Source organism: Macrotis lagotis, chromosome 1 (genome assembly GCF_037893015.1).
Source record: "Macrotis lagotis isolate mMagLag1 chromosome 1, bilby.v1.9.chrom.fasta, whole genome shotgun sequence".
In the NCBI taxonomy this organism is placed as follows: Eukaryota; Metazoa; Chordata; class Mammalia; order Peramelemorphia; family Peramelidae; genus Macrotis; species Macrotis lagotis.
In genome coordinates this window covers 20,064,904-20,136,326 of record NC_133658.1, presented here as the reverse complement: position 1 = coordinate 20,136,326, position 71,423 = coordinate 20,064,904, and the positions used below count along the sequence as shown (strand labels likewise).

Sequence of the window (71,423 nt, the reverse complement as noted above, 5' to 3'; positions counted from 1 at the left end):
ACCTATACTCCAGTCTCCAAAGTTGAGACCATTTCCCCCATGGATGTTATATGTATTTGTGGGAAAATTCTCTCCAGATTTACAGTGAGTATGTAGCTACTATGTGATATTAATAAATTACATTATTTTGAGTTGATTGCATCTCTGACTAATAAAGGGAACTACAACAGAGGGGGATTATAAATCTAGGACCATAGAGTCCTCTAGAACTTGGGAGTAGCAATTGCTCTCTGGGAATCCAAATCATAATTGAGACTGCAAGATGGAGGAGTAATCCAGAGGTGCTATATATATAGCCAGATCTCTCTCTGTCTTTCTGTCTCTCTGTCTCTCTGTCTCTCTGTCTCTCTGTCTCTCTGTCTCTCTGTCTCTCTGTCTCTCTGTCTCTCTGTCTCTCTGTCTCTCTGTCTCTCTCTCTCTCTCTCTCTCTCTGTCTCAGTGTGTGTCTGTCTCTCTCTGTTTCGCACAAATACACACATTCTATCTTCCTTCATCCCTCCCCCTCCCTCTTTCCTCCCTTCCTTCTTTCTTAACCTTCCTTTTCAACGATCTATCTTTAGCTTTATGTATTTAGGTGTCTATTGAACTCTCTCTATCTACCCTTTTGAGACAAGACCTGAGATTTTCCTGGTATAGGCTAGTGCTGATGAGGAAGATCCTTTGCCAGTAACTCTTCTGCGACATATGGGCTTGGAGAGTTGCCCAGGTAATTGAGAAGTTAAGTAATTCGCCCCGAGTCACACGGTCAGTATGTGTCAGAGATGAAACCTGACCTCTGAAGTCACATTTATTTCCAAATATTCTCTTACATGAAGGAAGATAGGATTCAAAGATGAAATTTCCTGGGGGCACTAAGGGGACCAGTGGGGTAGAAGTCAAGGATGCCTCTGACTTCTTTGTCCTATTCTGGAGAGTATGAGATCCCTAAGCCTAGGAGAGAAGAAAGCAAGTTTGGAAAGATCTTATCAAGCTTAAAGAGTCCCAGGTTTAATCCTGGGAATTGATTATTTTGCTTGTTGTTTAAGAAGCAGCTTTGTTATGACAAACATACTGAAATGGTTCATTATTTCTTCTTCCAGTTCAATTTAAGATGAGGAAACTGAGGCAAGCAGGGTGAAACGACTTAACCAGGGTCACACAACCAGTGAGTGTCTGAGGGTCAGATTTGAACTCAGTCTTCCTGACTCCAGGCCCAACCATATCACTTTCACCTAAAAATCTCTCCTTAGCTAAAGGATAGAAAGCTTCTTTATCAGAGGAATGACCACTAGTGGTCAGCATCTGTTGGTAGTGTTGTTGCAATCTGTATCTGTGGAGGGAGTACCCATCCCAATGAATGAAAAACCCTTAGAAGTATTGAAGACATTTCTTATCCAAGCTGAATGCAGATCTCATCTGCTAAGATAGACCCAGCATACAATCAAAATCAAAACCAAAACTAAAAGCTCCCAATCCTCATACTTTTTGAGGTCAGATGATTACTAATTCTCTTTTTCTAGGACTTGGTTGACCATTGCTCAGCATCCTAGTCCTTCCCACCCCTTCTTCTAAGCTTGAGGTCGTGGAGTCAGAAGTTCTCTCCGTCAGTCAGCGTTCCCCTAGGGAATTTGCTTTGCCATCCTTACTGCCAATCAGAGGGAAGGGGAAAAAACAAAAATAAAAACCCAGTCAGCCTAGGTTACTGCCCAGACTGAAGTCACATCCTCTCCAATCCTCTTGTTTTCATATTGGCTCCAGCCATCCCTCCCTGCAATTTTACACTTAGTTCCTATTTCCCCCCTATTGCTTCCCCAAGACAGTTTCCTTGAATCAATTCTGGCAACTGCTTACATTTCTGCTGCCCTCCCACCAATTTGGAACTAGCCTAGTGGTCTGTTTGCCAGGCCCATGCCCACCCCCTCCTCTCAGCTCTGCCCAGCCCCTGGAGTCCCTTTCCCTCTTCCCATACTTGAAGCTTCAAAGTCTTATTAAAGCATTTCTGCTTTGCAGAACCTACTCCAGGAGGAATTTTTAAGGCTCTAGCCTCACCTTTTCCTACAGGAAAATAGGTCTGTTCTTTGGTAGGGTCAAAGATTTCCATCTTAGAGTTCAATTATCTCATTTTATAGACAACTTTCCCAGTGGTACAACTAGTAAGCTGCAAAGCTAGGTCCCCTGTATCTAAATGGAGGGTTCAATTGCCCATGCTCCTTCCCCTTAAATGACTGCAGAAACACAGGATGCCAGAGCTTGAAGGGCCATCCTGGACCACCCAATAGGGCTCCCAGCTACACAGTAATGCCCATTATAACATCCCTGACAGGTCAGTGCTGAAGACCACCAATTAGAGGATGCTCACTGGCTCCAGGGGCAGCTCACTTCACCGCAGTGCCATCAAGTTTTCCCAGATACTGTACCAAAACTGGACCCTTCTCCTAGTCCTGACTCAGGAACCCTCTGCAGCCTGGCAGACCTAGCGTTTAAGCCCTCTTCCCCATGATGAGCTGATGGTGCTGTGGATAGACAGCAAAAATATCTGGAGGCAGGAGAACCTGAGTTCAAATTCAACCTTGGATAGCTGCTAGTTGTGTGACCTTGGGCAAGTCACTTAACCTATTTGCTTCTGGTATTCATCTGTAAAATGCAAATCAATAATAGTGCACACCTCCCAAGATTGCTGTGAAGATCAGATGAAGTAATATTTGTAACTTTGCTAGTAGGTTTTATATAAATTTTGCTATTATCAAGTCTTCCTTGAGGCTTCTGTTCTCCAGGATCAACATCTCCATTTCCTTCATCCATGTCTCTTATATGTCATGATCTAGAGGGCTTCCAGCATCCTTGTATCCTTTTCTAAATTCTTGATATTCTTTCAAAGTTTAATGAATAGGAGAGATGGTACAAAAATATTTGTAGTAGCTTTTGGGGTGACAAAGAATTGGAAATTGCAGAAATGTCCTTTAATTGGGAAATGACTGAACAAATTATGATAGAAATCTATTATTGTGCTAGAAGAAATGATATGTAGGATGCATTCAGAAACACCTAGAAAGGCATACACGAACTGATGAAAAGTGAAATGAGAAGAACCAGGAAAACATTGTACACAGGAACAGCAAATATAGTATTTAACTATATATTTTGTATTGGCTCCAGCTGTCCCTCCCTGAAATTTTACATTTAGGCCTTATTTTTCCCCCCTATTGCTTCTCCCAGTTTCCTTGAATCAATTCTGGCATTGAATGACTTAGTGATTCTCAACAAAACAATGATTTAAGACAATTTCAAAGGATTCATGAGAAAAATTCTATCTCCCTCTAGAGAAGGATCTGATGAAGTTCCAGTGCAGATTGAAGCAAACGATCTTTCACTTTATTTCTTTTTATATGTTTTTGTCTGCATTTTCTTTCACAATATGATTAATTTGGAAATATGTTTTGCATGATGGCACATGCATAACCTATATCAAATTGCTTACTCATGAGGTGGAAGGGGAGAGATAGAGGGAGAAAATTTGGAATTCAAAAATTTTTTTAAAATGAATGTTAAAAACTATTTTGGCATATAATTGGAAAAAATAAAATAATATTTTTTAAAATTATTAGTTAAAAATAGAAAGTTTTCAGATAAGAGTCATTGCTAAAAAGATCATCTTTGAGGCCCTATTGAAACTAATTCCACCTCTCATTCCACAGAATTTTTCTGGATTATTATATCATTTTCACAACGTTTCCATATATTTCTCCTCGTCCATACTTTTTTCTTACCTTTGCATTGAAGTCCCCAAGCATCAGGGTCCTTTCAACATCTTCATCGAATTTCTTGACTATTTTATTCACATTAATCAATGTCAATGTATATAAGCTGAAATTATTTTCATGCATTTTTTTTCCTTTTTGGTTAACAAATACTTATCATTAGAACCACTATATATATATATATATATATATATATATATATATATATATATATATATATATATATCACATATCCCATGAAACAATGATCTTAATTACAGATGGCAACTCCTGACTATGTTTCTCTAAGGTAGATTCATAAGGCATCCTTCCATCTCTAGCAGCAATGTTCTTCTTCTGGTTTTATTATATCAAGAATGTCACAACTATATACATTGACATTGATTAATGGGGATGAAGTAGTCAAGAAATTCGATGAAGATGTTGAAAGAACCCTGATGCTTGGGGACTTCAATGAAAAGTAAAAAAAAAAAGGGTATGGATGAGGAGAAATATATGGGGGCATTGTGAAATGGTACAATAATCTAGAAATATTCTGTGGAGTGAGAGGTGGAATTAGTTTCTGTAGTGCCTCCATTATTAAGGTCCTCTAATTATACATTCCCTGGTTGGTCTTTGGACAAAGATCTCTCATTAGAATACCAACTGTCAAATTGAAGTTTGTTGATGGATTATTCTTTTTGTTTTTGACACTAGACTTTTAAAATTTATTTTTCTAACTATATGCAGAAATAGTTTTCTTTTTTAATTTTAGAAAGGTTTTATTTATTTTGAATTTTACAATTTTTCCCCCAATCTCGCTTCCCTCCCCCCACCCCCACACAAGGCAGCTTGTTAGTCCTTACATCATTCCCATAGTATGGATTGATCTAAGTTGAATGTGATGAGAGAGAAATCATATCCTTAAGGAAGAAACAAATAGTATGAGATATAGCAGAATTACATAATAAGATAACATTTTTAAAATTAAAAGTAATAGGCCTTGGTCTTTGTTCAAGCTCCACAATTATTTCTCACAATACAGATGGCATTCTCTGTCACAGACACCCCCAAATTGTGTCTGCTTGCTACCCTGTTGGTATGAGCAAGTCCATTAAGGTTGATCATCACTCCCATGGGTTATTCTTGCCAAGCTTTGCCCCTTCTTCTGCAGTTTAGCTCACGTGGGAGAGAGTTCCAGAGGTTTGAGGGCCATATGCTTCAGGTGTTGCTTTATTCCAAAATAATTCTACCACCAAGTGGCCAGCAAGCTGGTGAGATGCCTTTTAATAATTAGGTAGAGTAAGCTTCAGAAAACAGACGCAGCTTGCTACTGGGACCTTCCTTGAAGTCTTTCCAGCGTGGAAATCTCTGTCTAAGCTTGTGGATCATTTGAATACCACAATAGGAATTTTGAATCAATCTTGTAGAGAAAGAAATTAGAGAGTCCAAATACATGTAGATTATCCAGGAGTTTTATACCCCAATATCATGAATACTTTCTTTTAAAAAAATTGGTAGGTATAGGAAATAATGAGCACCAAAAAAAAAATCACAAAGAATGACACTGACTATATTTTAATAGACAGGAAAAGACTTGTTACTGTGGGAGTTATATCTGAGTCAGCTTTTTCTGTATAGTCAGAATTAAAATCAGAATTAATAGAAAAGAAAGACCAATGCAAACAGATAATGGTATACAATTAAAATGATTTAAGCTCAATTTTTAAACAAGTTATTTAAAAATTTAAATATTGGAAGTGGACAACAGAAATCGACATTGACACAAAGTATAATAAATTCACTTAGCAGTTCAACCTATTTAAATTAACCGCTGCCACACAGAGTTCAAAAAAGTCTAAAAAGTACCAGATGATCACATATCTAACTACTTGCCCAAATGTGGAGAGATGGTTGCCCAAAGGCTGTAATTGGTGGTATAGTACACTGGGCTAGAATCAGGAAGACTTGAGTTCAAATTCAGCCTTAGACCCTTAGTAGCTATGTGACCTTGGGCATATTATTTAACTTCTGCCTCAATTTCCTCACCTGTAAAATGGAATTAACATTGATATCCCAGGGCTGTTGTGAGGAGATATTTGTAAAGCATTTAGCATAGTTGGGAGGAAGACAGCTTGGTGGGTCAGTGGAGCTAGCATTAGAATCAGGAAGAGTCATCTTCATGAGTTCAGATCCAGCCTTAGTCACTTATTAGCTGTATGAATCCGGGTAAGTCACTTGACTCTGTTTACCTCAATTTCATCATCTATAGAAATGAACTAGAAAAGGAAATGAAAAGCCATTCTAGTTATTTTGCTCAAATGGTGACACAAAGAGTTGGACCTGACTGAAATGACTCAACAATGACAAAATATTTTGAAAGAGTGACAGGATTATGGAGGAAAAGTCTATTAGTAGCTAAGAAGCTTCTAGGTGGTCTGTTAATAGCTCTGTGGATAGAGAACCAACCCTGGAATAGGAATATCTGAATTCAAATTTGGCCTTAGATACTTATGAGACATATGTCTCTGGGTAAGTCACTTAACCTCTGCCTGCCTCAGTTTCCTAAACTGTAAAATGGGAGTATTCACAGAACCTACCCCGCTGAGTTGTTATGAAGAAAAAATGAGATAATATTTGCAAAAAATATTTAACACAGCACCTGGTAAATATACAAGGTCCTTTATAAATGCTTATTCCATTTCTCTTCTCAAAACATTGCTAAGTTAGAATATTAACTTGTCTGGAAAATATTATGGAGAAGCTGGTGACAGGGATTGTGGGCAGTGTCCCCTTTGGAGGCAGAAGAAAGCACTCAACCAGTCCAAAGAAATCTTCATGTTTCTCTGATGAAGGAAACTATAATCAAGGATTAAAATGGAAGGAGTACTCCAAAGAGAAGAAAAATGGGAAAGATGGACAAAATCTATTCCAATGACATGTTACACAAACCCACATTGGTCAAGTATGATTAATAACTGATAGCTAAAAAGGATGTCTCAAAAGCCTTAATCATTAAGACAATTATGAAAAGAGGCAATTTTAAGTTTGACAGAGACTGATACTTTGGGGACATCCTATATTATGCTTTGCCTCATTGACTCCTTGTTTCTTGTAATAATTCCTTGAGATAAGCAATACAAGTACTATTTTCCCCATTCTACACAGAGGGAAACTGAGGTAGGCAGAGGTTAAGTGACTTCACCTAGCTAGGAAGTGTCTGAGGCCAGATTTGAATATAGGCCTTTCTGATTCTGACTCTAGCATGCAACTCATTGTACTATCCTACCTCTGAGAGCCCTATTCCTGCTCTGGTGCAAAGAGAAAGTGGGCAGTACATGTCAGAGCATAGGTGGCATTTGGGGGACTCATGATCCCCCCTTGAAATATAGATCTGTAGTTAAAGGTTACTTTGGCCAGTGTTAGTACCACCTAGTTTAGTCTGTATGAAACTTTCTATGTACTCTCTCCATTATATGAAACTTTCCTCTTGACATTTTCCCATGTTCTAACTCCTTGAGAATAAAACCTGAAAAATGTCATGAAAAAAATTAATGTTAAGTATGTGATGGAAGGAAGAGAAGAAGGGAAAGGTGGCCTGTGATTAAGGATAGGGCTAGTGTGGAGAGAGGGAGAGGGAGAGGGAGAGGGAGAGGGAGAGGGAGAGGGAGAGGGAGAGGGAGAAAATAAAAGTCTCTGCCCTCAAAGGGTCATTCAGTCAGTCAACAAGTGTTTTCCAAGCTTGTGCTGAGGGGCTGCCACACTGGTAGACACACATGGAAATATTAGCAAAAATAAGGTCTCTTCCCTCCAGAACTCTATGCTCCATTAGAAAGACACAGAATATGCAGAGATGAAGAAATACAAAGCAATTTGGGGATTAGGTGGCATCAGAAAAGGTTTCAGAGAGGAGGTGGCCTTTGGGTTAAGGTTTGAAAGGATCAAGGAATTCTAGGTGGAGAAGGTCAAGAGGCAGAGGGGGAGGGGAGGCAATCCAAGCCTGGGAGCTGGGTTGTGTGGAGGTGGGAGGTGAAGGAACAGTATCCACAGGGAAAATCAAATGGATCAATATGGCAGGAGAACAGGACAAAGACCAATGTGTAACGATCACGGAAAGGTAGCTTGGAGCCAGGTTGTAAAGGGCTTCATCCTGCCTAGAAATTTTCCACAAAATGATCCACGGTGGCTAAGTGCTTTAGAACAGGACTTCAAGCCTCCCAGAGTCCAGTCTGGTTGACTCTAAAGACGAACATTCTGTCTCCTTCTCCTTCTGACTAGGCCAGGAAAGGTGCCAGTGTCTGAGCCTCCCTTCCCGTAGGGCATCACTGAACTGGGAGGCTATTTCCTTCCAAACAGTGTTAGAAGTAACAGAGCCTTGCCCTGACAAGTTGGCCCAAACCAATGGGAGAGCAAGACCCAAGTACTCCACCTTTCTCCAGGGGCCTCGGGGAAGGTTAGAACATACATTCCTTAAGTCTCCACAGCCATGCTGTGGGGGAAGGGAACAACCCTTACAACAATTTTCAGCTCCTCAGCTTCCCCTCCTCTCCCCAGATATAGGAATGCTACTCTGGGAAGGATTATGGTTATTGGCCCTTCCAAAAGCAAAAACTCTGCATTCTCAACTACAATGATTTGGAAATTAGAGACTTCTCTGCCCAAGCCTACACATTGACTATTAATTTTGTTCCAATGTCTTTGCATATAAAATGTTTTTTGAGCATTGTTTTATTTTTTTTCTTATTGAGCCATTTAAAAAACAACATAGGATGTGTCCTGTGAATTTCACAAGGCTCCCACTAGTTAAATTTATCTTCTGATGTGACAAGAATATCACTACAACTGATTAAACTTGTTTCATAACAGTTCTTGCTTCAGATTATATCAGTGGATAAACTCTCCTAAATCATCAATTATTCGCAGTCTCCATCAAGATTTTGATTGCCATTCATTTTTCCTCTTATGTGGTCATGGTGTTATTGCTGTCCTAGGGGTTGATGGGAAGATAAATGAGATATTGGTATCCATGATTTGTAAACCTTAAAGGTTTATCTAAATGTTAGCTTTCATCACCACCATCACCATCATCATCTTCTTCATCATTACATCAAGACACTCCAATCTACCAAAGGATTTGTGATCTCATCCAAGTTGGGAATGCCTCCTATGATGCAGACTGGAATGCTTCCATGTTAGTTCATCATGTGTGATTGCCCTCCATGTCCTTCCTTGAGCTCATTCATTACAAGGAGGTTCAGCTAATGGGGCAGGGAAATCTGTTGACTTCTTTTGACTGATGGAGCACCAGAGCTGCCCTTTGACAGTCTCTCAATCTATGTGACTATGAATATGGAAACCCATTCATTAAACATACCTCTAAGCCATTCCCCTCTTGCTGAATATTTAGAATGCTTCCAGATTTTTGCAATTATCTGTCTTCAATTATAAAAATTTTTAGATAGATATAACCTTGGGAGTGTTGTTTTTGATGAGACTTTTGTTTCCTTTTTTTATATCTATTTAAGGCAATGGATTAAGTGAGTCGCCCAAGGTCACACAGCTAGGTAATTATTAAGTGTCTGAGGCTGGATTTGAACTCAGGTCCTCTTGATTCCAGGGCTGGTTCTCTGTCCCCTGTGCCACCTAGTTGCCCCTTTGTGTCCATTTAAAAGAAAAAGATCTCTGTATCCCATGATCACTTCTTTTCAGTGGCTGAGCTGAAGCTCTTTCCCATTCTCCCTCATCCTACTTCCAAACCTCACCCACTGAATGGTTTCTCACCCCAAAGCAGAGGCTCCCTAGGTTGCCCCTGGAAGGACAAATTGAAAGGGACATTGTAGAGAGAAAGCACATGGAACCCTAGGTACCATTTACAGAATGAGACAGACATTTTGGGATGTGTCCAGTGTCTGAACACTTGGAATTTGTTTTTCTTAGTTAAATATATGTTACAAGGGTTTTGCTTTTCTTTTGTTCATCTGAGTGGTGTTGGGATGGATGAAAATAAATTCCTGTTAAACAAAAATTTTAATTTAAAAACAAAAGAGACTCAGACTCAGAAGACCTTGTTCAAATATTAGCTATATCATTTACTGTGTGATCTTGGCTGATGGGGCTTAATTAAAATTTAGTAATTAACTATTATTATTTTAATGGAGTAGCTAGATGGCATAGTGGATAGAGTCCAAGATCTGGTATAAGAAAGTTCAAATCTGGTCCCAGGCACTTACTAGATGTGTGACCCTGAGCTGTTTGTCTCAGTTTCTTCATCTATAAAATGAGTTGGAGAAGGAAATGGTAAACCATTCCAGTATCTCTGCCAGGAAAACTCCAAATGGGGTCATGAAGAGTCAGAATGACTGCAATGACTCAACAGCAAGAAATTATTATAAATATTAACATGAATGGCCTACCTCATGGTGTTGTTGCAAAGGAAGCATTTCACAAACATTAAAGCGTCAAGGTGTAATGGGCAATGATCATGGAAAAGTAGCTTAGAGCCAAGATGTGAAGGACTTCATTCGCCTAAATTATCCATAAAAGGGCAATTTCCCAGGCTGCCAGCAAGTCTCTTAGGAGAGGACTGCTAGCCTCCTGGAGACCAGCCGGATTGACCATAAAGACAAGCAGTCTCTCTTTTTTTCTGATCAGACCAGGAATAGTGCCAGTATCTGAAGGGGCAAGGTCCTCTCAAGAGCCTCCCTTCCTGCGGATGCATCAGTGGACTGGGAGGCTATTTCCAAAGCCAGTTTCCTTGAATCATCCCTGGCAATTGCTTCCATTTCTGCTTCCCACCCTTAGGGTCCTTTATGATGTGAGATGGTGATGATCCAAAGGCTCAGAGGGAAATTTGTGTATGAAGGTGGGCTTTTAGAGCAGGGAACAACTTGAGATCTTTGAAATATCTCTTTTTTTCCCTGCTTTTTAAAATTTTTTTTGCAAGGCAGGGGAGTGAAGTGACTTGCCCAAGCTCCCACAGCTCAGTTATTATTAATTTGATTTGAACTCAGGTCCTCCTGACTCCAGGGCCAGTGCTCTATTCACTGTACCACCTAGCTGCCCCAATCTTTGAATGTTCTCAAAGCATTCTGAAAACATTCTGCTCTTCCTTTGTAATTCTGAATCTAATTCTTTTTCCATCAGTTGTTATATATCCCATTTCTAAGATTATTCTTTGCGCCCATGAGCAAACCAGTCAAAAAGTAAAGTTGGCCACATAAGATACTCCAAGGGTTAAGTCCCTTCACAGATATGATCCAGGATCCAGGTGGAAGAAGAACAGGTGGGGATGAATAATGTCGGGGGAGAGGGAATTAGGGAGGCTGGGGTGGGGAAATTGCTTTGCATCATATAGAATTTAAATAGCTCTTTTAGGTTTGAAAATCACTTTACTGATGAGAGTCAGGGGTGGTTATTATCCTCATTTTAGAGATGGGGAAACTGAGGTTAGGTGATTTGCCTAGCTAGTAAGGGTCTGAGGCCATATTTAAACTAAGTTCTTTCTGAATTCAGATCCAGTGCTTTGTCACTGGGTCATTCTCCTGATGCTCTTGATTTTGGAAGAAAATGAGATCCCAGGTTCCCCTACCCTCTTCCATTCACCCCTTTTCCCTTTACATGCTCCCTTTCAGACTAGTACAGTGTCCATCTGGGGCTCACTATTTTCACACTTCCTCTAATATTCTCCCCACTTTTTCCTGAACACCTTCATTGATTTTTCCCCTTTCTCATTCATTCTCCAGTTACATCTTCCAAGTTCCTTTTTCCTTCTCACTTCTCTTGTTCAACCACTGAAAATGTGGTAATGTGGAAAGAGCTCTGCTTCTAGAATGAGATAACCAGCATTCTAATCTCCCTCCCTGGCTCTGTCCCTCTCCCTCTCTCTCTCCCCCCTCTCTTTGTTTCTCTCTCCTTTTAACTTGTGTGATATGGGGCCAACTTACTTAGTGGTGTCAATATCTTTTTAAATTTTTTTTATAATTTTATTTATTTAAGGCAATGGGATTAAGTGACTTGCCCAAGGTCACATAGACAATTATTAAGTGTTTAAAGTCCAATTTGAACTCAGGGTCTCCTGACTCACAGTGCTCTATCTACTGTGCCACCTAGCTGCCCCATGGGTGTCAATTTCTTGAGGTATAAAATGAAGGATTTGGGCAAGAGGGTGCTGTCCTTTTCAGTCCTGGTGTGTGCTGATAAATGCTGTTAAACATTTCATTAAATAGTCTGTAAAAACATTTTATTAAACATTCATTCATATCATTAAACATTAACAACCAGTTTTCTTGGGGGGAGGGGGAGAGAAGAAGATCCATCACACATTTTTCTTTCTTTCTTTCTTTCTTTCTTTCTTTCTTTCTTTCTTTCTTTCTTTCTTTCTTTCTTTCTTTCTTTCTTTCTTTCTTTCTTTCTTCCTTCCTTCCTTCCTTTCTTTCTTTCTTAGGTTTTTGCAAGGCAATGGTTAAGTGGCTTGCTCAAGGCCACACAGCTAGGGAATTATTAAGTGTCTGAGGCCAGATTTGAACTCAGGTACTCCTGACTCCAGGGCTAGTGCTTTGTGCCACCTGGCTGCCCCATCCATCACACATTTCTCAATCTAATCTGCCTTATTTACCATTTTCTCCAACCTGTCAATGCTCACACTGAATAATGAGAAATCATCTCTCCAGAAAGAACTGGCTCTGGTTCCTTCATCACACAATTCTGTGGTTTTAAAAATCCCCAGTCCATTCTCATAAGGATTTTATAAAAGAGATATTGATCCAGTGGTTAGAAGTAGCTGATATTTTTCGAGTCAGTTTTTTGGGAAGAAATAATATTGTCTCTGATTTTTGTTTCTTTCTCTTATTCTCTTTTCTTCAAGATACTTTGAAAATCAGTCTGAGGGTCCCTTATAATTGAATCAGGTCTAGAGCTTAGATTTCCCCTTATATGTGTTTAGTTGTGTCTTCTTGCCTTTTTTCCTTAGGGGGTCATTTCTACGTCCTCATGGACTGAGGGTCCATGGCTGACCTGGGCCCTCCCTCGATGTGGAAGCTCCATTCACCAATGGGATAAGGAGACCAGAGGAGCACAGGGAGAAGACCACTGAAGGGTAGTGGCAGTTGTGAGGGAGAATTGGGGAGGTGGGGGGTGAGGAAGGAGCCCATTCCAGGTCCCGGGTCTATACTTTTTGGTGTATAGGAACTCACTATAGTGCTTTCATGTTACTTCCCTCATTCCCTCCCCTCCACCCTTCTCCTGTGCCCTCCTTGTGCATAACTCCCCCAACTAACACATGGCGTGTTTTGTGACAATGAGGAGCCCTGGAAGGACCCTGCAGGAGGAGACCAGGGCTCTCACCTTCACTGAGCCTCAGTTTCTTCATCTGCAAAACAGGGATAATAATACCTGAAAGCATCCAAGGTGGCTGTGAAGTTGCCCTGAGATAATGTATTTTAAAGCATTTTGCGATCTTTAAATAATTATAAAAATAGGAACTAATTTAATATTCCTGTTCCAATGAGTCCTCGTGTTGTTTCCCTGATCTGAAATGCACTCCCCTCCACTCCTCTTCTTTGCCTTCCCAAACACTATGCATCAAACTCTCTCCTTTTCCACGAAACAACCACAAAGTGATTTCAAATTCCTCTGAAGTCCTATAGTAATTAAAATCTTAATAATATGATCTCATATTAGACATTGTAGTATTATTATTTGAGATATATAGCATATGTGAACATTAATGTTATTTTGGCATTCTCCAATAACAAAGGACAACAACCAACTAACCAAATATTATATTTATGTATTAGATATGAATAAATAAATGAAACAGGCATATGAATATATTCCTATATGAATGGACATACAATAGATCCATATATATAATATTATATATTGTTTGTGGATATATTGTTATATTATTTCAGTCAAACTTAACTCTCTACAGCCCCATTTAAGGTTTTCTTGGCAAAGATACTGAAGTGGTTTGCTGTTTCCTCCTCCAGCAGAATCTGAGGTTAAATGACTTGCCTAAGGTCTCATAGATAGCAAGTATCCAGGTTTTGAGGCCAGGGCAGCAAACTCTACTCACACTGTTCTACCTGGTTGTCTGTCTCTCTTTAAACACACAATCTTAGTTAGATCTAAATTAAAATACCTCATGTTATAAAAGAGGAATCTGAGGCCCAGAGAAGAGATAGGGTTTGCTGAAAATAAAACTCTTGGTCGTTGATCGAATCTTCAGAATCATTGGCTTCTTCAGTAAACATTCAATGACGTGTCAGATCTCATGACTTTCTCTTTGGACTCATTTCCCACTGTCCTATTCCTTTATCAAAAGGAAGCCCCTTTCCTGTCTTTCTCTCCCCCCCCTCCCCATTTCGCTCTGTTTTTAGCTTGGTTCTATTTGTCCCCCTGATTTCCCCCCAGTCTGCAGAGGAGTCAGATCTGGAAGGCTGGGCCCCCAGGGTGTGTGGGCAGGCCTTTATCTCTCTTGGACATATCTGGGGGCCCATGGCACTCCTCCCTGGCCCTAGACAGCTGGAGGCTGGAGATGGCCAAAGCCCGATCCAGAGGTGCCCAGCTGAGCAGAGGCCCTGGCTGATGAGCTGCAGCAGCTGTGCCTGCCATGCAGAGATAGAACAAATTCCTCACACCAACTGGGACCCTGAAGGTCTCTAACCTGAGAAGAAAGTCCCAGGCTGGAGCCCCAGTGCCCACCCCTGCAGGTTCTTCCTAGCATCTCCTTTCCCTGACTTTTCACTTTCAAAATCATCTTCCTGCTTATTGAAGAGACATCCTGGACCCCTAAGCTGTCAACCACTGATGTAAACATATAGGTTTTTAGTGTTTTAAGTTTTTTGGGTCTGTTGTCCCACCTGTGATGCTACTGGAAGAGGGAGCTGGCTTTCCCGCTGAAGCTTTCTTCTTAACTTTACAGTCAGAGAGTTCCAGGGCCTACTGATCAGCCAATCAAAGATGTTTGCCCTTTGTTCTCAAAGAAGACCATGGCAGCAGAGAGGTGATGATGCCATGACAAGCTTGTCAATTAGATTGGAGTGAGTTACCTGCCTCACTTTCTCCAGTCATCTGCTCCAGGGGCCAGAGATGGATCAGGACGACTGGAGAATTGGGGTTTAGTGACTTGAGCGAGATCACCCAACTAGTAAGAGGCTGAGGTCAGATTGGAACTCAGGTCCTCCTGACTTCAGGGCTAGTGACCATCAGGCTGCTCAGTCATTAAGCACTGCTTAAACTCCTGCTGTGTACTGAACTTGGCACCACTCTGCTTCCCTTAAATCTAACTGAGCCATGAGGGGCATCACCTGTGATGTCACTGATCCTCTTTGAAGAGGAAAGACAACCAATAACCACGTGTTAGATATTTATTGGCCACCAGGAACAGAAAGAAATGCAAAAAACAATGACTGCCCTCAGGAAGGCCCCGTTCTAACGAGGAGACAGCGCTCTAAAAACTATGCAATGGAAGGAGGGGAGAAGCTGGCGCTGGGGCGACTGGGGCCTGGGGAAGGCCACCTGGAGAAGGGAGAGGCTCCCCTGGTCACACCATAGGGATGTGAGTCTGTCTTCTGGACTAGAAAACTGTCTCTATCCATTCCATCACCCGAACCCACCTCTTTTTTTTTTTAAGGTTTTTGCAAGGCAATGGGGTTAAGTGGCTTGCCCAAGGCCACACAGCTAGGTCATTATTAAGTGTCTGAAGCCAGATTTGAACTCAGGTACTCCTGACTCCAAGGCTTGTGCTTTATCCACTGCGCCACCTAACTGCCCCCAAACCCACATCTTGACAGTCCTAATGAAGACACCTGAATTACATTACTTGCTCTGCCTCTACCTTGGTTGGAGACCTGGGTCAAAGAACATTCCCCGCCTCTCTGGGCCTCTACAATAATGTTTGTCCTTTATTCTCGAAGAAGACTGTAACTTCAGGGGGGTGATGATATGACTAGTATGTAAATTGGATTGGGGGGGCTGGGCTAAGTCCCCAGCCTCATTTTATCCTCCAGAGCCATCTGGATCCAGTGGCCAGATATGGATCAGGACAACTGGAGATGACCCTGGATGTGAGGCATGTAAGGTATCTGTATATGGATATGTGGGGGTGTGTATATATGTCCATATATGGTTATGGGGGTATATGTATATATATATATATATATTTGGATATGTGGGGGTCTGTGTGCATATATGTATCCATATATGGTTATGGGGGTATATGTGTATATATATATATATATATATTTATATTTGAATATATGGGGGTCTGTGTGCATATAGACATCCACATATGTGTATATGGGATATGGATATGTGAGGCTATGTGTAAATGTCTGCATCCATATTTGGATATGCAGGGGGGTGGTCTGTGTGCATGCATGAACCCATATAAGGATATGTGTATATGCATATACACATATCCATATATGGGTGTGTGGGGGCATATATATATATATAATCCATATAGAGGTATATGGGATAATTTCCCTTCTCTCTGTCTTAATTTCCTCTTTGTATAGTATAGGGGTCTTGTTACATTAACTCACCGTTCTCAGTCCTATTCAAGCTGGACAATGGGATGGTTTCCTAGTTTTTGCCATTATAAATAGCATGTTTGAAGTCAGATAAGTTTCCATTAATCATCAATAAACAGTTATTAAGCACCTACTATGTGAGGGCATTGTGTTAGGTGTTGGAGATACAAAAAGAGGTAAAAGATAGTTCCTGCCCTCAAGAAGCTTACATTCTAATTAGGGAGAATGCCTGTGCATGGTCAAGTCTCTGAACACTCTATTAAGAGATCTAGGACAAGGGGTTGGGTATATTTAAGGCACGGGGAAGTCCTGAGATTTAGAAGGATAGGGGTGGCCAGGATGTGGGTGTACATCCTCCAGGGCATCCCCCTTCAGCTGGTGTCTGACCCTGCTTAGGATGGAGGCTCCTTGAACAGAGACACAGCCACAATTTTACCTCGGGCCAATGCTGCCTCATTCACCTCATTCATCATCTCCCAGGCCCCCCAAACTGGAAAGGTGAGTTCCATTTACAAACAGGTCCTGGTATCTAATTACAGAGTTACATCAGAGCTCACCTTTCCTTGTTATCCTAAGCCTTGGTGGGAGATAATGGTGACTTAAGTCATATGATTTATGCTGAAATTCAGGAACTTGAGTCTGAGTTATAAAGCAGAGAGAGGAAAAAGGTTGGATGGGGAGGAAGGTTTTGGGGACCCACCTGACTGCAGGGATTTTTTCATCTCACTAATTATTATGGGACTTGTTTCCCCCCTTCTTTGTCTTTTCTTTATTTGATGGGGGGGGGGAAGGGAGGGGAAGACTCTTTTCAACTAATCCTGTACCTGGATTGTTGGGCCTCAGCTGACGTTAATCACACCTATCTCCTTACCTGGCTATTTTGGGCAAATTACATCTATGGAACACCAGGTGTCTTTGTTTGGCTTTGATTTGGCCACCTTATAAGGCAAAGAAACTGTGGAAGGTGATATTAGACATTCTTTGAAGAAGAAACCTAATGAAGGAAAACAAAAGAAGAAACCTGGGGTAGTCTGAGGCTACTCCATTCTTCCCAGACTCATCTTCGACTAACTCTTGAATCTCTCCCATGTCTCACATAGAATAAACTGCCAATATAAACCCTTCTGCCCCCCCCTCAGCATTCATCTTTCTCCATTCACAAAGATTCTACCCCATTCAGGCCCTCCTCATCTGGGATATTGCAGCAGCTTCCATTCCCATTTCTGACTGCTGACTGGATATCTCAAGCTAGCAGTCTTGTGGGTATCTTAAACTCAACATATCCAAGACAGAATTTACTATCTTTTCCTCCAAACCTTCCCATTTTCTGGACTTCTCCATTACTATCCAGATCACCTCCATCTCGCCCATCAGCCAGATCACAACCCAGGTGTCATCCCCAATTCCTTTCTCTCTTACCATTCCCCTCCTCCCCATATCTAACCAGTTGTCAAGGCCCATTGATTTTATTTTTGTTATGTGTCTTAAATATAACCCCTTCTCTTCTTGGACATTGCCACCCTCCTAGTATACCCTCATGCTGGGATTTTTGCAATAGCTGTTGCCTCTAGTCTCTCTCCCCTCTTCAGATCATCATTGGCTCTGGTCAAATTTATCCTCCTCAAATTCAGCTTACTGGTTCCCCCCTTTTTAATAATCTTTAGCAGCCCCTTATTACTTCTAGGATCAAATAGAAAATCCTGTTTGGCTTTGAAAGTCTTTCACCACCTGGCCACCTCCCACCTTTCCAGTATTCTTTACACCTTAATCCCCCACATGTCCTGGGATCCAGTGACACTGGCTTCCTTCTCTCTCTCCAACAAGACTCCCCTTTCTGACTCTGGGAGTTTTCATGGGTTACCCCCCCCCCCCAACCATGCCTGGCATTTTTTCTCTTCTCATCTTGACATCCCAGCTTCCTTCAAGTTAAAATTTTACTTTCTGCAAGAAGAATTTCCCTAGCTCCCTTAATGCTAGTGCCTTCCTTCAAGTGATTTCCTCCCATTTTTCCTGCAAATATCTTGTATGTACATCATTATTTGCAGATTGTCTCCCTCCAGGGGAGGATGGGCTTTTTGGTGTGGGTTTTTTAGGGGGGCATTCTTTGTATCCTTGGTGCTTAGCAGAGTACTTGAAACATCAGAGGTGCATCATAAATGTTGACTTGCTATCTCTTGGATGATCATTCTAATTAAGGGGACAATACAATATAGAAAAGACAGCTACAGGACTAATGGCTAGGCTCAGGGCTCTTTAGGTTGCACAGTTGGGAAAGGGTGATCCTGGTGATTTCCAGTTAAAAGTGAGGGGTGGATGTAGCTACTGGAGGACAAAGAGGTTCATCCTTTGGACTCTATCATCAGTATCTGAATAAATGACTAGGAAAAAAATTAATTAAACAATTACTGTGTGCAGAGCCCTGTGGGGATGTCCAAAGAAAGGTAACACTCTTGGATAGCCAATGAGATCCCTTCCAAGTGTAAGGTCCTGTGGTTGTAAAACTGGAATGGTAATAGTGCTCACTCTATGTGCCCCCACATGTTGTTGGGAAAGGAATATAAGAGCTAATCATCTTATACAAATGGAAGCAATTATCATTGGCATTTAGGACATACTCTGTCAAGGCATATTTTGAAGCATGGCCTTATGGAGAAAGACAAAATATTTTGTATAGTGATCTATTTTTAAATTTTGTAGTAATTTTATATAATTTAATTTTGTAATTATTGCATAATAATTTAATTTTGTTTAATGTTATGATTTTTTTGTATACAAGCTATCTTGTATAGCAAAACAAGACTACTTAGCAATTCAAACTCGTGTTCTGAGCTTTGTAGAGTATAAGCATCTTGAGGGCAGGCACCAACATCATACTTTTTTAGGTTCACAAGATGCTATAAATGTAGAAGACACTCTAATTTTACTTCTCTAGGAAGCCCTTCCTCCATCAAATGTCAAATTTGCCATAATGCTTGAGAATTAAGGGAAAACATTAATCATGTTGACTATGTCCCACAAAGCTGTGTGGGGATGGACTGGGGAGTTCATTCATCATGTCCTTCCCAGTCATGGGAAGTGGGTCCATGGTGAAGGGTATTGAAAACTCTTGGCTTTTGTTCCATTGAATGATGCAAGCATGCACCAGAGTGTGTTTATGTTTGCTTTGAATTCATGTGTCAACTGGCTGGGTCTGTTTAATAGAGGATCATTGGAGAGGAGCTTTGGCTACCTTTGACTTTGAATAGAAGCTGACCAAAAGTTTAATGAGAAGCTGAGTATAACTTTGAGGGGGTGCTAAAAGTCCCCAGGCTACACTAGCATGTATAAATGAGTGAATGAATGAATAAATGAATGGGCTGAGCATGATTCCATTTGAATTAATTCATGTATGGGGAGTTGGCCTTTTAATACAAGCTTATGGAGACTAGTTGAGACTGGAAAAGCTTTGTAGAAAACTGCAATAAAAAGCCTAGTTTGGCTTCAGTTATTAGGAGGGTCATAGTCCAGCTTTGAAAAAAGTCATACCTTACCTTCTACTAAGAGTAACATCCAGACTCCCAATTTCAGAGTGAGACTGTACCCAAGGACACCTGGCCTTGCCTTTCAAACCCAATCTAGTCCTTCTTTTAGAAAGGCTGGAGATCAGACAACAGAAAGACAGGCTGCTAAATTTACAAGTCTATACCCAGAAAGCCTTCATGTGGTCAACCATCAAAGAAACTGGGGTCCACTCATGATTCTCTGTAACCATAGTACCTTGGGTAAATCACTTCCCTCAGCCTTAGTTTCCTCTTTTGTGAAATGAGAGGATTGGCCTAAATCATCCCTAAGGTCCCTCCCGAACACAGATAGGCTATGATCTAAGAATTTTCTCTGAAAATTAGTATCACTTGTTTTGTTTACTTCTAATTTCTCTAGATCCTACTGTTCAGTTCACCTTAACTTAATCCAAGTCATTATTTCTTAGGTGGGCCAGGCAATGTGATAGGGATAGTAAGACAAAAAAGGGGGGGGAATAAGTCCCTGCCCTCAAGAGGCTTACCTTTGATTCGAGGGATAGCATAGGGACTGAGATATGTAAGGAAGATTCATAGTAATTTGAAGAGGGAGGGGAGAGGGGAGGGAAAGAGGAAGGGGTAGGGAGGAATCGATCAGGAAAAGCCCCCCCCCCCCCAGGAGGCAGAGGCAGCACCATGCAGATCCCTGATGGAAGGCCATATGCTAAGAGGTGATGATTGAAGACTGATGGCAGGGATTGAGGACAGTTAATACTAAGGCAGAGATGGAAAGAGTTTGGGTTTTTCTCTTGAATTTAAATACTTAGGCAAAGCATCTCCCACATAGTGGGCTCTTAAACTTGTTGCCTTGACTTTGAAGGCAAGTCTTCACCATTTTTCATTTGATATCCCAGTGTCCAGCCCAGGGACCCCTCAATCCATCAGCAAGCATGGATGTCTCTTATGTGTGAGCACATAGTAGGACTAAAATGAAGCAATCCCTGCCTCAAAGATTGACAAATTTTCTGAATTAAGATCAAATTTCTACTCTGGGCAAGGCAAGTAACCTCTCTAGGACTCAGTTGTCTCTTCTGAAGATGAAATGATCTCAGAGATTCCTTTCAGTTCTAGCCCTGCAATCTTGTGATAATGTGATCTGCTGGCCTGGACCCAGCAGTTTTCCCTTTGGGGCCCTCATGTCTTTTCATCTGGAAAATGAGGAGGTTTGAGCAGATCATTTCTGAAGAACCTTCCAGCTCTGACAATAATACAATGACACCTATGAAATAATGCCTTTTGTTGGCATGCAATTTGTGTTAAACAAAACACATAACCAACACATACAAACATATTTACATGTATATACATGCATACACACATATTTATATACACATTATTTACATATATAATGTGTATATATGTCTATATATATATATATATATATATATACACATATTTATATTTATTAAACAACTCCACTTCAGTAACTCTTTCCAGGTTACCATTGAGACATCAGGCCTTTATTAATGGGAGAGAAGCCAAGGCCCAGAAGGAATCCTCTAGTCCAACCTCTTCATTTAATAGACAGAGAACTCATGCCCAAATTACAGAAATGGTTTGCTAAATATGTGGACCTCTCTGAACCTAGGTTAATTAACTCTAACATGGGGATGCCTTTGGGATAGAGCATATCAATGAGGCATTTCACATTTCCCTGCCTTATTAAACACAGTAAACCAAACTTGATTTAACCTTTTCTCCATGGTCCAGGGTTCTAATCAGAAACATCATTAAGGCTACTCTGTCTTGCTGGGAGGCCCTCGAGCTCTTTGCTTCTTTATCTCTCTATCCCCTGACCCACTCCACCTACCCTGGGTTTTTTGAGATCTGAGAAGATCCTTCACTTCTACAAAGTTCTTGTGACTCTGGCCTCCATTTCCTCCACTGTATAATTGGTTGTGTTAGAATACATGTCCTCTATATTTCCTTCTAATTCTAAAGTTTACAAAATAGAAACCTATCCATTTCAAGGAGGAAAAAGCAAGGTACAAAAAAGTAAACATTATTAGTCCATACTCTCATTTACAAAGTCTTCATCACTACAACCCTTTGGGGTGATCATAAATGATCATTTTAGAGATTTTTACAGATGAGGAAACTGAGGCCCAGTCATGTTAAATGACTTGTCTAGGGTCACACAGCAGGCAACCCCAACTTCCTGACCTCTCCTTAATGCCCCTGAGGGAGTTGTTCCCAAATGCAGGAGTAGACCCCTCTGTTGACTAGACTTCTAGAGACAATCATTTCATTTATTTTTCTTTTCCCAATAAAGACTGGGCTGGCCCTGCCCCTCCAGTCCACACCAAAAAAGGAACGATTTCATGGGCATTCTTTCCTCCCCTTCCTTTTCTTCATTCCAACTGGCCACAGGCAGCAAAGAGAAGAGAAGGAGGATCCATAGCCAAGCTTCAGGCCTTGAATGCAGGAAGTCAGTGGTCTGGGAGATGTTATCTCTTACTGAGGTTAGAGTGACCAGTTGGAATTTGAAACATCTGCCATTCTGAAGGCCGGCACAGAAGGCAGCCTCTTGTCTCTCCAGCTTTTTGGGCACAGGCCAGCTGTGTGCTCCTGGGGATGCCAGCCAAGCGGAATGGTCATGTGGAGAGAGGCATCCCAGAATCATGGGAAGAGCTCTGGGTGGGTGGGGGGTCTGAGATGGGGCCCTCCTTTTCCCATCATTCTGCCCAATATCCACGCCATGACTTTCACCAAGTATGGTAGCTTGGGAATCAGAAGTCCAGAATTCAAATCCAAGTTTCACTCCTTCCCTTAAATTTTCTGTGTCTCAGAATGAGAAAACAGGGCAGCCAGGTGGTATAGTAGACAGAGCATGACCCTGGAGTCAGGACCACCCAAGTCCAAATCTGGCATCAGAAACTTACTAACTGGGTGACCCTGGACAAGTCATTTAACTCTGATTATCTTCTCCCTACCCCCCCCCCCGAAGAAAACTCTTTTTTTGAAGTCAAACAACCTAGATACAAATTTCACACTTATTATCTGTGTGATTATGGGAACACAATTAAATCTTCAAGGGTTTAGTTTCCTCCTCTACAAAATGAGAGAATTGGACCTAGTGGCCTTAGATGTGCCGTCTAGCCCTCCATCTATTAGCCCAACAATAAATGGCTTCTGAACTGCCCTCTGAGTTTAAAACTACAATCATAAGTCGTCTGTAAGCCTCAGTTTTCTGACCTGCAAAATGGGGATAATGTAATTAGTAATCCATCTATCCCAGGGTGGTAGAGTTATTTTGGAGTTATTTTGAGTCACCTGCTGAATGCCTTTTTGCTGTTATTTCTTATCTATCTGTATCTAGTTTGTTTGTTTTGTATATTGTCTCTCCTATTAAATTGGAAGCTCCTTGAGGATAGGAACTTTTTTTTGTCTCTTTTTGTATTCCCGGTACACAGCGGGTGTACCATTGATAAATGTTTACTGATTGAATGTTAGATGGTGTTCCACACAGTCCATAAAGTAATCTTGTGAAGTACAAGCATGGTCATATTATTTATTGCCCTGCTCAAGATCCTTCAGGGCCTCCCTATTGTCAATCACTGAAGTAAAGGAGGAAGGAAGGAAGGAAGGGAAGAAGGGAAGGAGGAAGGGAGGGAAGAAGGGAAGGAGGGAGGAAGGAATGAAGGGAGGGAGGGAGGAAGGGAAGGAAAGAAGAAAAGAAAAATGAAAGAAAAGAGAAAGAAAGAAAAGAAACATTTATATAACTACTGTGAGTTAAACACTGTGCTAATCATTTTATATGCCATTTGATTTTCACAACAGCCCTGGGATATAGGTACTGTTTTTTAATTCTCGTTTTGCAGCTGGGGAAACTGAGGCTGACAGAGGATAAGTGACTTGCCCAGGGACACACAACCAAATGAGTGTCAAAGGCAGAGTTGAAGCCAAAGTGTCTGGACCCTGAGCCTGGCTCTGTCCTTGGGTCAGACTTGCATAAAGGAGGCTGGTGATACATTGGTTTGGGTTGGAAGTGTCAGAGAGCGCAAGAAGTTGGAATTCCTGCCTCCACCTCCAGCATTCTTCCTTCTTAGACTATTGTCACAGAGCTGACCAATTCAACTCCACAGACTCTGATTAGAGCCCAGTGCCACAGGTCACTGGGAAACAGAAAGTAAGACACTTGCCCATCTGGTAGGAGCAAAATGAGAAGTAGAACCAATCCTGAGAATACCACATGGTCAAAGAGCGTGAAACTGCATGAGGTTTTATATCCCCAACACCAGAGGGGAGGAATCCTTTCTGGCCAGAGGCTCCAAGACCAGAAGGAGCAGGTGGAAGTCTTGAAGCCTGGGGAAGGGTTCATCTGGTAGAGGTAGGGGTGGGAAGGTCACATTCCAACATAGCGGACAGTGTCCATAGGCCCTGGAGACAATACTATGGGACACGAAGCAAGAGTGATGTGAAATATCTAATGATTGGATGTAAAGGAATTTCTTGGATGCTGGTGTGAAGTAACAAGTTATCAATAGAAAAGTGAGGCAGTTCCTGTCCTCAGGACCTTATATTCTAATGGGATAGACCTTCCAAAGAGGGGATTGGGGGCAGAGAGGGATCTCTAAGTTTAGGAAATCACTCTAGAGATGAGGGGGAGTCATCTGATGTGCCCTTTACAATCTCAATAGCACTATTGATTTGATTATTTCCAGAGCTGGTCAGATGACAAGGCTACTAATCCAGAGGCTGGAGCCAGCCTGCTCTAGGCAGGTGGACTGTTATATTTTCAGTGTGAATACTTACATCTTAGAAATAGAAAATGCTACAAATCAGAGTTTGATTTCTTGTTTTTCTTATTTATCTAGACTTCAGAGAGCGAAAGAGAAAATGTTGCTAATGCTGAGTGCTGTGGTACATTATATTAAGTCCTTGCCAGCTGTCAGTGCTGGCTGGCAATACAAAGACCAGAGGGCCAAGAGAAACGGCCAGATATAGTGAGGTAGAGAGGTGGGTCAAGATTGGCAAGTGAAGGAGCTGCCATTTTATCCTGTGAAGCACCTGTGAATGGTTGAAAGGAGGAGGAGAGTTAAGATGTTGGGCCTTGTGATCAGAGAAAGAGATCAAGGCCCATGTCTCCCAGGCCTAAGGGGGAGAAGGGAGCGGCCCAAGGTCACGAATTTGGTTCATTCTAGACCTAAACTCAAACCCAGGGCTTCTGAGCCCTGTTCTGATCATCTCTTTCAACATCTCTTACAACAAAAAGTATCAGATACTTAATGTGACTGGTCAGGTCTGGTGCAGGTCTGGTGGGCACCAAGATGCAGAATAGCTTACAGTTCAATGGAAAAGCATGATACTATATGTATATTATATATGTTCATATCTGTCTTTGTAGGTGTATGCATAAAGCACACATATTCTATAAGTATTATATATGTTATACTATGTACACATATGATGTATGTAAATCTATGTCTATATAATATGGTAGCTATATTATCTTCATATATCCATGTATACATGAATGTATTTATATATATGTATATGGGGATATAGATATAGATATATAGAATTAGGGGGAAAGCTAGGTAACGCAGTGCACAGAGTACCAGACTGGAGTTAAAAAGATGCATCTTCCTCAGTTCAGAACTGGCCTCAGATACTTAGATGTGGGACCCTGGGCATGCCACTTCAAACTTTTTCTCTCAATTTCTTCATCCATCAAATGAACTGAAAAAGGAGATGGTAAGACAACTTCCGTGTCTCTGCCAAAGTGAAGAATTGAACATGACTAAAGTATGACTGAACAATAACATCAACAAATATGTAATTACTTAACCTCTAGGTCAGGAGTTCCCAGTTCAATGGAAGATGTAAAATAAATTCTAGGATTTGACCACACCCACATATGCTTGTAAAAATACATGAATTTTTCAGAAAGAAAAATTACTCTCTTTGTTCAATCTCTCTAACTCCTTGGGATACAAGGACTCCAGACAGGGCTCCCCTGCTCTCATAAGACACTAGGGCTGAAAACTCTTGGTCCAGGGATACTGAAGGTCTTTATTTGGAGGAATGATGTAATCAGACCTTCAAATTAGGAAGACTGATGCAGCAGCCTCCCAAACAGTTTCCCTGCCTGGTGTCCCTCCCTTCTCCAGTTTGTCCTTCAAACAGCTGCCTAGATATTCTTCCTACATCAAAGATCATCTCTCGGGACTATAATTTCAGCTCTATGATTATCCTGTGACTTCACAGAAGGTAAAACTGAGCCCTATATACAAAATGAACATTCTGAAAGTCCCACTCCTGCCGCTGGTGTTTTGAGGTAGAGATGGGAGTATGGCAGAGCAGCAGGGTAGAGATTAGATTCCCCCAGAGCAGATGGTTTAGTGTGCTGAAAGTTTTCTGCTCCCCAGTTTAAGCTGGCCCTAAGATTCTTTAAAGCACCCCATCTCCAGAGAAATGAGCAATAAGAGTTCAGAAAACACAGATCAGGAGCAAACAAAACCTGGAAGAATGAGAAAGTAAAAGATGCATATACAATAAAGAACTATTATGGAGCCAGGGGTGCCCAATACATCAACCCAGAAGAAGAGAATAAGCTCATGATCACTGCAAGCAAAATGTCAAAGGAAACATAACTTTGTCACAAGGTCAACTAAAAATGAAACTAAACTAAAAAGAAAATCTTATAAGTAAAATGCTATTCAGAATTGGGAAAAAAACAAGTCTTAATGGAAAGATTTGGAAAGATAATGAATAGCATATAAAATTTTACCAGAGTCCTGATATCATAATGGACCAACAGAAATGACTTTATAAGGCAAGATGAAATATTAAAGTCAGAAGACTGGAAAGCTGGAAGATACATCATAACAAGGATAAATGTCTTGGAAAAACAGGTCAAGGAGAAAAATATTTAAGAATCATTGGGCTATCTGATGAGCTAAAAAAAAAAAGAAAAAAAAGAAAGAAAAGAGCCTAGATGCCATATTTCAGGAAATCATGAAGGAAAATTACCCATTCGAACTTGGGGGCAAATGAAAACAGAAAAAACAAATTACAAGTCATGTTCACAGAGAAATCCAAAATCAAAACTCTCAGTGACATCATAGTAGAAATCCAGAATTTCTGTGTCAAAGAAAAATAATGCAGGCATTCAGAAAGAGAGAGTTCAAATCCCAAAGAGTCATAGTCAGGATTTTGCAGCTGCTAGATAAGGAAAGAAGAGTTTGGAACATGATATTCCTAAATGCAAAACATGTAAGTTTACAATCAAGTAAAACCTACTCAACAAGCCTAAGAAGAATCTTACTGGGGGAGAGAAATGGATCTTTAATGAAATAGAAGATTTCCAAGCATTCCTGAAGAAAAAATCAGAATAGAGTAGAAACCTAAAAATGCAAACATGGCAGTCAAGAGAAATGTCACAAAAAATACATTTGAAAATGGTAAGTATTTGCTTTAGAGTTCAAAAACATGTCTCCTCAGAACCCTAGTATTTTCAAGGGTTACAGAGGGAGTTAAATAAGATAAAGGGCCTAGGCCTAATTTTGTTATATTTTGATTATCTTAAAGGGAGAAGGGAAAGGGAGACGATAGAAAAGAAAAGAGGAATGAGGATGGGGGTGGGGAAACTATTTCATGTAATCTGGATGTGCAAGTAGAAGACTGGACAAGTAATAAAAAGCAGTCAAATGAGGGGAGAATACCCACACAGGGATCAGCATAGAAATTCATTCAGATCAACAGGGAAACAAGAGGAAACTCAGAGAGGACAGAGTGGGAGAAGAAGGAGGGTAGTTTCAGAGAGGGACTGAGTCATAAACAAAACAAGCTTCAACCTCAGAGGAAGGATTGTGAAGGGGAAGGTGTAATAAAAGACAAAAAGAAGAGAGGGTTAGAAAAACAAAAGTAAATTGCCTTAAGTGTTCAGATCATTAGCAATGGACACATTACTGCTCTTATTAGCCTTTTCTCCTTTGTAAAGAGATCAGAAAAAGAAAAAGAATGGAATAAAGGAAATATAATAGTTAAATAATTGTGAATGTAATATAACCAGGCACAACTTCCTAACATGCTGCTAATTCTGAAATAGAATGCTAAATCTTCAAGTGGAATGAATTAGAAAAACAGAATCAAGCAATATGTTGTTTATAAAAAACATAAGATAACGAGTGAAAATAAGGAACTGTATTAAAATATATTATTTATCAGATGGAGTGTAGATGGAGAAGTAATATGAAATTAGTCTAGAAAGATAGATTGAAGTCAAATTGTGCAAGATTTTAAGTAATAATATAATACTAACTAGTATTTTTATAACACTTTAAGATTTGTAAATCACTTTTACATAGATTATCTACTTGGGTCCTTACCATAACTGAGTCAGGCTAACTATTTTTATCTTTATTTTATAGGAACTGAAGTTGATCATTAAGTGATTCACCCAAAGAAGACTTAGGGTGTTTTCAAATTTTCAAGTATGTGAGGAGCTCCAGAGTAGGAGACAGCAAAGTAGTAAAGTAGATAGTCCTGGAGTCAGGAAGACCCAGTTCAAATGTGACCTCACACACTTACTACCTGTGTGATGCTGGACCAGTCACTTAATTTTGTTTGCTTCTGTTTTCTCTTCTGTAAAACGAGTTGGAAAAGGGAATGGAAAACTGGTCTAGTATCTTTGCAAAGAAAGCTCCGCAGACAACATGGCCCATGGGGTCAGGAAGAGTTGGATACAACTGAATAACTGAATAACAACAAATGAAATAGAAAGATTCATGAAAGCTCCACCCTGCCAAACTAAAAGTAATATATGGGAACTGTTGGGAGGCAGATTTGAACCAATAAAAGGGAGACTTCCTATGGATTAGGTTTTCCCAAGGCAGAGGCCATCACCTCCGGAGGCAGAAGGTCTTTCCTCAAAGGAAGGTTGGACCTACCACCTCTTAGAATGTTGAGGGACTTCTCAAGCAGGTATGGACAGGATCAGCTTCCCTCAGAAATTCTGAGCTTCAGTGGTGGTCTTTGTAACAGAGATCTCCTTTGTAAAGTAATTGGAGTTACCTAGAGAAAAGAGATTATATGAGATCAAAGCCAGGCATTGTCTCTCTCCTGAAGGACATAAACTGGAAGCCGTGGAATCAAAATGTAGCTTTGTGAGTTTTTACATTGATCCTCCTAAGATAGAAAGCTCAGCTTCAGGGCTGTCTGCAATTAGAAGAGATTTGGACTAAGGTTAGCTGTGAAAGGGAAAGGTTTATTGTGTAGAGGCTGAAATCCTAGAATGTCAGAGCTGGGAAAGACTTTAGAAAATAAGAATGGAAGCTGGTATTTATAGAGCACTTTCTAAATATTAACTCATTTGATCTCCATAACAGCCCTGGGAAGGGCAGGGGCTATTATCAGCCCCATTTTACAAATGAGGGAACTGAGGCATTTAGGAAGTGACTCACTCAGGGTCACACAAGTGACTGAGGCTGGATTAGAACTCAGTCTCTATAGATGCCTCCAGAAAATGAAAGACAGAGCAGGCTGTTAGAAGATGGAAAGTTAGAGCCGGTAACAAAATGGAGTTATGAGGCATTGAGTTACTCATCACTTAGAGATCGTCAGACAAAGGCTATTGATCAGAAATGTTGTAGAAAACATTCCTGTTCAGGCATGGAGAAATGACTTCATTCTTCTGGACCATGGACATGGAGCTGGAAGGGAGCTCAGAGGCCACTGACTCAACTAATACCTTCTAACAAGAATAGTTTGGCTCAAGGAAAAGGGAGGAGGATGATCTGTGATTGGAATTTATATCAGTAAGGGAACTGGGGGGTGTCCTCTAGCCTAACCCGTTACCCTTTCATTTTCCTCCTGTGAGAGTGAGGGCATTGGATTAGATGGCCCCACATGTCTCTTTAACTATGAGATTCTGTGAAGGTAGACTTACTGGCTGTCAGAGTTTAAAGTGACTTTAGAGATGTTCTCATCTAATCTCATTTTAAAAAAGAAGGAAACCTAGGCCCCAGAAGTTAAATCAAGTTACCAGACATTTGTCAAGCATTTGTTATGTTCCAAATACAAGTAAGAAGAAAGACAATCTGTGGATGCTCCACAGTGAAAAGGTTGGCTAGAGGAAGAACATGGCAATGTGAATCAAGTCAGAAGAAGAGCTGGGAAAGGTATGAAGGATGACTACCCTGAGTCTTTCCTCAAAAGGGAGCATATAGCAATTACTCAGCAGTGGGAGAAGGGAATGTCCAATGTGGGAAGGCAGCTGAGGCATGGTCTGGAAGTGGGCTTCCCATGCCTGAACAGGAATCCTCTCTACCAGAGACCTGAGAAATAGTCCTCTAGCCAGAGTCGTGGAAGTCTTTTTTCTAGGGGCACATGGAATAGAGACAGACATGAGAACCCAGGGCTTAGGACCCCCAGCATTGCATTCATCCCAACACTTTGCTGGCTTCTCTGATCCTGTCCTGCTCCAAATCCAAGATACCATGCCTTTTCTTCATGGAATCACAGATTGGTAGAGCAGGACCCCACAGTCATCTATGCAGGCTGAGTAAGAATTCTCTCTACCCCATCCCAATTGTGCATCTAGATCCTGCTTGGAGGGATTAAGAGAGGGAAGGGGGGATCCCCTACTTCCTGATCCAGTCCATCGGGCCCTCCTTGGACTAGCATTGATTGTTAGGAAGTCCCTCCCCCTTAAAGAGAGCAGAAACACACTCCTCTGTACCTGCTCCCCGTTGTTCCTGGTTGAGTTCTTTGGGGCCATTTCCCCTTTTGAAGAGAGACTTTTCAATCTCTCTTGTTATATGTGGTTTCTTTACTGTGGGTGTGAGCATGAACACACACACACACAGACACACACACGTGCAGAACCCTCTTGGAAGACCTGTGAAAGAACCTGTCCTGCTCTTTGCCAGTGAGTGATGTCATATCCCCAGGGGGTTGGATAGAACTGGCAAGCCGCAGAATGTCAGCTCAGGCAGAATCCTGGAGATGAGGGCTCCCAGAACAATCATTAGTTCACTCTCACAAGAGAACTCAATACTTTACCAGCATTAGAAACACAGGCCCTTCCTTAGCTAGGAGTGATTGAATTGTGTCTGGACCTGTGACCTTTGTAGTATAAGGAACTATTGGTGTGAAGTACTCCCTCCCCATTTTCCTGGTTAATTAGTCAATCAGCAAATACTTTTAGAGGTAGCTAGGTGATCAAGTAAATAGAGCACCAGACTAGTAGTCAGGTGCTCTGACTTTCTGAGTTCAAATCCAGGCCCAGATATTTACTAGCTGTATGACCCTGGACAACTCACTTAATCCTGTTTGCCTCAGTTTTTTCATCTGTAAAATGAGCTAGAGAAGGAAATGGAAAACCACTCTAATAACTCTGCCAAGAAAACCCCACATGGGGTCACCAAAGTCAACAACCCAACAGGGCAAGGCAACATATACATTTAGAAGTATAAATAAACTAAATATACTTAAAATCATTTCAAGGAGGAGGATTTATGTGGAAAGGGCCCTGGGGAGCTGAGAAACTAAACGAAGACAGGAGAGCATTCAAGGAATCCAGGACAGTCTGAGAAAAGACATGGAGGCAGGTGATAGATTATCTTGCCTGGAAAATAAGAAATCATCCAGCTTGACTGGTACATACAGTGCGTGAAAGGAGAGCTAGGCAATATTCCTCAAAAGGTTTACCAGGGTCACAACCATAATAGCCAGATAGGGGAAGGAAGGGCAAAGGCAACAAGTTTTTATTTAGTCTGCAAATATTATCTCATTTGATCCTCACAAGCACCCTGGGAAAGAGTTGCCATTTTTATTACATTTTCCTACTAAGGAAACTGAGGCAGATAGAGATCAAGTGACTTGCCCAGGGTCACTCAGCTAATAAATATCTAAGCCTGGATTTGAACTCAAGTCTTCCCAACTCCAGGCCCAATATCCACTGTGCCTCTAGATAAGAGATGTAATATTATTTGTGAGGACCAGAAAGAAGGCTGGTGGGGCTGAACTTTAGGCAAAGGGGAGCTCGGCAAAATAAGATTAGGAAGGTAGGAAGGTGGGTTACAGTCTTCCTTTGTTTTCCATGTCCTGGACCCCACTCTGACACGTGGGTTGGTGGTGTTTATGGATCCCTTCTCAGAAAAATGCTTAAGTTTTAAGATACCAAGGAAACCAAATCCACTGAAATGAAGATGTCATTTTTTCCATTCCACTTCACAGAGCCCTGAAATCCATCCAGGTGGCCCAGAAGTCAAGGATCCCAGACTCAGAGAGGTGTCTGAGGCTGGGCAAAGGGAAGACAGGGGCCCTGCTTCTTCTTCCAAATGAGCAAAGAGCCTGGGGCCTCTACCTCCCCTCCTTTTATAGGGAAAAAAGGTCCAGGAAAAAAGGCCTGTGACTCATAGATTTTTGAGCTTGTAAAGATCATCAAGGCTCAAAATTTGACAAAAAGCATGTTAAAATTATTTTTACACGTAATTGGGAAAATAAAATATTCAATTAATAATAAAATAATAATAATAATAATAAAGATCAAGGTTATTTGGTCCAAGAAATTGAAAAAGCACAAACAAGTTTTGGACTAAAATGAAGGTTTACATGCCAAGGGTCCTTCAAACAATCAGGCCAACAGTTATTAATTGCCTACCATGCGCAAAGGTATAGGTGAAGTAATAGTCTTCCTCCCCAAAGAGCACAGTAGGAGAACCAAGACTAGGATTTGAACTCTGAGGCTCTCCAAGAGTTTGACTGGGAGAGAGTTTTCTGAAATTTGGTCTGGTGTAAAGAGAGCTGAATTTGGAGTCAAGGGATGTGGGTTTGAGTCCTGGCTATCTGAACGGCCCTGGGAGTTACTTGATCTCTGTTTCCTTCTCTAGAAATTGAAGCGTTTGGACTCTGATATTCTTGGTCCAGTTCTGTGGTTCAACTATGGTACTAGGCCAAGTTCTCAGAGTTAATGAACAGAGTCTGATCAGCCATCCTGTTGCCCAGTTCTGTCTCAGAATACTCTGAGTATTATGACATATGAAGAAACTGAGTCTCCGAGTGGCAGAGCCAGGTCTTTCCAGGTTTTCCAGGCTCTTCCCTCCACCTGGCTGATTTTGCCTTTGATGTTGTACAAGTCTGAATATAAATAGCAAAAAGGATTTCTTTCGCATGCTCTTTGAGGACCTCTTTGAGGACCTCCTTCCTGCGCCTGGTTCTAGAGAGCAGGCAGGACACGCCTGGCTTATCTGGCCATCCCACCACCGTGGGCGACATCGTGGCTCTTCCACATGTCCTCTGCTTGGAGGTAGATCGTGATACCATGCTCCCCCTCCCCTCCACTCCCACCCTCCCTGTAATCAGTCAAGAAGCACCAGCACTTTGAGAAGACCTAGCCCTTGCTAAGCTCCAGAAGGCAGGGCCTCCATCCATCCACATCTCCATCCACAGAGAGCCTCTCTGTTGTCGACCAAGGCCTCTATTCCCAATGCCTTCTTTCAACCCCATCAATTATAATGAACCCTGGAAAATATGACGAAATTAGAAGGCTCTGGATCTGAGCCTAGAAATGATTCACCTCAATGAAAGCTCCCGCTTAAACCTGATGGGTAAAGCCTGGTGTGGCCACAAATACCCTGACCTGGAAGGCCAAGGCTCCAGAGGTCTGCTCTGACTCTGCCACTGACTTGCTGAGTGTCCTGGGACCAGTCACTACTCTCTCGGCCTCAGTTTCCTCATCCACAAAAAGAATGATTCACCTTCTAAGGTCCCTTCCAGCTTTGAATCCTATCGTCCTGCTGGGAGTGGATGACCCATTTCACTTCGAGCTCTACCAGGACCATGAGTGTACATTGTTGTTTCCGCACAAACAATTGTGAAGTGTCTGTTGTATTTAGCACTCTTTAATGAAGCTGTTGGGATTCTGGATTTACATTTCAATCCAATAAGCATTTATTGCTTTGGACCCCAGGAAAAATCAAACAGGTGTTTCTTGTCAAGGAACTTACAGTCTACTGGGTAAGGGAGAAGGGGAATATTCAACACACATGCAAACTGATCAAGAAAAGGTATGGGGGGGGACACAATGGATAAAGCCCTGGGCTGGAGGAGGACTTGAGTTCAAATCTAGTCTCATACTCTTCCTGGCTGTATGATCTTGGGCAAGTCACTTAACCTTGATTGCCTAAAAAAACAAAAACAAAAGAAACAAAAGGTATAAACAGTGATTTCAAGAGGGAGAATCTATAATGATGGGAGTGACTCAGGCAACACTCCATGCCTCAGTTTTCTCATCTATGAAATGCAAGTAATAATATCTATTTTCTGGTAGTTGGGAGATGATCAGATGAGATAACTTAGATCAAGGACCTTTTCAAGTTTGAGATAAATTTCAATCCCTCACCAAGCATTTATTAAACACCATGTGCCAGGGACTTTGTTACAAAGATCAAATGATAATAACCTTTGTTTGCAAGGCGTCTATATTCTATCTAATTATATACTAAAGTGGGAGGCAAATAGGTGTCACACTGGGTAGAGCACAGGACCTGGAGTCAGGAGAACCTGAGTTCAAATCCAGCCTCAGGCATTTACTAGTTCTGTGAGTCACTGAATCTGTTTGTCTCAGTTTCCACACCTATAAAATGGGAATAATAAAAGCTCCTGCTTCCTGGGACTGTTATTAAAATTGAGATAACATTTATGAAGCATTATATAAAAGATACTATTATTATGCTGTTCATAAAAACAACAATAGCATAGTGAAGAGAATAGAGTTCTGGGCTTGGAACCAAAGGGGTCTGGGTTCAAATGTGACCCCAGATACAGACTAGTTGTATGATTCTGAGCAAGTCGTTTGCTTGTCTATAAATGGGGGGGCAGTGTTGGGGGTGGATATTCTTCCCAAGGCTATATGATCTTTTGTTGTTAGAGGCTAGATATGCTTGTATACACGTATGGATGGATGGATGTCGATATATGGATGTGCATGTGAGGACATAGACATTCACATATTTATATGTTCAGCAGAGTACAAATATAAATTACAGTCATTAGCATTATTATAGTGGCATGGTGAAAAAGTGTATAGAGATGGGAGTCATGAAGACCAAGTTCAGACCTTGCCGCAGACACCTCTTGTGACCCTATGCAAGTCTACCTCAGTTTCCCATACGTAAAACAGGAATAGTAAGGATGCTTCCCCTAGGGTTGTTGTGAGGGTCAACTAAGACCATGATGGTAGCTAGCCTGGCCCAGAGTAGGTACAAGAGAAATGGACTGTGAGTCAATAACCCATATTTCTATAACCTTGACCAATAGGAGCAGAGCCAGGAGGGACCACCAGGAGGGGGACATGAGTGGGGGGGGAGGTCGGCTGGTTAAACCTACTCATTTCTTAGATGGGGGGAAATCAAGGTTGGGAGGCAAGAGATGACTTGTTCATCAGAGTCACACAGAAAGAAGGTGAAAGGGCCAGGTTTTCTGAATCTAAATGCAGTGCATTTTCCAAGAGCTTGGATGAGTCCCAGCCCTGGCTCTTTAGATCTGCCACTAAATATTCTTATTAAACAACAGAAATAACCTAAAACGTGTGGAGAGAGAGCACCTGAGTTTGGAGGAGGAGGAGGAGGCTCAGGGCAACTTGTGAGTTGTCTTCTGATGGCTTGGGTGGGGGGGTTGTCTCAACTGAGAAAAGCCCAGACACAGATGGAGGAAGAGGTTCATCCCAGGGGTACAGAACTGACTTGACCTGAAGGCTCCCGATCAGACCTCTTGGCATCATCATCTGGCCCTGACCAGCTCTTGACCTCTCATACCTGCACCTCCCCTTTGGAGAAATGCTAGGGGCAATTAGCTGTCTGAAGCAGCAGAGGAACATCCATTCACTTCACAAACCACTAATTAACCAAGCAAAACCCTTCCCATCAGCAAAACCCAAGGGAGTGGTGGGCAAAACATCTGGCACTTTTCCTTCAGTCTACATTTAGAGGGCTTTATAGAGCAGAATCACAAAATGTCAGAGTTGGACCTTAGAGATGAGAATGCCAGAGCTAAGAGGGGCCTTGGGACAGACTCAGAGATGGGAGAGACAGCATAGAATAGCAGAACCTAGGGGGCCTTAGAACAGGAGATGTCTGACATTAAGGCATGTTAGCCAAGGGGACAATCTCAGCACAGACCAGTCACCTTTCCCAGGGGTTTCAAGACAGTGAGTTTCCTCAGCTAATCTATGGTAGATCTGGGATTTAAAGCCTTCTCTCCATTAGCAGTGGGACTTCCCTGGTCCCCCAGCTGTTTCCCTGCCATTTAAAAGCAGACAAATAAATAAATTCTTTTGATTTAGGAAGTTGGGGTGGGGAGGCTTATTATTTTAATTCTTTCTGAAAGTCATAATCCAGGCTGCCAGATGGCTAAATTGGGTCAGAGTTTGTACCTTTTTTTTCTTTTCCAGTCAGTATGCAAGTGGCAGCCATTCTCTGACCTTGATAGAAGGTCAAGGGACCCAAGATGTACAGCATGAATGTGGTCAGAAATGGCCTGGTGAAGGCCCTGACCATGGTGAAGGTTATAGATGTTTGTCCAAGGCTAGTTAGAGATATACTGAGGCCCTGAGCATGTCAAACTCCCAGACTTTTTAAAACGATGACATCAACAATGAAAACGTAGGTAGTCCAGTATTGCGTGAAGACCCAGGACTCTGGGAATCAAGAATAGAAATCGAATCTCAGATCTGTCCCTGACTAGCTGTGAGACCTTTAGCGAACCCCTCATATATTGAGAGATGGAAGGGACCTTAAAAGTCATCTGGTCTAAGTCCTGAATTTTTAAAATGAGGAAATGAGAGACAGCTGGGTGGTGCAATAAATGGATGGAGCAAGGGCCTTGAGTCAAGAGGACATGAGTTTAAATCTGACCTCAGACACTTACTAGTCTGTGACCCAGGGAAAGTCACTTAACCCTGATTGCCTTCAAAAATTAAAAAAATTAAAAACAAGGCAATTGCTCTGCCCAGGGTCACACAACTAATAAGCTTCAGAGGTGAGATTTGAACCCGATTCCAAGTCTAGAAATTTACTCATTTTACCACATTGCCTCTTTCTGTTTCCTTACCTAGCAAATGATCTGAAGGTCCTCCTAACATTCTATGTTCTGAGGCTCCTCCAATGTCTGATATGTTAGGCCGCTAAGTGACACAATGGATGAAATTATTGATCTGGAATTCTGGAAGACATGAATTCAATCTTGCCTTAGATACTTAGTCCAATGGGACTCTGGCCTCCATTTCTTCATCTGTAAAATGGGGATAGTAAGAAGCATCTACATCCCAGGGTTATTGTAAAGAAAAAATGAAATCATACATGTATACTTAGTAGTGCTTTGCTCATGGTGAGCACTATATAAATTGTTCAACATTATTTATAATAATAATAATAAATTATTATTATTATTAACCTCTCAGTGCTCCAGGCCATTAGTCTCTAAGTTGTGGAACAAATATTAATCCAGATTAATTGAGGGAGGCCTCACTTTGAGTTCCCCAAACCAGTGAACTCATAGAAACAAAGAAAATATCTGCCTATGGAGATGGGGGAGGAAACCCTGCCCTAGGCATGGTGGGGATGGAGTGGAGACAAGGCAATAGAAGCATTTTTAAGCACCTATGGTGAGCAAGGACAGGGTAAATCAGAGATGATGAAACTGAGGCTGGATAAGGGAAAATGGTTTGTTTGTGATCACAAAGGTACCAGAGGTGAGACCTGAACCCAGGTCTTACAAACTGGTCAGCTCTCAAAGCATTATAACTGAGGGATGAAGGCCCTAAGAGCTAGTGGGTGGATGGGAGCAATATCCTACTCTATAGCCATTGTCCTATTTACAACAGCAGTTCTGGGGTGTCAGTGCTCAAAGAGATTATGGAGGACTTGTCCAGCCACTTGGAGGAGGAAGGAGGGTTGACCTGGATTCAGCCTTACTGGACTTGGCCTTACTTCCCCCAAAATACCTTTCTAGGGATTAGGTCAGAAAGGGTCCCCTTTCCACTAATAATTTTGTACAAGAAGTCAAAGGAAAGATAAGAATTTTTCTCAAACTGAGTCCTGTGGGACATTAGTGTCTTTTTTTTCACTCTAAAATCCAGGGGTCTTTGTCCTTCTTTACCTCTCTTCTATGTCTGTCGGCACAGTCGGCCCCGAGCCTCTTGGTCTGCATGCCGCCTCCTGGCTGAACCTCTGGGATGCTCCTGGTCCGGCTTCTCCTCCTGCCCATAGGTCACCTTCTTCCTCAGCTTCCTCTGATTTCCCATCATCCATATCACTCACTGCTCCCTCACCTAGGGGGCCTCCAAGTCTCTGTCCCAGGTCTTCTTGTTCTCCATCATCTTCCCTGATAGTTTTTATCAGTTCTCCGCCATTCAAATGTCATATCTATTCAAATGGAGTCCACATGTGTAGATAGTGGGCTAATCTCTTTTCTGAGCTCCAGAGCCTCAGCAACCCCCATCACTAGTTTCTCCCTAGACTTTACTGAGATGACCCTAGATATCGAAACTCAAATGTGTCCAGCTTGGGTCTAGGGGCCCAGCTACCTGAAAGCAGGGTACTTGAAAGTAGGGGTTCTTCTAGAAGGGACTCTCTGGATTTGGGAAAATAAGTCTAGGAAAAGGGGAGAGATGAGGACAACACTGGGAGATGTACTTTGATGAAGCAGTAACTTAGGATAAAGATTCAATTGCTCTCCTGGGATAGGGAAGCCAGTATATTTTGGGGGCCACATTTGGGAATCCCTTTTTAGGCTGTTGGGGCCTCATAGAAAGAAAGTCAGATTTGAAATCAGAGATCAGGACCCAGATATCTCTCTAGATCTCACCTGATTCCCAAGGTGAAAAGTGAAGGGGGTGCATTTGATGGCCTCGAAGCTTCCACCTGGATCTAAACCTCTGCTCGGGCCTGATATATTCCTAACCAGGCCCTCATGCCACACCTAGCCCAGTCAGCCTTCTCACTTGCCTCTCCTTCCCTCCACCCCCAATCTTGGACTTGGCCTCTGCTAGGGGAGCTGCCTCCCAGCTCTCCATGCTAGAGTGCCACAAAAAACACCCCTTCTGCCCCAGCTTCCAGCCGCCCATAGGGTGTTAGTTTCCTCCGCCAGAACATAAACTTATTGAGAAAAAGGATCGTCTCCCTAGCGTCTCTCTTTCTCTTCTATCAACGTTTGTCAGCTTAGGCCAAGGCAATTATTTTTATCCATCTATCTGTCCATCCATTTATCTCTCTTCTGTCTGTCCATCCATCTGTCCAATCCATCCATCCATCTGGGCAGTCAGATGCAGCACCAGGTCTGGAGCCAGGAAAGAATTCAAATCCTTCCTTGTTCCTAACTGTGTGGCCCTGGACAAGTTACTTCACGCTGTGAGATGAGCTGCAGAAGAACAAGGCCAAGTGCTTTTTGTGGAGAAAATCTCAAATGAGGTCACAAAGAGTAGGACACAACTGAAAATGACTAAACAACACTATTTGTTCATTTATCTATCTCTGTTCATCTTTCCGTCTCTCTCAGTCATGTCTTCCAAGGTCCATTCTAGTGCCATGATTCTCTGACCAGTTTCCCACCCTTAGAACAGGAAGCTCAGGGGAACAATCTAATTCGACAAGCATGTATCCCTTACCCAGTACATATTTCATATTGGAGCTACGAGACATCACGAGATCTTGCCCTCACTGAGCTTTTATTCTACTGAGAAAAAAACCTGTGCACAGATTCATTCATTGTGTTTTTACTAAAGGCCGGAATACTTGCAGTCTTCCGAGGTAGATTGGAAGTCCGAGGGGCTCTGTGAGCAATGGGGTGTGGCTGCTCCTTTGCTATGTCTGATTAGAGACGCCCAGGGAGTGCCATTATGACTGCTAACCTTATCAGCCCCACTGGGGATAATGTGCTGAGGGTGATATTTCTTGTAATTTATTATATTTGAGCTTGAATATGCTTTCCTGTGTGACCTTGGACCAATCACTCCCCCTTTCTGAGTTTCCTTTTACTGGATGGCTTCAGACCCAAAGTCCAAGAAGTTTGCATTAGAGCCTGGCAGGAGGCGCAAGTCATAATGCCTGTCTTCCTAGCCACATGGGCATCTCCAGGACTTGGGTGCCCTGTTGGCAGAGACTTTTCCCTATCCTGGGCTTGCACTTCTCTGTTAGGGTTTCTCCCTTCCCATTTGGTAAGGAGATAGCAGTACAGAGGAAGCAGCCAAGAATCCAGTTTGTCATAGTGCCAGGGACTCCAGTCTGACCCCCACCTCAAACCAGGAAAAGCTGCGCTGTGAATCATTATAACCGATAGTCATGTGGTAGGCATTTGGAGGTTTGCAGAGTACTTTGGGCCTCCTTTTCTCATCCGATTCTCACTTGAGGACAAACATTCTTTTTGTTTGTTTACTCCAATGGGGGGGGGGGAGAGAGAGAGAGAGAGAGAGAGAGAGAGAGAGAGAGAGAGAGAGAGAGAGGAAGGCAGGAGGGTGAAAGGGGGAGAAGGGAGAGACAGACAGGGACAGGTTGAATATATTGAATATATAGATATATAGAACTGGGACTGGGGTGCAGCCCCTGGGATCCAAAGAGATCACCAAGGGCAAAACGGTTGTTGGGACTGCATAGCCCGTTAGTTGGTCCTTCCCCCACCGCCATCCTCCTGTCCAGTCCATCCTCAGCTTCTGCTGAAGGGACTGCTCCCGTGCCGTCACACCTCGCCCTCCCTCTCTGGTTAGGCCTTGGTGCCTCCAGGATGAACCGCACTTTTCTGCTTGGCATTCCAAGCTCTTGCCAACCTAGCCCATTGCCCTCCCGCTCTCATTACCCATGACTCGGCTGCCCAATTCCCCCAGAGTGGCGACTTGGAGTTCTCCATTTAGCGTGGCATCTCTCATCTCCTGGCCTTGGCAGCTTCTCTTCCTCCAGGCCTAAGATGGTTGTGTGATTTGGCCCAGGCCACAAGCTAGTAAGTGGCACAGTCAGGACTCGGAACCCAGTTCCTGGGACTCCAGCGCCTAGAGAGGGCAAACGTGCCAGAAGAAGTGGGGCACAGTCACCCCCGAGCCGTGGAGGGCATGGCCCGGGGCCTTCCCCTGTGCGACCCTGGGGAGTCACGGGAGGCTCTAGAGCGAAGGAACTGGCCCTTCATAGCTCCCCGGGGCCGGAGGCCACCCCAGCTCCCGGAGCACAAATGTAGGGGTGGCGGAGGGGAGCCCCAGGGCGGGTGCCAGGGAGCCCCAGGGCGGGTGGAGGGGAGCCCCAGGGCCGGCGGAGCCCCAGGGTGGGCGCCGGGGAGCCCCAGGGCCGTCGGAGGGGAGCCCCAGGGCCGGCGGAGGGGAGCCCCAGGGTGGGTGCTGGGGAGCCCCAGGGCCGGCGGAGGGGAGCCCCAGGGTGGGTGCCGGGGAGCCCCCGGGCGGGTGCCGGGGAGCCCCAGGGTGGGTGGAGGGGAGCCCCAGGGCCGGGGGAGGGGAGCCCCAGGGCCGGCGGTGGGGAGCCCCAGGGTGGGTGCCGGGGAGCCCCAGGGCCGGCGGAGGGGAGCCCCAGGGCCGGCGGAGGGGAGCCCCAGGGCCGGCGGAGGGGAGCACCAGGGCCGGCGGAGGGGAGCACCAGGGCCGGCGGAGGGGAGCCCCAGGGTGGGCGCCGGGGAGCCCCAGGGCCGTCGGAGGGGAGCCCCAGGGCCGGCGGAGGGGAGCCCCAGGGTGGGTGCCGGGGAGCCCCAGGGCCGGGGGAGGGGAGCCCCAGGGCCGGGGAGCCCCAGGGCGGGTGTTCGGGCCGGGCGCCGTGCCGGGGGCGAGGCTCAGAGGGGCGCGTGGCCCGTGCGGCCGGGGGGACGCAGGACACGAAGCGGGGCCCGCGCCCCGGGGCCGTTATCGGGGAGGAGACGGGGCCCCACGGACCGGGCTCCCCACTGGGGACGGCGCTGAGCCGCGTGGCTGAAAACACGCTCAAGGACCCCCGGGGGAGCCTCGGGGGCAGCTGCCCGGCCCCGGATCTCGGGGTGTCTCGTGCCCGGCCGCCGGGACGAGAGCGGGGCCGCGGGGCCTGTGGGGGACGGGCCGGCCCCACTCGCGGCTTCTGCCCTCGCTTCTCTGGGGCTCCCACGGGGCGCGGGCAGCCCGCGGGCGGGCGCGTTAAAGGGCCCCTGCCTCCTGGCGCCGTCGGGGCCCCGGGAAGGGCCCGGCCGCGCCCCCGCGCCCCCCGCGCCCCCCGCGCCCCGTGGGCCCGGGGCGGCGGGGCCTCGTCCGGAGGAGGGAGGCGGCCGCGTGGCGGCGCACGTGGGGGCGCGGCGGGCCGGGGGCTCGAGGCGCCGCCCCCGGGAGCCCTCCGCGCGTGGACCGCGTGGGCCCGGCTCGGCCGCGGCGCAGGCGCAGAGGCGGCCCGGGGCCCCCCCGGCCCCCCGGCCCCGCGGGCGCGCGTGCCGGGCCGGGCCCGGGTTCCGCTCCGCCCCGCCCCCCCCCCCCCGCGGGGCCGCCCGCCCCCTCCTGGCCCCCCCGTGACGCGGCAGGCGGGCGGGCCTGGGGGCGGGGCGGGGGCGGGGCCGGGCCGGCCCAATGGCGCGGCGCCGGGCGGGCCGGGCCCGGCGCGGATTGGCGGGGCGGCGCGGCCCCGCCCCCTGGCGGCTGCCCCCGGGCCGGGCCGGCTCCCGCGGCGGCAGTGAGTCGGCGCCGGCCCGCGGAGCGCTCGGCCATGCTCGACGCCTGGCTGCGCTTCCTGGGCGGGGGCCGCCGGCCCGGGGCGCTGCGGAGCCCCGCGGCCGCGCTGCTGCTGGCCGGGGAGGCCCGCGCGGGCGGCGGCGGCGGCGCGGACGGCGAGGACTACGAGAACCTGCCGCTGCACGCCTCGCTGTCCACGCACATGCTGGCCGGGGCGCTGGCCGGGATCCTGGAGCACGCCTTCATGTACCCCGTGGACTGCGTGAAGGTGAGGGGCCGCGGGGCCGGGGCCGGGCGGAGGGGCCGGGCCCCGCCCCGCCCTGGAGAGCGCGGGCCCGGCGCGTGCAGCAGGGCCCCCCAAGCCGTGCGTGCAGCAGGGCCCCCCAAGCCGTGCGTGCAGCAGGGCCCCCCAAGCCGTGTGTGCAGGAGGCGCCCCCGGTGTGTGGAGGAGGCGCCCCCGGTGTGTGCAGCAGGGCCCCCCAAGCCGTGCGTGCAGGAGGTGCCCCCCGTGCGTGGAGGAGGCGCCCCCCGTGTAGACAGCATGCGCCCCCCGTGTGTGCAGCAGGGCCCCCCGTGTGTGCAGGAGGCGCCCCCCGTGTAGACAGCAGGCACCCCCCATGTATACAGGAGGTGCCCCACCATGTTGACAGCAGGTGCCCCCCGTGTATACAGGAGGTGCCCCCCGTGTAGACAGCAGGCGCCCCCCGTGTAGACAGCAGGCACCCCCCATGTATACAGGAGGCGCCCCACCGTGTTGACAGCAGGTGCCTCCGTGTATACAGGAGGTGCCCCCCGTGTAGACAGGAGGTGCCCCACTGTGTAGATAGCAGGTGCCCCCCGTGTATACAGGAGGTGCCCCACTGTGTAGATAGCAGGTGCCCCCCGTGTAGACAGGAGGTGCCCCACTGTGTAGATAGCAGGTGCCCCCCGTGTAGACAGGAGGTGCCCCACTGTGTAGAGAGCAGGTGCCCCCCGTGTATACAGGAGGTGCCCCACCATGTAGACAGGAGGTGCCCCCCATGTAGACAGCAGGTGCCCCCCATGTATACAGGAAGTGCCCCACCATGTTGACAGCAGGTGCCCCCCCGTGTATACAAAATATGCCCCCCGTGTATACAAAAGATGCCCCCCACATATACAGCAGGCACCCCCATGTAGACAGCAGGCGCCCCCCATACAGCAGGCACCCCCATGTATACAGCAGGTGCCCCCCACATATACAGCAGGCGCCCCCATGTAGATAGCAGGCGCCTCATGGTGGGGTGGCCGAGCAGACCCCGCCCACCTGGAAGGGAGCATGCTCCAGGATGCTCCAGGGCCAGGACAGCTTGGCCCCTGGGAGGACCCACCTTGTGGCAGGAACCTGGGCCTCGGTTCGTCCACCAGGGCGGTCCGAGGGCTAGAGGGCCGAGGCTGCCTTCCTCAGCCAACAGGTGAGGGACCTATGCAGGGGCCCTGAGACCCTGGTCCTCCCCCCCCCCAGCGGGAGGGTTTCCCCCGCCAATCTAATAAAGACATCAGTGCGTGCTTATATATTCCTATGCACACACACATCATCCATGTATAGGACAGGGCTCTACCCATGTCTGTCCATCTGAGGGGGCTCGGGGGAGGGGCTGAGCCCAGGCCTCAGAAGACCCTGGATTCAGACTCAGCTGCCAGGCAGCCTGGGGGGTGGTGTCACAGCGTCATCCCCTTTTCTGATCCCTGATTACTTCATGCCTAAAATGGGGAGGAGGCCCTGGACGGTCTAGGGTCCGGGGTGGCGTGCTTCTCACCAGAGTAGCCTTGTTTTTAAATTATCAGCCAGACCCCCTTGAACCCTCTCCCTCAGAGACCCCTCATAGAATACCCACTGGACCTCCCTTTGGCCATCCGCCCACAAGAGTAAAACTTGCCCCTTGGGGGGCCGTGCTCCCAGGTGCTGGGTTTTGCTTATCCGAGTCCTCAGACCTGGAGCCCATCCAGAGCTGGCCAGGTGCCCCTTCCTCGAGGCTGCGGCCTCCTGATGTTTTGGTCCGGTCCTTGCAGATGACAGTGGCCCCGCATCTTCGGGACCGTTTGGCTTGGAGTCCTTAAGACAACAAACGCACGTTTCTTGGAATCTTTAGGACAAGATCTGCCTTCCTTCTGCTCTTGAGTCTTGCCTTGGGCTCTCCATTAGGTCTTCCATAGATGCATTTGCATCCGGTTAACAACACTTTTCTTTTTTCTTTGTTTTTTTAAGACAATGGGGTTAAGTGACTTGCCCAAGATCACACAGCTAGGTAATCATTAAGTGTCTGAGGCCGCATTTGAACTCAGGTCCTCCTGCCTCCAGGGCCGGTGCTCTATCCACTGCGCCACCTAGTTGCCCCTGACAACACTTTTCAAAGGATTCTTAGCAAGTGGTTTTTTAGGACCTGGAAATGGAGGGCACCCGGGAGGCGCAGTGGACGGGGAAGTTGGGGAGGCTTGGATTCTGATCCCGCCACTGCCCTTCTCCCAGTGTGTGAGCCCTCTCGGGCCAGACAGACATCCCCCCCCCCCCCACTGCCTTTTAAATAGGGCCGGTTAGATAGATGATGAGGCTGAGGACTTACAAATATTATTTCCTTTTATCCTCCCAGAAACCCTCAGAGGCAGTTGTTGCTGTTTTAATTCCAGCTTAGACTCAGGGAGGCCTCTGGGATTCTTGAGAGCTTTGTGACCACAAGTCAGCCTCAGTTTCTTCATTTGTAAAATGAGGTGGTGGGCCTGGCTGGCCAAGTCAGATCTAAATTTCTTGACCTTTTTAAGACACGGGTTCTGTCCTGACTTCAGTCCCTGTCTCTCTGGATGACCGTGGTCACAGGCCTCAGAGCCGCACACTCATCTGTAAAGTGGGGCAGATGCTGCTGACTCCGAGGGTTGTGAGGACCGGGTGAGGTGAAGGGAGATGGGAATGGGTACACAGGACTGGAATCTGTTCTTTGGCTGCGGGCTCTGGGGGGCTGGGCAGGGCTCCACCTCGGGTACTGACTGCATCTGTTGTCTTCCGTCCTCACAAGCTCTTAGTCCTTCTCCAGCTTAGATGGGGGGGGCACTTCATCAGGCCCTCCCCCTCCCCTGGACCCAGCGGTCAGGAGCATCTTCAGGTTTGGCCACAGGGTGTCAGTTTGGACCGGTGGGCCTTCTTGTTCCAGATCGGGAGAATGCCAGACGGAGTGGGTCAAGAATGGCAGGTGGGTGGTGGAGGAAATTCCAAGCAGATTAGACACACCACTAGCAACAGCAGCTAGTCAGTGGCTGGCAGACAGAAGGCGATTAATAATTGCTGGTTGATCAGTGGTCTGTACCATTGCCAGTCTGTCCTGCCCCCCCCCCACATTCATGACACTCACCACTGAGGCACACTCTCTTCAGTAGCCTCTTCTCGTCTAGGGGGCAACCCCCAGAGTGCATTCTGGGGATGGGGCTGCATTTGTACAATCCCGGGAATTTATTCAGTACCTACTGTGTACATTGTGCCCACTACTAGGGAGACTTGACAAACAGGAAATGGCCTCTGCCCTCAGGGAGTTTGTGAAGCTATTAAAATTACATTCTTTTCCATGTATAAACAACATAAATTGATGAGAAAATGCCTTTTACCAGGAGTTGCCTGGGGAGGGGGGAGCTGAGAAGTTAGGAATGACTTGTTGAAGATAACAGTGTGTGTCAGAGGCTGGACTTGAACCCAGACCTTCCTGACTGATCCAGGAAGCTGATCCAGATGCCTTCTTGAGAGGGAAAGGAGAGTTTTGGAAGGTGGCCCTATATCAGAAGGTGGGGTGAAGGCTAGGCCCAAAGACCTAGAGATGGTGATGGGCCAAGGGGGATGAGGGCGTGATGAGCCACCCCCGGTGTGGGGTCAGGCTGAGCTCGGGCAAACACCTGGCCCTCTCTGGGCTCCGTCTCCCCCCTCTCGTTCTAAGGTCCCTCCTAGATTGAGGTGGCACTTTCTCCTCCATGGACTTCCTGCCCACAGGCATGGCATGCCAATCACGGCCTTTCTCCCAGTTTGCCAAGATTAGTCATTGTGGGAGCTCTTGTGGGCTGTCGGATTGCGTCGGCACAAACACAGAAGCCCCTTCCTTTCCCCCCTTCCCTCCCTCCTTCCTTTCCCTTCTCCTTCCTTCTTGCCCCCTCCCTCCAGTAGTTGGGGGGTGGGGCTGGCAGTCCTACACTGCCTTAGAGGAGTGGTTTTGGTTTTGTTTTTTTTTTCCTCTGCCCCAAAGTGTGTTCTGGGTAAAGACGAGCAAAAATGTGGACATTGGGGAAAGTCTTAGCAGGGTGGGGTCTCTTGCCCAACCTGGGGAGCAAGTTTATGCAACATCTGTACCAGGGTTGGGCCACAGGAAGGGACCAAGGGCAGCTGCTGTGTGGGTCACTCCATCCAAGGGGAGGACTTTAGCAAACGCTGGCCCTCAAACCCTTCGTGCCCGTGGAAGCTCACTGGGAGGAGGGGCTGGGCAGCTTTTGCTTCATCCGAGCTTGCTTTAGGATCCCAGCTGGGCTCTGGGCTCCCCTGCCCTCCCCTTCTGCATTCTCTGCTGCATAGGGACTTGTTGATTGATAGGCTGCCTCTCCCTGGGGTGTTGAGCTCTGGTGTGGTCAGGATGAAGGGCAGGTGGGCTCTCCTGGCCCGTCGGCGGTCAGGGTCCTCCACTGCCCTGTCATGCCGGCCGTGAGTCCCAAGGAATCCGATGCTAGGTGGTCCAGCTACCTCTGGCTCTTCTTCGCCATGGTGCTGGTGCCCACCGGAGGAACGCTCCATCGAGGTGGGGGAGGAGCAGAGCTGGGATCCTTCTGCTTCCAGGACCCCCTGAACTTGCCCTGGGGCTGGATAGAGGTGGGAGGCAGTGTTTGCACCAACTCGTTTGGGAACTCCCTTCCAGAACCCCGGAATGCCAGACCGGGCAGTTCCTGTGGGAGCTTTCCTCATCTACACAATGGAAGAGAATAAGCATGTTTATGAAGCCACTAGTGAAGCATGTTATAAACATGATCTCATGGATCATCTCCATTTTACAGAAGGGGAAACTGAGGCAGGCCGAGGTGAAGTGACTTGTTCAGGGTCATCCAGCTGTGAAGTGTCAGGGGGTGTTTGGCATCTTCACTTGAGCTGCTATTTTGGTGATAATTCTTAGAGAATAAGAGTCCACTTTGCCTGGCATGCATTCTTGTATAAGCACCTTTTGGGGGTGGGTACCATTTTTTTTTCGTTGCCATTTTACAGGTGAGGGAACTTGAGTTTCAGAGCATGTTCGGGACCCCATGGCTAGGAGGCATCTGATGTGGATTTGAACCCAGTTCTTTCTGTCTCGATTCTAACACCTGAAAGAAGCGTGGGGGGAGGGGGAGCCTCTCAGCTGCCCAGGCAGCCGCATCCTGTTCAAGCTCCAGCTGGTTCTGACACCGGATCCAAGGCCGAGGCTCCGGAGGTTTTTGTTTCGGGCTTGTTTGTTGGCCTTGATGGCTAGGACTAACCTAGCGTATCAGATGCCCAGGAGCAGGCCTGGCTTGGAGAAGATGAGAACCAGAACTCGGTGGGGCTGGGCAGAGGCTGCCATGCCTCAGGCCTGTGTTGGCTCTCCTCTGGGGAGGGGGTGGCTTTGGCCTTTCCTGGGCCAGGGCTTCTGACAACACCCAGCTGGTCAGGGAAGAGACGGTCAGCGGGAGAGCATGTCCCAGGGAAGGGCGCAGCTTGGATTTCACACCATGACCTGAATGGGCTGAGCATGGTGGGGTGGGGGTGGCGTTTCTGATCCCAGAGTTCATCACCCCAAGTTGGAAGGAGACCAAGGAGCCCTCTTCCTCTTTCTTTACTTCCTCCCTCCCTTCTTCCCTCTCCTCTTTCCCCCCATTTTATCTCTTTCTCCCTCCCCTCTTTCCCTCCCTCCATGACTTTCCCTTTCCTTTCCCCCTTTCTTCCTTCATTCCTCCCTCCTTCCCTTCTTTCCCTCCCTCCCTTTTTTTTTCTTTTAAAATACTTGAATCTTGACTTCTGAAGGTAATAAAACTATGGACCAGGAAGAGGAGGCAGGGAAACAGGTGGTGATTTTCTGCTGTTGAGGCCTGACCTAGTGGACAGTGTGGCCGACCGGAGGCCTGCCAGCTGACCGGCCGGCTTGCATGAACTTGGATGAGTCACTGGGGTCTCTCCAGACCCTGTAAGAGGTCATCCCTAGTTTCCCCTCTTCCCTGTTCTTATTTCGAATTCTGGGATTTCCATTTAAAAATTTGCCAACTGATTTTTCTGCTGTGGGGCAGCTAGTGCCTAATTGGGCAGTTTGCTCTCTTAGCCATTCGGGTCAGGTGTTGGCACATATGGGGTCGGGGTCCACTATGTTATCTAGCCACATTCCTTGGGAAACCAAGGCATTGAGAAAGCTGAAGTGATTTGTCCAGGGTCCCACAGCTAGTCAACTTGTAAGGTTCGATTGAAACTCAGCTCTTCCAGACTCCGGCTCTTAGAATTTGGGGGATTTTTGATTAGCTGTTGATTTCTCTGCTGATCCATTGGGGCGTCTTGTCAGGATAATCCTGATTGGCTGTCTTGTCTGCCCAGGGGAGTTCGGGGCCATACGTACGAGAGTTTCCAAAGTTCCTTCAGAGTTATTCTGGAACAAACCAAACTCACTCAGAAAGTGTGGTTTTTACTGGAAGATGATTTTAATTGAAAACAGGTTTCTGGCAGGCAACTCCAAGTGATTTGGCGGAAGATGGGTGAAGGGGCCAGGGAGGATTATGGGAGATGTTTGTGTAACCCTGAAGCTGCCAGTGGATGGGATGGCCAAAAGAACTGACCCTGGAGGTTCAGGGAAAAGCAGCCCAGAGCCCCGGACTCTTTCCTGTGTCTGTCCTTGGGAAACCTTGTTCTTGATTGCTTGAAGTGAGGGTAAAGGTCCTTTCTCCTGGCTAGAATCCATTCATTCACTCAGCAGGCATTTGTTACTGCCTTTGGTGTTCCTCATACTGCCCTAGATAGTGGAGAGACAAAAGGAGAAGATAACCCTTTGGGAGCAAATGTTTTATTGTTCCCATTATAAAGATGAAGAAACCCAGGCCCAGAGAGTTGAAGTGGCTTGTCTAGGGTCACCCAGATGGGTTATTATCTGAGCCTGGATGAAACAAGCTTGTGACACTGGACCAGTTCTTTGTTGAGCCTTGGTTTCTTTGTCTGTAAAGTGGCAGGAGGAAGATGGGTTTTCTAGGGTGGTTGGTGTTGGATCCTGATGGTCCATCCTGGTAAGGTCTCCTCGCTCTACAGTTCGGTGTAGACAAACTGTTGGGTTCTTCATAGTGACTTGTGAATGACCATATAACTGAAAAGTTCTTGTAGCATCTGTGTGAATGACCATGTTACTCTTTGGCTTTGCTGAACAAACATGCGTGTAAGACACACTGCTGCAGGCTGAGAGGGATTAAAAGATACACACCACAGACATTGTTCTCCGAGAGCTTATTAAGGCCAAGTAAGGGAACTTGGACAAAAGCAGCCGGGGGTGGGGGGGGGTGGGGTGTGATATGAGAGGTGGGTAGCAAGTGCAACAAGGGGTCCAGGCAAAATCTTGTGAGGAAACAATAGGAAGGAGGGAATCCCTTTCATTAACTGAAGATAGGGAAGGTGGCCCATCATGGAGGAGGTGTCGACACTTCAGAGTTGGGACTTGACCCAGGATCTGAGTGGGGTTCAGGGATTGGAGGGGGACTGTTTGAATGAAGGTCCGGAGATGGGAAAAGTCAGGTTTCCAAGAGACTTCTGGCCAGAGGACTCAACGGGGAGAGGCAAAGTTTGTTTGACCCTCTGAAGGCTGTGGGGTCTTGTAATGATTAACTTGTCCCTTCCATTACCTGTCCTGAAGGGCTATTGGTTCATGGCCAAGAAGGGTGTTCTTGGGTCACTCTCCTTGCTAGTTGCTGAGTGTGAGACCAAGGATTTCTCCAGATAAAGCCTCTTTCTCTCTGACTCGAGAACTTTATAGAAGTGACTGAGATCCTTTTCATGAGCAGAGAAGCCAGAGAGAGGATGGGGCAGGAAACTGAGGTTCAAGAAGGGAAGCTTTGCCCAGGGTTCCATCGAATCAAGGTCTCAGGGAAAAGACTTAAGATGGAACAACTAAGCAGTAATGCCCCTTATCCCCCCAATTCTCCCCAGATTATCCTTTAGGAATCTTGCTTATTCAAAGGGGTGTGTGTGTGTCTGTCTTTGTATGTCTTTGTGTGTGTCTCTGTGTGTGTCTGTGTGTGTGTCTGTGTATGTATCTATGTTTGTGTGTATGTGTGTAGGGCTGTATCCCCAGTTGACTGTGCACCCTAGAGAGGGCAGGCACATTATTCTGCCTTTGTTTTCCTCAATCCTGGCCCATATTAGGGCTTCTTCCCTTCCCTTTCCAATTCTCAACTTCCTCTGAGGGGTCTAGTGGGGAAATACTCTGAAACTGTGATTTCCTCACCTTCCCAGGATGCAAATCATTTAGCATTACATAAACCCTTTAATAGTATGCAAATATTGGAAGCCATTCTTAAAACCAAGCTCCCATTTGCTCGGATCTGGGGAACTTCCTTTTCCTTGGACTCCAGTTGGCCGGTGTCCAGCTCACGGGCTGCCAATGGGCTGGTGCTGGCTCCCAGGCGACGGTGGGTGGGGCCTCCTGGACCAGCCTGGGGCCGGGAGAATGTTCCAGTCTGTGATACTGAGTGTAAAACACCGGTTTTCCTGCTCAGCTTTCAGGACAGCTTCTATTTCTGCCTGTTTATTAGTATAGTGCCTAAAAGCGGAGAAGCTGTAGAAATGGAAGCCAACATTCTCATTGTTGCCATCATTTCTCTCTGTAGCAAAATTGAATTCTAATGTTGGGATTGGGTAACTTCTCACCGGTCCCTTTGTTTAGTCTGGGGTTGAGTGGCCTTGAGAGGCCTCCTGGGTCATGATGACTTCAAGATTAGGGGGTGCAATGGAATGTTACTGGGCTGGGGGGGGGAGGTTGAACAGGAGCAGGCCTGGGTTCACCCGGGAGGTGTGTGTTAGGAAGGAACAGGGATCCCAGAGGAGAGGGTCCAGGAGGAAAGGAGAACCAGAAGAAGGGACCTCAGGCTTTAGTTTCCTCAACTTCCAAACAAGATGAGGGTTGGGGGATTTGACAAGATGAGGTTCCTAAAGGTAGCTCCCAAGGGTCACTTACCTCCGTTTTGTTTTCTTTCCCTCTCCACACAGACCAGAATGCAGAGTCTGCATCCGGATCCCAAAGCTCGTTACTCGAGTGTGTTTGGGGCTCTCCGACACATCTCCCAGACTGAAGGCTTCTGGAGGCCCGTTCGAGGCATCAGTGTGACGGTGATGGGAGCGGGACCAGCCCACGCCATGTATTTTACTTGTTATGAAAAGCTGAAAAAGACTTTAAATAAGATTTTGGAGTGCGAAGGAAACAGCCATCTGGCCAATGGTATTTTGAAAGCCTTTGTCGGGAATTAGGCCGCTCTGTTCTGTTCTACAACAGACCTTCCCCTCTCTGCTTCCTTGGGGCTTTCCCCCTTGGGTGACCCGGCAAGCTAGCACAGCCTGTCTTCAATTGTTTGAGAATAACGAACTCTAGACCTGTCCATATCTATCTATGTATCTATGGATATCCTGTAGATCTATAGACAGATATAGAAATAGTCCGTTTTTTCTGAACTTTGGGGAACTTGACAAGAGAGAAGGATTGTGCTCAGTTTTTTGGTTTTTTTGGTATTTTTTTGGTTTTTTTGACCTTTGCTTTACCATTCAGACTCTTTTGTGTAGACATTTATTGATCAGACCTTAAGTAGAAATCCAACATCTGAATGTGAGCTACGAGAACGTGCTCTCTGAACAGCCCGCCCCTCAGACTATGGTTTAAAAAAAAAGACCTTTGGCAAAGGAGCATCGGCAAGAAAAAGCTAAGGCTTTGAGAGATCTGGCAAGAAGTGTTATTGACTGACCGGAGGCGTATTCTCCAGAGCAGACCACCTGAGTTGGGGGCCCCCTCCTGCCCCTTCGGCTTGTCTTGAGTCACAGCTTTCTGGGAGCAAGGGATGGAATAGTTTACTTGTGAAGGAGAAGGGGGGTGGAGACGGGGTTTTGTGAGATCGTATATACAGCTCTTCTGTAACGTTCCACGTGGGCTTGAAACGGGAGGGTGAGTTAGGAGAGGAGGGGGGTTTGGGCCTTGGGTTTTACTTGGTTGGGTGGTGGTGGTGGCTGAGGGATGATGTAGGCCCGGTTTACCAGGTCTTCGGAGCTTAGTTGGGGAGATGATCCCTCCATCCCTTTGGCAGCAGACCTGAGTCATCCAGGTCCCTCGTGTGTTCCATAGAAATGTGTTGATAATGTTTACTGAGATGTGCCCTGGGTGGGAGGGGCGTCTTCAGTTATGACCACCTGGGAATTGTCTTGATTTAAGTCTCTGGTGATGTCAGTCCCCAAGATGCCCCACTGGTAATTGTAGTGAGATGTCCTGCTCGTCCTGACCCGCGGTTGACTGTTCAGACAGCTAGCCGGAGGCCAGACTCCTTTCCTCAGCTTCCCTCCCATTCTCCAGTGGTAACATCAATAAGTTGGCATTGTCCAAAGCTCAAAGGCCCAGGGAAGTAGGATTCCTCGGACAATGCTCACGACTTGAAGTCTGATTGGGGAATTGGGGTCCACTATGTCTTGGACATCTCCAGAGGTCTCCTCTTCCACTAGCATCCCAGTCTATTTCCCATTTTAATTCTGGAGAACTCTAGCTCTACAGCCTCATTAGATTGTTAAGGTCATACCTAGTCTGGTCCCTTCGCTCTACAGCTGGGGAAACTGAGGTCCAGGGAAATGAAGTCATTCCCTCCAAGGTCAAATGGGTAGTAAGAGAGGGGTGTCAGGATTGGAAGTCATCTTCTTCTGTGGCCTCCTCTTTGCCCCGTCCTTCAAAATCCCCCTTTACATCTTTCTCTGCCTTCCCTTCCCACCCTCCTTGGGGTGGGCTCTGTCCGGGCTAGAACCTAGGAATTGACTTGAATGGAGTAAATGTAAATGTTCGGATTTCTGGGGGAAGGAGAGGGCAGATGAGAGTGAGGAAAACCTCCTTTAGTGTGAGGGAAAGAGGAGAGGCCTGCTGAGGGTGGTTTCTGGGACTCTGGCCTCAGTGAGGAAGCTGCTATTCTCTGTGGGCCATTGGGATTTGTTGCGCTTATTGTCCTTCCCTCACTCCTGAACCCTTTCACAAATCCTCCCCAAAAGTCACCTGATGGTAAGTGACTTTCCCTTTTTTCTTCCTTCTTCAAAAGCCAGACCTTGAGGCTTGGGTTGAGGTCCCCAGGGACTGAGCCCCAGTGGTTTCCTTAGGGAGCCTAACTTTTTGGAGTTTGTTTTGCAGGGATAGCGGGGAGTACGGCCACCCTACTCCATGATGCTGTAATGAATCCCGCTGAAGGTAACGTGTCCCTGGCTTGGGGAAGGGGAACCCTGGAGCCAGGGCCCAGTAGAGCTTGGGAGGGGGCGCGAACTTCCAACACAGGAGAGACCCTAGTGCCTTATTTTTAAGACCAACATTTATTTTGTTTTATCACTGGGCTTCATAAGTAAATAAGGTGGTAAAGTATCCAGGCAGGTAGTAGTGCAGTAGATAGAAGACTGGACCTAGAGTCTGGAAGACATGAGTTCAGATCTTCCCTCATACATTTACTAGTTTGTGTGACTGATCCTGGGGGAGTTTCACTTTATACTTTTAAAAAACGTCTGGTGCAGTGGATAGGTGGTGCAGTGGATAGAGCACCTGGAGTCAGGATGACCCAAGTTCAAATTCTGCCTCAGACACTTAATAATTACCTAGCTGTGTGACCTTGGGCAAGTAGCTTAACCCCACTGCCTTACCAAGAAAAAAAATAACCCACAAAATATCCTGAGAAGAGGTCTGTTATAGTATCATAGGAATCCTGGAAAAGTCACTATTTTATGGATGAGAAAACTGGATTATCTCTCACTGTAGGTTGAGACAGCCTGGAGGAGCTGATTGGAGGATGATGAGTAAGGACTTGGGGGGGGGGGGGGTTGTGTATGGGGAAGACATAGTCACCTACTTCCCGTTTTGTAACCATCAGCTGTCTGAATCAGGACTTCCTGAGTCCTCCCAGACTTACATCACACCGGGGCCAGGAAAGACTGATTCTAGAAACGTCAGCTTATTGGATGGCCTTGAATAAGTTTTTAGAAAATCCAGACCTGTAGAGTTCCTCACTTCTTGTTGGCAGAAAGCTTAGAAAGGGCAGATCAGAGATCCAGAACTTGTTCTCCCTTAGAGAGGAGCTAGAAGGGTGCCGAGACTCGATTATGTTATAGAGAAGAACCCTTGAGTTCTAGGAATTTGTAGAGTCAAGGAGCAGCTCCAGAAGTAGCCAAGCAAAGAGTCGAACCCAGAGAGTCTGTTTTTTCACCTCATCCGGCCCAAGGACCTCACTGTTGTTTAAGGGAACTATCATTTTCCTTGGGCTGCTACATGGTTGAACTCTACAAACAAATAGTTCCTGCTCTCAGAGTTGATGCTCTAATGGAGCCAATTCAAAAGAGGAATGGGCTGGCCCAAGAAGGAGTGAGTTTCCCAGTCCTAGAAGTCTGGCAAAGAATAGCTGACCTCGATCAGAGAGTCAGCAATTCAATTTTGAGTCTGGGGTGAGACTTTGAAGGCAAAAATGGAGCAGTTCCTGTCTTCACAGGCTGTTTATATTTTCTTGGTTTGTAGAGAGGAGTCTTAAGGATGGGGTAACCTTTCTGGACATTAGTTTTTCCTCATCAGTAAAACTAAGGCAATGAAAACAACTTGGGGATGGGTAGGGGATGGGGCTTCTTAATCTGTGACCTGGAAATAGAATGGGGAAAAAAAGGGACAATTTTTATTGACTAACTTTTGGTTTGCCTTTGTAATCTTACATATTTTATTATAAAACACAATTCTGAGAAAGAGACTCAAAGGGTTTTGCCATGAGGCGTCCCAGGACATGAACAAAGTTCAGACCTCCTGGGCTAAGTAGGATCTCTCAGAGTCATGAGGCAGATCCAACCTGGGCTGCCCCAATCGACCACTCATAGATCCCCAAGACCAAGGCTGCTGAGAACTCTCCCTCATCTGTGTCCTTTGGGTCTAACTTGCCTGTATTTTTTTTCTTACTTGTCTTCTCCTGCATTTCCATCATGGGGTTGACAAACATCTCCACCTGGCTCACCCGGACCATTGGCGCTCCCTACTGGCAGTGGTAAAACAACGACTACAGATGTACAACTCTCCACACTTTTCTGTTCTTAAGTGTATCCGGACTATATGGAGGAAGGAGGGAATTCGAGCCTTCTACAGGAGTTACACCACCCAGTTAACAATGAATATTCCTTTTCAGTCAATTCATTTTATTATATATGAATTTCTTCAGGAACAGATCAATCCCCAACGTGGCTATAATCCTCTATCTCACATTCTTGCTGGAGGGATGGCTGGGGCCGTTGCTGCAGCTGCTACCACCCCCTTGGATGTTTGTAAAACTCTCCTCAACACCCAGGAAAACAAGGCACTATCCTTGGCCAAAGTCAGTGGGCATCTCAGTGGTATGGCCAATGCTTTTCGGACAGTCTACCGAGTAAGTGGTATTTCCGGATATTTTAAAGGCATGAAGGCCCGAATAATCTACCAGATTCCATCCACTGCCTTATCCTGGTCTGTCTATGAGTTTTTCAAGTATTTCCTCTCTAAGCATGAGAGAGAGAGAAATACACCCTGTCCTAGCAGACAATTCTAGAAACTTATTTACATCTCCACCTGGCTCACCTGACTCACTTGGACCATTAGCTCCCTCAACAGCAGTGGTAAAAACTACGACTACGGACGTTCAACTATCCACACCTTTCTATACTTCGACTATATGGAGGAAGGAGGGAACCCACCAAATTGACCATGAATATTCCTTTTCAATCAATTCACTTCATTACCGATGGATTCCTTTAGGAACAAATCAATCCCCAGTGTAGCTATCATCTTCATCTCACATGCTTGCTTGGAGGCATGGCTGGGGCCATTGCTGCAGCTGCTACGACCCCCTTGGATGTTTGAAAAACCCAAGAAACCACGGCACTCTCTTTGACTAAAGTCAGCGGGTATCTCACTGGCATGGTCAAAACTTTTCAGACAGTCTTACCAGCTCAGTAGTATTTCTATGTGCTATAAAGGCATCAAGGCCCAAATAATCCACCAGAGCCTACCACTGCCTTATCCGGCCTCCCACCCCCACCTCTGCACTGTTTTATGAGCTTCAATTGTCCTAAAGCACCAGCGTGCTTGTCAGGATGATATGTGCCACCTACTGCTCCTCCCTGTGGCTGGCCAGAGGGGGTTGGTCATACTGACCAAACACTAGAGCACAGATCCAAAATGGCAGCACTGATGGTTGGGGAAGGATTTTATCAGAAGTTTGAGTTTATTTCCCCCTTGGCCTTTTCCCTCTACCAGAAGAATTAATTTTCTACATCATATCGTTGGCAGAAATGGGGGCTGATCTGGATAGGTGGAAAGTTTGTACCTCAAAGACTTAAGATGTTAAGGACAAAAATTAAATATGTATTTCCAAGTTGTATTACCAAATAGAGGGATAATGTTTTATCCTTTATTTTTCTATGTAGAATCTGAATTTCTGTGTGTATGTGTGTGAGTGTGAGCTTTTTTTTTTTTTAATGAAACAAATAATTAAGCACTGAAGCATCTTTACCTAACCTCCAGGGTTGACCTGAAAGCCTCGGGGTTAGCTACCCTCGCTGGCCCCCATGGAAGTTTCACTTGAATGTATGTAATAAATGTTGAGTTTATATTTTTGAATTTTTAAATGGAAAAAGGTACTTTTTAAAAAAAAACCCGACTACTTTCATGTCTTTTCTTTTCACACATGGGCTGTTAGATCTGGAAGGGATGTTAAGAGGCCATATGAGCAGACTTCCTACTTCTCCAGATAACTGAGGCTTGTACATAGGGACTTAAGTCATTTTCAACAGATTGACTGCCTCTAGTCTTGGATGAATTTCTCCAAGTCCCTTGAAAGCAAGCACTCCTGCTGGACTGATGGCGGTTGAGAGGCTAATGTCCATTGAGACCCTGCCTGTAAGGAAGGACCCTGCCAGGTCAAGACCCTGCCATTTGTGTGGGAGCTGGTGGGCTGGGTTGGTTTCATCAGTGGTGGGGGAAGTGAGTTGTAGAGAGGAATAAGACTGGGGTATGGTCTTCCTTTGGTATTTTTCTGTTCATTTTAGAGGCGTTAAATGACTTAAGAGGCCTTTCTAAGTTTTGGAGTGTCCTCCTGAGTGACAGTCTTAAAAAATACGGACTAGCTTTTCCTATCCCATTGTTAGCTGCCAGACCCAAGGCCAGAGAAAAGACTATTTGGCTCCATTCTCCTTACCTGTCTTGGTGGACATTTCTTCTGGCAGAGACTCTTGAGAAGGCCCCAGAGAAAGTCTACAAGAGCCACTTCCCTGGACCAGAGTGTTCCGAACTGAGGGTTGGCCCTTTAGCCAGGCTGGTTTCTAGGGAGGAGTTGACTTCATTCCTTTGAGAAAGCACTTAAGATAGGCTTGGGAACACAGAGAAGTAGTGGGTGAGCCCAGGCTCAGCTAGAAATCTTTGCTTGATGATCTAAGGATTTGTCCTCTGAATCCCAACAGAGGGTCTTTCTTGAATTCACTCATGAGGATGGCCAAGTGTATGTCCCAACAAAGCTTTGTCACGATCCAGATAACCAGTATGGGCTTAGTCAGAGCTCATGGGGACTGGGGCAGGGTCTAGATTCTTCCAGGCACATTTTGCCTTTTGGGGGGTTTGAGGGATTAATTTATTTTCTAAAATAGTTGAGCTTATCTTTGTCTTCTCCTAGCCCCTTAACCATTTCCTATTCTTCCTTAAACTTGGTGCTTCAGATGATGTTTGGAAACTGGAATGCCCACTTGTCTAGACGAGGCTTTCCTTAGGGAAGGGACCTACTGCTCTCTTTAGAAGACTCTCCGAGCCTGACCTTGACCTAATTCTGCTTGATTTAACAGGCAATTAAGTGCCTACTATGTGCCATTTGAAGGCAAAAATGAAATCTTCCTCTCCCCTTGGGGCTCTACATCAATCATTTGGCCCGGAAGAGCTCTTAGGGCCACAGACTCATCCTTGGAAAAACTTCATTTGTCTCGTGCCTTGATATCTGGATGGATGACTTGTGATTGGTAGGCAGGCACTGGGAGGCCAAGGTTTACCTTCCTCAAGTCAATCGTAATGGAGAGGAAAAAGCTTTTGAGGCTTCTCCTACACTGCGCCAATTCTGCCTCTATTGCTGAGTAGATGAGCCTGGCTTGTTGCTCTTTTTATGAAAGATACTGGAAGCTTTTACATGAATCCAGTTCCTGCCTGGGACCACGGTGTTTGACTGGGGGTGAGAGGAGTGTGTCTTGTGTTGGGCCTGTGGGATCCAAATGTTTGTGCTGCTTCGTATCTGCAAGAACACAATGTATTTTTTTTAAAGGAGCAAAAATGTTTTTTAAAAAAAATTAAAATGTTGTGAATGCTTCCTGTAATTTGTGATGAAATCCCGAATTGTTTACCAGCTGTTTGAAGAAGGAATGGGGTGTGTTGGGGGGTGGGGGAAGGAGTGTGCCTTAGAGTGTGGGGTGTTTGTTTCCCAATATGCTGCTACAGTTGTACCACTGGAGCCGGAGGAAAAAAATAAAAAGCGTGGAACCCATCTGTTTGGTGTGTCTTGAGGTGGGGGATGAAATGGCAAGGGTAGAGGGAGTAGGCCTGAGGAAGGAGTGCAGGGGACACCAATGAGGCCACGGAGCCCAGGTCCCTTGTGATCGCAGCCCAGATTTGCAACTGGAAGGGACCATTTAGTCCAGTTCTTTTACAGAGAGGGAAATTGAGTCCACATTTGGTTAGGGGCAACAAGCAGTGCAACTCAAGTTTCCTAACAGGAAAGAGAATGCTTTAGACTCCTTTGGCCTCCAATAATGAGACATTTAGGGATGATGTAATCCTAATACACATTTTAGAGAAAAGCAAACAGGTTGGGTGTTGGAGTTAGGCAATTGCGGCATCTGCCTCAAGCTTTCTCCTATGTAGGAGAGGGGATAGTAGTATCTACTCGGAAGGGTTGTAAGCATCAGAAGAGATGGGTGAAGAAGAAATAGGCAAACTGGGAAGTGCCAGCCATTGGCATTGTTGGCTCATGGAGCCCTGGGAGGGGCTTCGGAGGTCTTCCTCTTTGACAGATGGGGAAACACCCAGGGAAAGGAGGGTTCTTGGCATCAGAGATGGATGGGACCTTGAAGGTCATCCTATCCAGCCCTGCCTGTGAAGGGGAAAACAGGCCAGGAGGTTATAGGACATTTAGGGTCACACGAGTCAGAGCAAAGGCAGGAAATCCCAAGTTATTGCTTGAATGCCCTCTCCCACCCTGCTGCTTCAGAGAGATGGACAGACCTAAAATATGGACTCCAGTCCTCTCTTTACATAGAGACAAAAATTTAAGGTCCAGTCTCATTGGTATTGAGTCGGAATGGCCTCAGATGCCCGGAGTCCAGTCTTCTCTGAGGAAGCCGAGGTCCCGGGGCAGGGCTCTGGGGTCATCTTATCCAGCTGTCAGTGATGTGATATAGTCAATGCTAGAGCAGAGATACTTGGTGAGGACCCTGGCGGTCACCATGGCCACCATTCTGCTCATGCTTGGTTCTTCAAGAGCTGGAGAAAGAACAACCAGAGTGAGGCAATCAGAATGGGGAAGACCAGATGATCCAAGAATTGAGCTTAAAAGGGAAAATAGAGGGAGGGAGGGAATAAGGGTTTTTTTAAGCATCTCCTTATGAGGTACCAGGCCTTGGGTAGGAAGCACTCAATCTCATTTGGGGTTCACAATGCTATTGTCCTCATTTTACAGATGAGGAAACCGAGGCAGGCAGGTTGAATAGCTTGCCCCCAGGGTCATAGCTAGTAAGAGTCTGAGGTGGGATTTGAACTCGGCTCGCTGACCTCTGGTCCAACCCTCTATTCCTTGTGGTTTCTTGGATCTCTCAGAACTCTGAGTCTCTGAGCATGAACAGTGCCTTAGAGAATGATGTCCAGCTTCTATTCAAAAGCATATTTTGCACAGACCTGGCAGCGCCTACAGAATGTCGTGTCCACTGCCTTTCTCCAAGTGCTTATGGGCACAAAAGGCTGGCCAGTCCCATTCCACAACCCAAGAGGACCCTTCTGAGGAGGGAACTGGGAGCTGGTAGAGTTCTCCCTTCTAAGAAGCCAGGTGTTCTCAGTAACCTTCTAGGTTTTATTCTGGAGGAACCTTTGAGATCATCGAGCCCCTCTATTTTACTTCTCCTTTTGAGAAGCAGTTTGGTTGGGGGGGAGCAGAGTCAAAACAACCTGGGTTTAATAATAATAAAAACAATTATAATAACAGTAACTGGCATTTATTACTATGTGCTTTACAAATATCTCATTTGATCCTCACAATGACCCTTATTGGCAAGTCATCATTATCCTCATTTTACAGTTGAGGAAACTGAGGCAAACAGGTTAAACAACTTGTTCATATTAAGTGTCTTAGGTGGAATTTGAACTCTGCACTTTGTCTTATAGGGTCACCTAGCCGCCTACGTGTTGCTTCTGATGCTTTCTAGCTGTGTGGTCTTTCACAAGGCCCCTTAGCCTCCCTGAGTATTAGTCTTTTCTCATCTATAAAGTGAGGTTAGTTATAGAGTCAGCAGGGGAGCAGCTAGGTGGCACAAAGAGTACCGGCCAATGATTATTATTCTGACCTAAGGCCAATGATTTTCTAATTCTGGCCACTTGGATAAAGTAGGGCAGAGGCTCATTTGGGAGTAGGGTCAGGGCCTTTCTAGGGTTGTGATTGGCCATGCCTATTGACAGGTCCATTAAGGACCCTATGCTCAGGTCTGAGACTCAGGGCTTGAGGTGGATGATGAGAATGGGAAGAAATGTCCATCCGTATCCTGGATGCCCACTCTGTACTGGCTGCTCTGGGGGATCCTCCTGTTCCTACCCTCCAAAGCTTTATCATCTAATCAGGGAACTGAATCAATTTTCAAAAATAATTATAAATATTATTACATAATATACAATATGTTTTATTGGATATAATAGATAGAATGATTATTATATAATAGGTTATAGATAATATAACAATTATAAATACAGACTCACAACACACATATATGTATGTGATGAGGATAATACAACATTCAAGGAAAGGAAAGAATAGAAGCATTCGGAATTGGTTTTTTTAGTTTTAGTTTTTAGTTTTTTTTTTTTTTTGCAAGGCAAATGGGGTTAAGTGGCTCGGCCAAGGCCACACAGCTAGGTAATTATTAAGTGTCTGAGACTGGATTTGAACCCAGGTACTCCTGACTCCAAGGCCGGTGCCTTATCCACTGTGCCACCTAGCCACCCCAAGCATTCAGAATTGGAAAGGAACTTTGAGGTTGTTTATTTCGACCTTTTCCAGATGAGGAAATGGAGGTACCAAAACATCCTTTGCCTAAGGCTCCATAGCTTGAACATGCCGGCTCTGGGATTTGAACCAGAGGCTCTTACAGACCCAATGTTCACCACTAGGATTTTCTGTCCAGAGTCTCAGAGAGGGAAGGGCTCACAAAGGCCTTCTGATGTAGCCCAGGGCTGTGTGGTTTGAGATTCTGAGTTGGAAGCTTCAATGTCATTAGATCATCCCCGCCCCCTTTGAACAGAGGAGAAAACTATGGGTTACACTTCTGTATGAGGTCACACAGGTGGGGCAGCCAGGTCAGAACCTGAATACAAGAACCCCAAACCTTCATCTCCCCAGGCCTTGCCCCTTCCTGATCTGAATAAGAATTCTATTAAATCAGCATTTATTACAAGTTATCGTGTATTGGGGATACAGACTTAGTAGTAGTTCTGCTGGATCAAAGGTATGCACAATTTTATACCCCTTTGGCCAAGAAATGTACTAGAAACAATCAATCGATGTGCCAGGCTAACCCCTGGAGATGAGGGTGTTTGTCTTTTGTTCGTGGAGGCCATGGCATCAGGGGGGAGATGATGTCTTGGCAAGCACATGGTTTAGATTTGAGTGAGGGGATGCTGTGCCAAGTCACCAGTTTCACTTTCCACCAGAGCCATCTGGGTCCAGTGGCCAGATATGAGTCAGGATGACTGGAGATGGGGCAATCAAGATTTAGTGACTTGCCCAGGGTCACACAGTTAGTGAAGGTCTGAGGTTGGATTTGAACTCAGATCCTCCTGGCTCAAGGATTGGTGCTTTATCCACTGCACCACTAGCAGCCCTATATCCACTAGAGATGCAAAGAAGGCAAAAGCCAGTCTTTGCCCTTCGCTGAGCTCACAGCCTCATGGAGGAGACAATGTGTACATAACTATAAATACGCTATAGAGGGATAAATTGGAAATAACAGAGGTAAGGCCCAGGTAAACACAAAGGAAAAAGGGGCTTGCCCTCAAGGAGATAACATTTTCCTAAGGAGGACCAAAAAAATACAAAAGAAAAGCAAGAGAAAGTTATATCTTCAGTAGGAGGGGAAGGAAAAAGGTAGCCCAAATGACTGAGGGAGTGAGTCATGAAGAGGCTTGCCACAGGGTTGGCAGCTCTGAAGATGAACTCTGAAGGGATTGAGGGATTCCAAGAGAGGGAGGTGTTTGTGTGTGTTTGTGTGTTTGTGTGTGTGTGTGTGTGTTTGTGTGTGTGTGTGTGTGTGTGTGTGTGTGTGTGGAGAGAGAGAGAGAGAGAGAGAGAGAGAGAGAGAGAGAGAGAGAGAGAGAGAGAGAGAGAGAGAGAGAGAGAGAGAGAGAGACAGAAACAGAAACAGAAACAAAAACAGAAACAGGAGAAAAATACAGAGACAGAGAGAGCAAGAGAAACAAAGAAAGACAGAGACAAAGAAAGATAGAAACAGAGCAGAGAGAGACAAAAACAGACAGACAGACAGACAGACAGACAGATAGATAGATAGATAGATAGATAGATAGATAGATAGATAGATCGAGAGAGAGACACACACACAGACACACTGGATTTCAGGCACCAGGGAAAGCTCATGCAATGGAAAGCAAGGGATTGCCATTCTTGAAAAATGACATGTAGGAGGGGGTTAGTATGGAGAGCCCCAAGAATATCTAGAATAGGGGATCAGGCAACATTTGGATTGTGTTGATTCTGAACCCTTTGGAGATCTGTTCATTTGCACCTAGATCCAGAAAAGGATGCAGACGTCCTTAGCCAAGGGCTCCTTCAGCTCTCTTGTCCTAAGATCACCCCCAGCTCTGACATGGTGCCATGGACAGATTTCCCCCTTTTTTGCATATCTATTTAAAAACAAAATCCTAACCTAAAGTCTTATTCCACAGGAAATGTCATTGCTGTCCTTTCCTGTATGACCTTGGGAAAGTCTCTGGACCTCAGTTTCCTCATCTATCAAGTGAGGAAGTTAGACTGGATGACTTCTAAGGACATTTCCACCCCAAATCTATGATCTCATGATTCTTTTTGTAAGTGAAATTCATATCTCCAGATAAACTGGAAATACAACTATGAATAGCCTTCCTGCAGATGGGCTTTTTCCTCTGATATTCCCAGTAACTTTTATCCATCTTTGCGATGTGTTTAATACTGGTATACATGAAACTTAACACAGAGGCCATTGCTAACAGGGAGGCAGATTTGGGATCAAAATCTGTTTTCCTACTGTTTCCTACTAACCCACAACAAATCCCCTTCAACCTGATGATGTTGTTGGAATTGGATGAAAGTGAATACATCCAGATTAGCCTTGGTCAGTGGCACAGAGAGATAAAATATGAACAGAATCAGAAGCCTAGAATGAGAGATGGAAGGGGAAGCCTACTCCTACAGATGTCTGAAGAAGAATCCCTTCTGGCATGAACAGGTGGTTTTCAGATGAAGAAATTAAAGTTATCTCTAGTCATATGAAAAGATGCTCTGTCACTATTGATTAGAGAAAAGCAAATTAGCACATTTCTGAGGTCCACCTCACACCTATCAGATTGGTTGATATGACAGAAAAGGAAAATGATCGATGTTGGAGAAGATGTGGAACACTCATATATTGTTGGTGAAATTGTGAACTGATCCAACCATGTTGGAAAAAAATTTGGAACTATTCCCAAAGGGATCCAGCAGAACTACTACTAAGACTGTATCCCAACGAGATCATAAAAGGGACAAAAATGTTTATAGCAGCTGTTTTTGTGGTGGCAAAGATTTAGAAATTGAGGGGATGCCTATTAATTGGGGAATAGCCGAACAAATTGTGGTATATGAATGTAATGGAATACTATTGTCCCAGAAGAAACAAGGAGCAGATATATTTCCAAAAAGTTGGAAAGACTTGTATGAACTTATACTGACTGAAGTGAACAGAACCAGGAGAAAATTGCATACAGTAATAGCAACTGTGTGATGACCAGCTATAATCGATTTAGCCCTTCTCAGCAAAGGCAAATCCAAAAGACATGTGATGGAAAATGCTATCCACAACCAGAGAAAGAACTATGAAGCTTGAATGCAAATCAAAGTATACTCTTTTCACTTTTTTTGTAGTTTTGTGTTTTTTTCCTTGTGATTTTTCTCTTTTTTCCTGATTCTTTTTTTTTTTGGCAAGGCAATGGGGTTAAGTGACTTGCCCAAGGTCACACAGCTAGGTAATTATTTAGTGTCTGAAGTCAGATTTGAATTCAGGTCATCCTGACTCCAGGGCCAGTGATCTATTCACTGCTCCACCTAGCTGCCCCTGATTCTTCTTTGATGACACGACTAGTATGGAAATGTGTTTAACATGATTGAACATGTATAACCTCAAAAACAAAAGAAAAAAAGATAAATATGAAGCATAATAGAAACAACAGTCTATTTTATAAGCAGATATCCAGATTTAGAGGGGATGCTTCTAGGGAGGGAGAACCAACTACCCTCCGCACTAAAGGCAACCCATTTCTGTTTGGATGGAAAGAAGCCTAAAAGGGATTATTTGGCAACTTCTGTTCTTTCCTCCTATTTACACCATCTGGAGTCAGATAGACCAGGTCTAGTCATCCTTTCATGGGGACAGCCGCCCAAGCACTAGTTGTCTTGGACTGTCTCCTCCTGAGTCTTCTACCTGTTAGAAACACTCAGTGCCTTCAAACGACCTTCATGTTCCAAGGATTCAAGACCTTTGACCTAAAGAACAGGTAGGAAGGACCCAGGTTATAATGAGCTTTACATGCTAATCAGGTAGTTTCTCTTTAATTCTGGAGGCAATAGAGAGCCTCTAGCTCTTACTGGGATGGGACTTGGGGACAAATAAGGGTGACATGATCAGACTTCCAGTTCAGGAAAATCACCTGAATGTTGAGTAGATGATAGGTCAGATTAAGGAGAGACTTGAGGTTCCAAGACCTGTTAGAAATCGACTACAGTGTTGTTGGCAAGAGGGAAGGAGCACCTGAAAGAGAGATGTTGAGAAGAGAGGAGAAGAGAAGAGAGACAGAGTCAAAGACAGGCAGACAGACAGATAGACAAACAGAGTAGATGATTGTGGGAGCAATCTGTTGAAGAGATCAAGGCTGTTGGTCTTGGCTAGCCAAGAAAGGTCCTCTCTTTACCTGAGAGTTTTATTCATGCCATGATAAGGCACAGGAAGACTTTACCGCCTAACAAAAATACAATGTTTATAGAAAAGAGGTATAACTGTTACTGTCCTATGTCCTGATCAGACCAAAATGTAGGATACCATTCTGTTCTCGGAGCCATTTCTTAGAATGGACATTGAGAGCCTGGAATGGCTTTCAAGGAGAAAGGTCCTTGGGGTTTGGGGACTAGTAACTAAACCATATAAACTCTAGTGCAAGGAACTGGAGCAGTTTAGACCGGAGAAGAATTGTCTTAAGGAAAACTCGCTATCTGTTTTCAAGTATGTGAAGGGCAGAACAATTATTTGGTTGAGGGGTATTTAACCTGGAGAGGAGAAGATTCGGGGGGACAAAATAAATTCCTTCAATTATTTGAAAGTTGCCACATTAAAGAGAGATCAGATTTGTCCTTTCTGGACCCAGAGTGCGGACCCAGGAGTCAGGAAAAAGCTTCCTAACAATGGAAGTTACCAAAAAGTGGAACAGATTTCTTCAAGGGTTGAGTTAGCCTTTCTTGGAGGTCTTCAAGTAGAGGCTGGAGAATCATATTTGGTCTATGATAACGGGGATTCCTTTTTGGGTCGGGGTCAGACTTGAAGACGGCTGAGGTCCCTGCCACTTTCTAATCCCACAGTTCCAATGTTAAGTAACATCCAGCATTGCTGTGATCCCCTGCAGCTTCAAGGGCAGGACCATTATCAACTAATGGAAGTCACGAGGATTCAGACAGGTAATTCTGCACCAATATGAAAGAGTCTGTTTGCTCTGGTTGCTTCCTAGAATCAGAGATTGGAGCTGGGATGAATGAATGAATGAATGAATGAATGAATGAATGAATGAATAGGGATCTCCCATTCCAATAGAGACAACACTTAGGGAAGGTTTCAGCTGAAAATCAGAGGGAAAGGTCCCAGGGTCCTTAGGGTATGACAGTAAAGGTGACTCTCAGACTTTTAATTGAGGATTCATCCCCCAGCCTCAATAGATCTGAGGAAGAAATGATAGGATTGGAGGATTGAGAGCTAGGGTAATGAGGATGAGGAGGTTGATACCCAATCTTTACGGGTTTACGAAGGCTTCACAGATGTTATCCGATTTCATCCTTACAAAGGCCCCATAAAAAGACTGCTGTTATTATCCCCATTTTACATATGGCTAAAATTAAAAACCCATTTTACATCTTAAAATACTGTATTAGTGTCAACTTTTGCATTATTGGAGGGGCAATTAGACAGTACAGTGGATGAGTGCTGGACTTGGAGTCAGTGAGACTTATCTTTGTGAGGTTAAATCTGGCCTCTGACATTTAGTAGCTGTGTGACCCTGGGCAAGTCACTTAACCCTGTTTGCCTCAGTTTCCTCAACTGTAAAATGGGATGCTGGAGAAGGAAATGGCAAACCACTGCAGTATCTTTGCTAAGAAAACCCCATAAAAATGGAGTAGAGAAGAATTAGATGTGACTAAATGACTTAACAGGAAATACCAGATTATATTTTAAGTGCTAGGTACTAACAAACAGCAAAAGATGGTCCCTGTCTTCAAGGAACTTTCAATCTAGTAGGGGAGACAACACGGAAATAAACAAAAAGATGAAATGAGATGCTTGTTAAGCCCCATATAAATGCTAGCTATTATTAGAATTTGCCTTCCCTTCAAGATACTCCAAAATGTGGTGACTATCCTGTCTGTCTAGGGTTATTGAATACTATCCAAACTAGACTAGTTTTTCATGGTTGCTTGTAATTCCCTATGTTTTCTGGCCTCCTTTCCTTTGCTAACACAGGCTCTTAGTGTACTTTCCTGCTCCCCTTCCCATATCTGTTAAAATTCTGGTCCAATCTTAACAATCCCATTTATTTTTTATTTATTATTTAAGGCCTTGGGGTTAAGTGACTTGCCTAAAGTCAGACAGCTAGGCAATTATTAAGTGTCTGAGGTCAAATTTGAACTCAGAGCCTCCGGACTCCAGGGCTGGTGCTGCCCCTACAATCCCATTTAAATGCCATTGCATTCTTCGAACATATCCATGCCCCTGGTCATTAATGATCTCTCCCCTTTACCTCCTAAATCACTTTGTAAGTCTCTTAGTAGCATTGTGTAGGACAGAGGTTCTCAAAGAGTAGTCCGAGGCCCTCTGAGGGGCCCCAAGAATCTTTCAGGAGGTCTTTGAGATCAAGGCTAGTATTTATTAATAGATATAAAACACAAAAGTTCTTGGAAAGGGAGACATTAATTTAAGAAGACAAAGGGGACCTGAGACTGTAAGGCTTGAGAAACACTCTAGTAGGGGAACATTGGTATGAAAGTCTGAAGATCTGGGTTTGAGTTCTGGAGTTCACTGCTGAGTAGCTTCCCTGGGTAGATTTTTTTACCTTTCTAGGCCTTTTACTCAACAGTAAAATGGAAATACTACTATTTATGCCACATACCTTGCAAAGTTGTTTGAGGAAATTGTTTAAGGAGTTTGTTGTTTGTCCTTTGTCGTCCAAGATGACCAATAACAGCATAGGAAGTAAAGACTTTACTTGTGTTTGAATTTAAATGAGACAGAGTTACCCAAAGTAGGCAGCCTTGATTGTTCTTGAATCATCAAAGTCTAGTGATAGGAGAGAAGTTAAGACAACTGGTAATGCCCTGAGATATATACCCTGGTATTTTTGATGTCTGACCAAGCTCCATAGTGCTTGCTTCATGTCCATTGGAACAAATTGTTCTTATCTACTCAGGCTTATCATTCCCAGTTCCCTTGACTGACCATCATGTGACATGAAGTCAAACAATCATTCTGGCTACCTTCCTAGAGTTACCTTCCAACTTATCAACATCCTTCTTAATGGGAAGTCTTTAAATTCTTGGGGTGGAACTCCCCCTAACTCGTCAACTGATTTGAGATGTTGGTTACCCTCAATTTGGTTTAGCCAATCTACTGAATTGGATTTAGAAAAAAAACTATGAAATAAGGGAGGTGATGCCATGACAAGCACATGAATTGGAATTGAGTGAGGGAGACTATGCTAAGTCACCAGCCTCATTTTCTCCTCTGGAGTTACTTGGTTCCAGTGGCCAGCTATGAATCAGGACAACTGGGGATGGTCCTGGATGAGAGATAATCAGGGTTAAATGACTTGTCCAAGGTCACACAGGTAATAAAAGTCAAGGGTCTGAGGTCAGATTCAAACTCCTGTCCTCCTGAATCCAAGGCCAGTGCCCTATTCACCATACTACCTAACTGCCCTTGAATTGGATTTACTAGGGTATGGATACTATAACTTCTTGGAGCCACAGGTTGGATCAGGTGGAAATCAAAAGTGGGTGAACAGTCCTGTAAGGACTCAACAGTCCTTGTTTTGGGGGGGTTAGGCCTCCTGAACACCTCACAAAAACCTGGTTAACAAATATCAATGTAACCCTAAAGAGTCCTGACATGCCTTTACCTTCTTATTACCCATATTTCTGTCTCATGTCCCCCTCATTCATGAGGATGGGGACAATAATAGGCCTTTCATTCCCCTTGGAGGCCTGCTCTGTGCTCTACCCACAGTGAGGATTTAATCAATGTGTGCTGAATTCAATGGGATCCAGCCACAGTTTCCACAGACCCTGGGAAAAGATGGAGCTAAAAGCCAGTGGTTTGCATCACCGGCCACAAGGTGGTGTATGTCATTCATCAATGTGGTTAACTAATATTTCAGAGAAGTATTGTTGGCTTGACTATTTTGGAGAATTTGGTTCAGAGTTAGTCTAGAGAAATCAAGAAGATGTCCACTTTACGTTTCTAGAGGAGAGTCATTGAACTTTTCTCCCTTAAGTTTTCCTCACAGGCCCCTCTGATTCATTCATACAGCTGTAGACCATCAGAGCTGGAGGAGACCTTGGGACTCCAATGAGCCAATCAATCAACACTAATTTATTAAACATTTACTATGGGTCAGGCCCTTGGGTGAGCATGGGGTGAGTTAAAACAATCACCTATTGCTCTCAAGGAGCTTGCATTCCAGAGGAGAAGGCCAAATATAAAATAAAAATAAGCAAAATATAAATCAAAAGGTAAATGTGAGAAAGAGTAGAGAAAGAGTAGAACCTTGGGGGAAAGCTTTACGTTTGGGAGGAGGGCTGCAGAAGGTGGAATGTGAGATGAATCTCGAAGGAAAGTATCATGAGGAGGGAGAGCACTGAAGCTTGAGGGAACAAATAAGACAACAACATGGAGGTATGAAGCCAAGAGGGACATTAAAGCTTGCAATACCGAGTAGAATAAATTCACCCTCTCTTCTATATGTCAGACCTTAAATTACCTTAAGGTGGGTATTACTGTCCCCCAGAAAGCCCCACACCCAAAACAAATCTCTTAGGACTTGAGGATCTCTCTGAGCTCTTGCAGCATGTTGTCCCAACTCGAGACTCACATCCTTTCACTACCCCTTTCCAGAAAATTCTGTCTCCTTGTGCTTGAAATTTCCATTTTCTTTGTATGTAGAGCCAAGTCACAGCTGTGATCTTCAGGTACACTGAGAGAGGCAAAGCTCTCAGAAATGTGGACAAGATAGTCCTGTGGTCTTCTGACCTGGGATATTGTGTTCAGTTCTGGGGGGAGGGTCATAGTTTAAGAAGGATGCTGATAAGTTGGAAGGGAACCCTAGGAAGGTAGTCAGAATGGTTGTTTGATTTCATGTCACACGATGGTCAGTCAAAGGAACAGCGCATGTTTAGCTTGGAGAAGAAAAAAATCAGGGAGGGGCTAGGAGTCTTCAAGTTCAGAGGACTTTCATTGGAAAAAGAGAACAGGCTTCTTCTGTTTGGCTCCCACCCAAGGTGCTTGTTTTATAAGTGAACCAGGGAAGATGATTGGTTCAGGAAAAAACGATGATTCAAAAGTATTGTAAGATGAGTCACAATAAAATGAGTTTTTAACTTTTTGTGTCTGTATTATGAGCACAGGTTAATCCAGTAACCACAGTTTTGAAATGCAGAAAATAAAATTAATAAGATTAAAATATACTGAAATGTGGTTTTCAAGATATTAAAAAGGCAAGTTCACAGACAAGAACCACTGACATGGAAAATTGCCCTCATTCTCTGACAAACACTCGTCACTGGGGAAAATGGGAAACCATAAGAATCATCCTTTAGGGATACGTTCTCAGGGGTCATAGATTGTCAGGGTATAGAATCAAAGGAGCATGGCATCCCTCTAAATGCCACATCCCTCTAAATGGATCTTTTGGTGATGTGACCTATTACCTATTAGAAATAATTAACCCAATGAGGAAAGTAATAG

The 71,423-nt window shown here is 45.1% G+C and overlaps 1 protein-coding gene and 1 long non-coding RNA gene across 3 annotated transcripts; one reads left to right on the top strand and one right to left on the bottom strand.

Moving 5' to 3' along the window:
* Window positions 1-33,637: 33,637 nt before the first annotated feature.
* Window positions 33,638-41,165, bottom strand: LOC141494269 (uncharacterized). Its single transcript, XR_012470378.1, has 4 exons — window positions 40,606-41,165; window positions 37,915-39,174; window positions 36,868-36,978; window positions 33,638-33,940 (listed from the first exon to the last, which is right to left on the bottom strand). It is a non-coding gene; the product is annotated as an uncharacterized LOC141494269 (long non-coding RNA).
* Window positions 41,166-42,578: 1,413 nt separating this feature from the next.
* Window positions 42,579-59,188, top strand: SLC25A37 (solute carrier family 25 member 37). 2 transcript variants are annotated; one of them, XM_074195321.1, is made up of 4 exons: window positions 42,579-42,701; window positions 51,654-51,882; window positions 53,812-53,868; window positions 55,683-59,188. In XM_074195321.1, the coding sequence occupies exons 1-4, from the start codon at window positions 42,636-42,638 to the stop codon at window positions 56,216-56,218; spliced, it is 888 nt and encodes a 295-aa protein (XP_074051422.1). In that variant the 5' UTR covers window positions 42,579-42,635; the 3' UTR covers window positions 56,219-59,188. The 2 variants fall into 2 exon arrangements, with proteins under 2 accessions (XP_074051422.1, XP_074051426.1); XM_074195325.1 differs by lacking the exon at window positions 42,579-42,701 and adding an exon at window positions 44,998-45,636.
* The last annotated feature ends 12,235 nt before the right edge of the window (window positions 59,189-71,423 follow it).

Bases quoted from the DNA above. Each gene is read 5' to 3' on its own strand.
- SLC25A37 (XM_074195321.1), top strand. From the start codon at position 42,636: ATGCTGGCCGGGGCGCTGGCCGGGATCCTGGAGCACGCCTTCATGTAC. The intron at 51,883-53,811 runs GTATTTTGAAAG...TTTGTTTTGCAG, and splicing joins AAACAGCCATCTGGCCAATG to GGATAGCGGGGAGTACGGCC. The intron at 53,869-55,682 runs GTAACGTGTCCC...CCCTACTGGCAG, and splicing joins TGTAATGAATCCCGCTGAAG to TGGTAAAACAACGACTACAG.